The sequence below is a fragment of the Trachurus trachurus genome (assembly GCF_905171665.1).
Source record: "Trachurus trachurus genome assembly, chromosome: 10".
NCBI lineage: Eukaryota > Metazoa > Chordata > Actinopteri > Carangiformes > Carangidae > Trachurus > Trachurus trachurus.
This window is the reverse complement of record NC_139894.1, coordinates 1679577-1751665: the sequence shown is the minus strand read 5'-3', so window position 1 is coordinate 1751665 and position 72089 is coordinate 1679577. Positions and strand designations below refer to the sequence as shown.

Here is a 72089-nt window from a genome sequence, read left to right as displayed (position 1 = left end):
AAACTAATAAAACCAAAGGGAGCAGTTTTATTTTATTTTTTGCAACAAAGACGAAACAAGACGAGGATCTTCTGTGTTTTTAATTATGTTATAAAGAAAGAAATCCCGGCTTTGATCGGATTCAAATCAGATCAAATTGATGAGCAGCGACGAGAATCAATCAACTCCTCACCGATACCCAATCCAGTGTCTGAACAAATCAAACTTAGTTCCTCTGTGTTTCTGTGGGACCTCTTCTGTTCGTTCTTGTCTTTAAAACTTTTATTTTTTTTATCCACTTGTTGTTGGGGTTTTTTTTTTATGTGTTTTTATGTTTTAATGTATTTACTAAATTAATGAATCTGTATTTTTTTTTTTTTTTTATTCACACGGCATGCATTTGGAAGAGTTACTAATAACTCTAACTTCTATTTCAGCTTGATTACAGAGAGACTCCTCTGCTTCTAATATAATGTAATAATAAGTATGTAAAATAAATAAAAGTCAACTGAACCGCTGTAGGTAAAAGAATCGCATTATTAAAACCCATACGTCCGCTCCGGTGGACGAAGGCGAACACATGTACTGTAAGTTCATCATGAAGCTTCTGTACTGTTGAATGTCTCCAGTGTTGATGTGACAGTCTGAGCCTTATGTGTAAAGGACGTGTTACAGCTGTTTGTGTTGCAAGTGTAAACATCCACACACACACACATCCACACACACACACACACCTTATTTTAAACAATTATTCTGTCACCCGTGGATGGATTCATGTGCTTAAACTCTTCAAATGAGGTTTACACCATGATGATGATGATGTGCAGCTGCTCAAAGACGAATTAAGTTCATTATTTTAACAATTAATCGTCAGTTTTAGTTCATTACAAAAAAACAAAACAAAAACAAACAAATGGACATTTTCATCTTAGCACTCGTTGGTTTTTCTTTATCTCTTTGCTCAGAATAAATAACATTCAAAGTCTCCTCGTGTGTTTCATTGTCTTTTTCAAGCAGCTGCCAAAACAATTTCTTTTGATTCCACTGAGGGTTCAAGTAAAACACTGGACTGAGCTCTTTGTCCACATCACTTCTTTTATTTCCTTATTTTCTACGTGTCTGAAGAAGTCGCAATTATCAACAGAAACATATCCAGAGACACTGTTTCCACACTGGGTAGTCTTTATTTAACTGGGCAAATAAAATGATATCTTATCGACTTCAAAACCAGGAGGTACTTCAGTTTATTATAACCAAATTGAAACTATAACGGTTCAATACCAATGTGCAGAAATCTCACATCTGTTTACATGAGGATAACATCATCCTATTGTATTTTGTCATTACTGTAACAGTGGATTCAGTTGTCTTGATAAAACAGAAAACCAGAAGAGAAACTGTCCACAAATCCAATTTAAAGACGGTGTTATGCTGTGAAGGCCATGCAGCAAATAAAAAACAGATTTACTGCTGTCATTTAATGAAAGAAACAGTCTTGTCTCACATCAACATTAATTCTGACTGAAAAATAATCGATAAACTAACAAAAAATGAAAATGTTAAGGTTTATTTGCTTTAGAAGCTGCTGACCTGAGTTTCAGCCACATGGTAGATTATTTCCATCACTGAATTTTCTCATTTATTTTATTTTAATGTTTATTTTGCAGGGACGATACATACAACATTGTCACAAAGAATGAAAAATGCGATGCATACAAGACGTCTAGCTTCAGCTAATTTGCAGTCTTTGTCCCTGGTCAGGCTAAAGAAGGATAAAAGATACTGAATACAATAAGTGCAATAATACATATAATACAGTGAATAGGTATCATGAATAAATAAACATAACTACAAATTTTAGATTAAGAAATTGCACAAGTTAAATACATTAAACATTAATAAAATGCTGTATTGACAGTGACTTGAGAGAAGTTAATGTTCACATTTCTGCTGCTGCTTAAGCTGCATAAATATTTTCTTTCATTTGTTGAAGCCCGGGCTCGTACGTGGCCTCACCAGCATTAATTCTTGGTCCGAACTCGGCCAAAAAAGAGGAGAAATGACCCGAGTCATTTGTATATAATTTAGGGCTGAACCAGCGCATCCTGCCGGGTTGTTCGGGTCGGATACGCATCCCACACGACTGTAAAACGCCTGTTCTGAATGAAAGCAGTGGCACATGTAAACACCCACCTGGATTAGATCATATCACATGTAGGAACAGTTCAACCTGAAAGACTCATTTGGAATGAATTCAGAAAGAGGAAAAAAGTGTAGGCTATTGAGTGCTGGCTGAGTCCGGCTGGGTTTCTGCTTCAACAGCATTAGCAACACCAGCGGGTCCGGTCCGGTCCGGTCCGGTCAGGTTCAGGCCTGTTGAGAACTCAGAAATCAAAACATCCCGCGACTGATCAAATACAGAGATCAGCTCAGTAGTAGGCTAGTTCTTAGTTTTGACACTTTATGCAAGCATTTACAAACTATGTACAAACGTCACTACGCATTTACACTGGCACAGAGCATGCACAGAAAAGATTGTAACCAGACGACATTACGTTTCACCGTTCACATGACACAGTTTTCATTTCTTTCGGTTGGTTTATTAGTTTTCATTTCTTTCGGTTGGTTTATTCCACCACCTCTGGGAAAGTGAATGAAATTTCATTCAGTTTGGGCTTGTTTATTCTGATTGAGCTCAGCCGTCTATATGGATCATTTTCATTCAGTTTGTTTGGACTCTAAACTGATTCTAATCGGAATATTTGGCTCCAGAGCGGATGATATCCACAAGTTTCCGAACATGATCTCTGGTCAAAACCTGAAGCCGGTTTTGCCGGTTTGGTGGAATTGTACGTTTACGTTTCCATGGTTTTCATTCGTTGTCATAGTTGCGGTAAACGCATGGATCTATTAACGCTGGCTTTTAACACGGATGTCAATTTGTGTGATATCCATTGTTAGAAGCTGCTGTGATGATGATCCATGCGTTTCACAGATTTTCATTGAAAAAAAAAATCCATGCATTTACAGCGACTAACGAAACCATGGAAACGTAAACATAAAATTCCACTGGAAGAGCAAAACCGGCAAAACTGGCTACGTTTTTGACGTTCGGAAAAAGGTGGATAACATATGTTATATCTATCTATCTCCATGTAAAACCACCTATTGAGGGGGTGGCCTCTTTGAGTGACAGGCAGAGCGATAGATATAACGCTACAAAATCGTAAGTCGTGACTTGAAGCTGTAATTTACGGTTTCAAAAGCCTGCCTGGAACGCAGCATTAGCCAAAACGACCGGATCACTCACTTCTGCTTTAAGCCAAGTCTCAACTGAATGAATAACATTTAGGTGTGTAGATTCAGATTCAGATTCAGATTCATAATTTATTGTCCCCGAGGGGAAATTCATTTTCAAAGTTCTGTTCCAGACAAAAACACCAACACATGTGCAACACCAGAAAAATAATACATAGGCTACAGCTACAATATAAACAAAAAACCATGACATCTACCGCCTGCTGTTCAGAGCTGTAATGGCAGAGAGAGGGGACGAAGCTTTTGCAGAAGCGGGTTGTTCTGCAGGACAGTTGTCTGAACGTACGACCAGAGGGGAGGAGGGTGAAGTATGAGTGTAGTGGGTGGTGGAATTACGGTAGTTTATAATTCAGACCAATATTTACCATAAATAGCTACCTCCTATTGAATAGGTACAATAGGCTACAATGTGAAAGTGAAAGGAAACAGGCTACAGGCTCTTATAAAATGACATAGGTTATGTAGCCTACATGGGTAAATGCAGTTTCATTGTTTTAATTACTACATTACAGTATTCTGCACAGTCCAGGGGCCTCATTTATCAAAGAGGGTGTAAAACTGCTACTAAATATTTGCGTACGGCGAAAAGACGAAAATGGCGTACACCCTAAATATTTACACCTTTTTCAGATCAATCAAACTATGCGTACGCACAACTCTCCGCAATAAATCACACAGGACTCAAGAATGGTGTACACGTGAACACACCTCTTACTCCGCCCCCGGAACGCCTATATACAACTATATATGGTCAGCACGTGCATATTTAATTAGCCATGTGCTCTCTGTGGCGCAGCAACTTTTGTGACAACAAAGTGACAACGGAGACAACCGGCGGAGGACGGGGGAAAGAAGCGGAACTTCTCCGCTTCTCCGAAAGCAGATACACAGGCAATAAATCAGTCAGAAAAATGATCTTGCATTTTAATAAGCTACAATAAAAACAAAAACCTCCCAAATCTCAACAAAAGGGAGCAGAAAGAAGAAGAATCTTATATAATCTGCCCGTTTATCCCAGAAAATCTTTTTTTTTTTTTTTTTTTTACCTAGATGTTAAAACAATGTAGGAAGCAGGACGATAGTTACCATTACTTTGCAGGCCTTTCTACACAGTTACAGCTTTACTGGACTCGGTTTAGGTCATTTTCCATTACAGAGTCCTTCACAGTTCCTCCTCAGGCCGCGTTGTCTCACTCTTTATTCTCTCCTCTCGTCAGCTCCAAACACACGTGCACCTCGTTAACTCAGGTGACAGAATAATAACAGTCTCAGTAGCTGCAGATCACGGGCGCTGCTGCCGGTGTGTTTTTAAACTTGGATGGTTTGATCCTTGTCGGACGTCACATATAGCCTAATCAAAAAAGCAAAATCCACAATGCGCTCTGTTTATCAATTAACATAGAGCCTAGTGTTATTATAGAGCGGGTTGGATTGCCAGCACCGGTCCACCACTACCACAATTACTTTAAAAAATCCTCTGTGCTCTTCTAAATGTACTCCGCTCCTCTCTCCCTCTCACACTGCAGTTCTCTGACTCAGCAACAGTGTCGCCAATTCCTCCTGTTCCTCAAAAAAGGCGTACGCCAGGGTCAAAATGGGTGTAAATGTCCGCACTTTTCCCCGTCAGGTTTTGGCTTGATAGATCCCAAATTTGGCGGAGAAAAGTGCGTACGCACAAAACGAGGGGAAAATGGCGTAAAAAAAGGTGTATCCACAATGATAAATGAGGCCCCTGGTTGGTAATGTCTAAATGTTAAACAAAGTCTAGAGTGAAGCTGTGTGGAGTCAGTTCACTCTTTTGTTATTCGTTCTTTACTTCTGTAGTATTTTTTCTACTTGGTCCACTGTTATTTCTGATGACAGGTCTGATTCTCCCGGGCGGAGCTGATGCCGGTCAAACTCTGATCAGCAGAGAGATGTTGTGTCAGTTTAAAGATGGTTCTGTTCAGCTGCTCTCTGCTAGAGGCTTGAAAACACAACACAAAGGGTTTTTTTTGTTGGATTTGAGTCTGGGGAAAACGCACTCAGATCAGCTGTCACTTTTTGCTTCTATTACAAACTCTTGTGTGTTCGAGGTCAGAGCTTATTGAGACTGGGAGGTGTCTAATTGGAGGGGAGCGGTGAATGTGGAGCTGAGGCTTTGGTTCGTACAAGTTCATCCACCTGTCACTCAAAAGAGGCCACGCCAGCTTCTGGTTTCTTCTATTTTGATGCTTAGTTTTTCAGTCTCTTCAGCTGATGTTTGGTAAAGATCTGTGACTGAGTATGTCTGTTTTTTATAGTCATATCTGCAACATCCTTGAATCACCAAAATAAAGGTTAAAAATGTAAATACACAACCTGGTTAGATGCAGGTAAGATCGGGTGTTTTGAAACCCGAGTATGACTTTGGAAAAGCACATCAGTGTTGTATGAAATTTTCAAGTTTTGGAGAATTTGTGGATGGCAAATTAAGTAGCAATTATTTTTTATTGATAAATGATTGTATGATAATACTTATTTGATTGAAAATACATCACCGGAATTTCAATTGTCATTTTCCAATATTTCTCAATTAACTTAATTGATGCTGCATGTTTTAGCCTTGAGGGTTAATGATTGGTGGGAAGTGGTGAATGAAGGAAGACCAATCAGGAAGAGAGTCAAAGAGTTTGAATTTCTGCTCTGTCAAACTAAAAAATACGATGTCAAGAGTTTTCAAATTAAAAGAAGAGTCGTCAGCATTTTCTAAAATCTTGTTGTAGTGGCTGTAACCGTCGGCTGTGCAGAATGTAAATCCAGCTGGGTCGGGAGCTGCTGTTTGGACCATCCACGCTTGGTTTGTATTCTTCCTCTTCTCCACCACGTTCCCCCAAGTGCAAACGCTCTTCAACATTCACCACACAAGCAGTCTGGGTAATCTCGCCCGCTGCCTAAATGATACAAATGAGAAGGAGGCCAATTGGATTGGGAAAGGGGAGGAAAAGGTCCGTCGGGGTTAATTTTCCCCCGTAAAGCTGCACTTACGGTCAGCTGGAGATGGAATTTCATTAACCCATGTGGGAGCAGGGGAGTGTTTAATGCAGGCCGATGTATTCAGACAAAAGCGCCATGCATTTTAGATGAGCTGGTCATTATAGAGTGCGTGCATGCTTGAGTTGTGGTGCAGTGAAAGGAATGAATATGGAATTGTTTTATTGGTCAAAGTTTCCCTCTGAACTCCTGCTGCATGTGTTTTTTCACTTTCTAACCTCGGTCAGCGTTAATTCTCGCTTTCATCTGCCGCCTCCTGTTGTGAGGACAAAGAGTTCCCCGGCTCCTCCTCCTCCTCCTCCTCCTCCTCCTCCTCCTCCTCCTCCTCCTCCTGCTGCCCGCCACTGAAATGACTTCTCTTTTTCTGTTATTACCGCCTGGACACAGAAGACACTCTGATTACACCTATTCACCGCTCGCTGATTTGTTGTAAACTAAGTCGGCTGCATCGACTACACACACACACACACACACACACACACACACACACACACACACACACACACACACACACACGTAGTACACATGTACTCGTGACGGCACGTGACAGCTCGGTCACAAAGCTCGGTGTCAAAGTGGTTGTAATGTTAAAGTCGTCAGATGTCAGAGTGACTTTCAGATCCACGTGATTTTGGGTTTTTTCAGGGACGTGTGATATTTGATTTTTGCCGATATGCAACCTGCAAATATTTTCAAACTCATTTTGGCTGATTGCCGTGATAAATGATGATATATTTTTTTTTCTGTCATTAACTCATTGAGTGCCAACCACGTAATTTCTCGTTTTTCGTTCCCATGCGTTGAGTGCCAAAAACAAGATTTTTCGTTTTTTGCTTTTTTTTTTTAAATTATGAAAATAGACACTTTAATACACATTATATGTAAATTTGGGGACTCTACGACGAGGAGAACTGAAATAGATGACGATCAAAGTCACATGACAGCTCATGATCTGGAAGTTTTTATCATAACTCGGCTTCTGCAAACGGAGTTCTGCATGCAGATGCAGCAGCTGCTCTGCTCTCACCCGCGAGGCTGCAGCAGCTGGGAGCAGAAACAGGAAGCTCTCAGCCGACTGTCCCGCCCGGTCTTCATCTGGGGTTCCAGGGTGCCATTCCGAAGGGCCGCCACTCCGAACGTTTACTTTAATTTGTCGGAATGCCGACCCTTAATTATTTATGGGAAAAGGGTGCCATTCCGAACCTGAAAAAATCTTGAATGGTTTACGGCACGGAGTAAACAAGCCTAATTGCAGTGGTAGCGTAGTGGTCAGAGCATCTGCTTTTGACGCGGTGGATCAGGGTTCGACTCCCGGGGGAGATACATATTAACTGCGATTTTATTGGCCTCTACCTAACCTTTTTACTAAACTTAACCAACTCCTTTCTACATTGCCTAAACCTAACCAAAGCACAGAGCAAGGACATTTATTTTCAGCAGGAGTGCTGCGGCTGCATCAGACCATGGATGTAATGCATCAGACTCGCACCTGGGTGAAACTTTGGAGGGGGAGGGGGAGGGGGAGGGGCCGGTCGGGCGCTGTCCCCGCGGCGCGTCGTGTCAAGCCGGGCAGGAAGTCAAACCACGAGAGAATCCGGTCAATTTTCAAAATAAAACACATTCGGAACGGCGGCCCCTCGGGAAGTTCGAAATGACGGACCTTCGGGAATTTTCGGACTGGCAGACCGTCGGAATGGCGGTCCTTCGGAATGGCGGTCGCCCCCCTCATCGGGAGCAACACCGTGTCCTCCCCAAAGTCCTCCCGCGGTAAAATCTGATGGTCTCTGGACCAAAGCAGACCGGCATCACCGACCCGAACCACAGAAGGACCGCGACCACCGGCGGGACCGGTCTTCCCGAGCCGCGGTGGCCGACTGACCCTCACGCTCCGCGGCGAGAGGCTGTGACACGGCACGGTGCGTCTGTGTTATTGTTGTTTAGTGGCGCCCCCCCCGCCCCCGATGGTGGTTTTGTGAATAGAACAACAACTGTTGTATATATTTATCTTATACGAGCCCTTTGATCCAGAAATGCGAGTGTCAGAAGAGCGACAGACACAAACAGAGCACCTTTCATAAAAGACGCTCTATCTCCTTTTCTAGAAAAAAAGGAGGGATTTTGGTGAAACCCAGCCATGTTTAGCTTGACTTTTCTCAGGAACGGAGGCACGTAGAAACAAACGGTTTGTGGTTGAAATGTAGTGTGAAAACATTTAGCTTTCCAAAACTCCTCCGTTGTCCCTTTTTAAAAACACACAAAGCTATGTCGGGACTTGTCACAGATACTGATTGTTGTCTACAGTAGCCGATAGCAGAAACACCTCTGTTGTGTTGTCATGAATGAATGAATGAATGGTATTAAAATTATCACGATTTATGCATTAATTAATGTCACAACACTATTACTGTCTAAAATCAAAATATACATTACTAATAAATGTAAATAAATAAAATATTTTAAACATCTATTAAAATATGACCAATTATTCATCCGCTCATGTTTAAGTTAATTTTAATCTTTTTTTAAATTACAATGACACCATAGCATTTAAATTCCTACCAATTCAATGCTACGTTAGGTAAATGGAGCAGTATCTGTGCATTCACCTTTACTTTGACGCACATCTGCCGAAACGGTTCATACATCATCTTTTTTTGGAAAGTGACGGTATTTAGGAATCTTTGCGATCAATTAATTGTGGTGTTTAATACCGTGATTAATTGTGAAAACAAGTAATTGTGACATCCCTAGTAGTGTGAAAACATTTAGCTTTCCAAAACTCCTCGGACTTGTCACAGATATTGATTGTTGTCTACAGTAGCCGATAGCAGAAACACCTCTGTTGTGTTGTCATGAATGAATGAATGAATGAATATATTTATATTTGTAGGTGGCTCTCAAGGTCAACGTAGATTTTTGCTAGAACCCAGCTTTAAAAAATGAATCATTCAACTACACCCCCCATGAATAATAAACCATGAAGTCATTTACTGTTACAGGCACAAGAACTAACCACAACACTTCGACTTTGACTCACCTTCACATTAGTAGAAGGAGGAAGATTTTATGAAAGTCTATAATAGCCATAAATGTAAAATATTACACTGCAACACCACCGGCCTGTCCAGGCAGAGCTGAGGCGCTGCACCTCAAGCTTTTAGGAAATTGGACAGATGCTCGCGTGAAGACTTTATTGTGGCTCCTGCTGTTGAAAACCTGCTGGAGTCTCGTTCTGGGTGAAGCTGAAGTAGTTTGAAGTTTTCAGGGAGGGGGGCGGGGGGTGTCTCTGTGGGCGCCGTCAGGAAGATGCAGCTGCAGCCACCTTTCACTGAGAACAGGGAGATAAGGAGAATCTTCCCTGTGGACTCTCAGCTTAAAGGACTCTCACTCGGATTTCTCAACTGCTTTCCATTTCAAAACGCGAGCTGAGCCGAGCCGAGCCGAGCCGAGCCGGGGATAGTGTGTGTTTTCTGTCTAAGAGGATGATCAGTTCTCGCCGTGAGCTGCACGGCCAATCGCTCTTTAATTAAAAAGCAGCAGCCAGACACAGATGATTTCACTGCTGTTGCAGGATGATTAATATAAAAGAAAAAGTGCATTTCTAATATCTTGTGTTGTTTGTAACTCAAATGTTTTTCAATGATAACTTGAATCCTCCACTTACATAAAATAAAATTAAAAAAACAGTGGAAAAACAGTCTTCTCTCTACGGAGAAGCTACTGAACAGTTTTGGCTCTGTGGGTTCGGGTGGAAATGGAAATCTGCATGAACCCTGAACAGGGCTCGACACTGCGAGCCCCTCGTCGCAAATGCGAGTAAAAAACAGATGAAGTGCGAATTGTGAAATGCAATTAGTAGCACGTGTGTGACTACCGAAGCTGTCAAGATGTATGCAGTATACTGCAGGCTATCACTCATTTCCAATGTACAGGTGCATTAGAATATCATGGAAGAGTTTATTAAGGCCTATGTCACTAATTCAATTCAAAAAGTGAAACTAACACAATATACTGTATATCCATCACACACACAGAATGAAACATTAGGCTACATGTCTTTATTCATTCAGTTTATTTTAACTCATTGAGTGCCAACCACGTAATTTCTCGTTTTTCGTTCCCATGCGTTGAGTGCCGAAAACGTAATTTTACGTTTTTTGCTTTTTTTTTAATTATGAAAATAGACACTTTAATACACATTATATGTAAATTTGGGGACTCTACGACGAGGAGAACTGAAATAGATGACGATCAAAGTCACATGACAGCTCATGATCTGGAAGTTTTTATCATAACTCGGCTTCTGCAAACGGAGTTCTGCATGCAGATGCAGCAGCTGCTCTGCTCTCACCCGCGCTGCTGCTCCAGCTGCTCCAGCTGCTCGGAGCTGAACCAGGAAGCTCTCAGCCGACTGTCCCGCCCGGTCTTCAGCTGGAGCAACACCGTGTCCTCCCCAAGGTCCTCCCGCGGTAAAATCTGATGGTCTCTGGGCCAAAGCAGACCGGCATCACCGACCCGTACCACAGACGGACCGCGACCACCGGCGGGACCGGTGTTCCCGAGCCGCGGTGGCCGACTGACCCTCACGCTCCGCGGGGAGAAGCTGTGACACGGCACGGTGCGTCTGTGTTATTGTTGTTTAGTGCCCCCCCCCCCCCCGATGGTGGTTTTGTGAATAGAACAACAACTGTTGTATATATTTATCTTATACGAGCCCTTTGATCCAGAAATGCGAGTGTCAGAAGAGCGACAGACACAAACAGAGCAGCTTTCATAAAAGACGCTCTATCTCCTTTTCTAGAAAAAAAGGAGGGATTTTGGTGAAACCCAGCCATGTTTAGCTTGACTTTTCTCAGGAACAGAGGCACGTAGAAACAAACGGTTTGTGGCCACTTGAAGCATTAAGGTAAACCTTTCAATTGAGCCACAGTATGTGTTGGTGGCAATAATATAGAATACACTGTGGCTCTACATAAAAAGTCAAAAATGGTCTAAATTGCCGGTACACTTGACTAAAACTTTGGAAAGGAGCGCGGCACTCAATGAGTTAATAGTAATAATTATGGCTAACATTAAATAAAGACCTGAAATTCAGTATTCCCAAAAATGTAAATACTACAAAGGACCTTTTTTTTTCTTTCTTTAAAGCATTTTTAATATAGAAATGTTGTCCATCTATATGCACTCAATACTTGGTTGGGGCTGTTTGATTTGAACTACTGGAAATTGACTTTTCCATGATATTATAATGTATTTAAATGCACATGTATTAGCCTATGTTAATGGTGAGTGTCACCGCTCTTAGCTCTTTTTTGGTCCTGACCCGTTGGCATTCCTGTTTTGCTTATAAATGCCTCCTCATCGACCTCATATCACTTTATTATTTAAAATTATTTGTGTGCTACTAGATTTTTCAGCTTAGTAGCACACGTGCTACCTGGGAAAATGCTGAGCGTCAAGCCCTGACCCTGAACAGGATCCTGATGGACCGAGGTCTCATGGGTCTCCCGTATTAAAAGGCCTTTTGTGAAAGTCACCGGCTTAACTTCAACCTTACCTGCTCACCTCAAGATGCTGGAGATGAACAGGTGCTGGAGGGACGTTAGATCGCAGCCAATCAGCTTCTCAGCAGCGAGAGTGATGCTCTGCAGTTGGCTTTGTCCTTGGCGGTGGAAGCAGCAGCGTTGTGGGAGGTGATGGAGGAGGTGTAGGTGTTCATTCTCCATCATTCTCCTGTGCAGGTTGAGCTTCTTCACCTGCTGCTGGAAGTACAGGAAGTACATCCTCTGTTTGTTGACAAGCTAAACTACACTGAGGTGACTCGTACGTAGCCCCAATAAAAACTTGGGGATAAAAATTTTGGATACCATTGCTGCTTCTTGTCAGGGTTTATTTTATCTGAGGTTCCTTTAAAGGGATAGTTCACCCAAAATTGAAATTTCCGTGGCTTCTCTGAGTTACAGGGGGTCTCGGCGTAGCAGTGCATGTCCATATAACAGTTGCAAATGGATACCAACTGTCTTCGTAACAAAAAGACACACCAAAAAACATCCATATACCTCCATGCTGCTCGTATGTAATGTCTGTCTTGTATTGAAGGCCCGAAATGCGAAATTGTCCCCCCCCCAAAAAAGTATTTTAGTCTATATTTCAAGCTTGTTTTGTAGCGGAAGCTTCTCGAAGCTCCTCTTCCCGGTTCGTCAAATTTGGACGAACTGGGAAGAGGAGCTTCCGCTACAAACAAGCTTGAAATATAGACTTATTTAATTTTTTTCGGGGGGCAATTTCGCATTTCTGGGCTTCAATATAAGACGGACATTACATACGAGCAGCATGGAGGTATTTGGATGTTTTTTGGTGTGTCTTTTTCTTACGAAGACAGTTGGTATCCATTTGCAACCGTTACATGTATATTGACATGCACTGCTACGCCGAGACCCCCTGTAACTCAGAGAAGCCACGGAGGACTCTGAAACTTCTCCCAGCCCTTAGTCGACATGAGGGTGAGTAGACAATGAGTAAAAATTTCAATTTTGGGTGAACTATCCCTTTAATTCCCATCATGGTAGGTTCTCAAAATGCATGTGTGGAGAAAAATCAGTGGTTGTTTACCCACTGGCCACTTAATTATACCTTGTTAGTACCGTGTCGAAACCTTTGGCTCTTAGAACTGCCTTAATTCTTGGAGTCTTAGATTCAAATGCTGGAAACGGTCCTCAGAGGTTTTGGTCCACATTACCATGAGAGATCAGCTGTTCCTCCACATCCCAAGGGTCGAAGCTCAGCTGTGGCACGTTGTCCACCAACCAGAAAGTAGGTGGTTCGATCTGCGACCCCTCCAGTCCACATGTCAAAGTGTCTTTGGGAAAGATACTGAACCCGCAACTGACCCCGTTGTATGATCAGTCCATGAGGGAGAGGTTAGTTAGAAATGCACTATTGGAAGGTAGCCTACTGTGTGACTGTAGCGTAAAGAGTGGTTGTAGAGACTAGAAATGGGCTATGTATATAAATGCAAGTCCATTTTACTGGCCTGAGACCTGGAGACTGTGGAGGCCGTTTGAGTCCAGTGAACTCACCGTTGACCTTCAAGAAACCAGCTTGAGATGATCTGAACGTTAGAACATGTTGCGTTCTCCTGCTGGAAATATCTATCAGAAGATGGTCCACAGTGGTCATCATAGGGACATAGGCACACTCAGGTCGGCTGTGGTGTTTAAAGGGATAGTTCACCCAAAATTCAAATTGCACTCATTATCTATTCACCCTCATGTGGACTAAGGGCTGGGAGAAGTTTCAGAGTCCTCCGTGGCTTCTCTGAGTTACAGGGGGTCTCGGCGTAGCAGTGCATGTCCATATAACGGTTGCAAATGGATACCAACTGTCTTCGTAACAAAAAGACACACCAAAATCTCGTGAGATTTGGACGGACCAGGAAGAGGAGCTTCCGCTACAAACAAGCTTGAAATATAGACTTATTTAATTTTTTTCGGAACAATTTCGCATTTCAGGGCTTCAATACAAGACGGACATTACATACGAGTAGCATGGAGGTATTTGGATGTTTTTTGGTGTGTCTTTTTGTTACGAAGAAAAGTGGTATCCATTTGCAACCGTCTTTACACCTGAGTGTTGAAACAAGGCAGGATGTATCCAGGTGTTCATGTTTTTTACACCAAATTCTGACCCTTTGGACTGATAACTAATAAAGTGGCTGATGAGTTTATATAGAGAGTTTTTCTGGCCGTAATAACCACCGAAAGTGCCTCATCACTGGTCCCTGTGGACTGCAGGAACCAGGGATCAAACCGCCGACTGTTTGATTAGTGAACTTCTTTACAGCCGCCCACACAAATGGACACACGAGTCCATTAACGGCTCGTCTCCGGCCCTCTGTCGTCTCCATTGACTGTGACCACACTCGAATTGAAGCTGATCATTGACACAATCACACCTCAGAGGCTGCTTCTACTTTTTCTTTTTTACTTTTTTGTAGTAGTGAAATGGATTTTTGTGCATTTGTGAATCTGTTTTGTCACACAAAAGCTGCTGCGAAATGCATCTTGGATGATTTATACTTGTTTATACAGTGGGAGGAGAGGCAGAGAAAGAACAGAAGGCAGTTTAATGATCTCATATCTCCTGTTCTGACTGTTTTCAATTTTAATACATGAATCATTTCGACTTCTGTTCAATGCCACAGGATTTGTCCATCATCCTCTAATTCCACAACTCCTCACGTCCTCCCACCTCTCCTCCTTTAATCTCCTATCACCCTCTCCGAGTTCCCGTTCTCCAACCTAATCTCTCCTCTCTCCTCTCTCGGTCTCCTCTCACCTCCACACACTCCCTCCTCTCTCTACAGTAACGCTGCTTATTCTTAGCTCCCGAACAAACAAATCTCTTGGTATTTGTGTGAGTTTGATACATATTGAGTTTACACCGACACCTCAGGAGGAATGCCAAAGAGACCGCGCGCCCACCCGGCCGCGAGCCTGCGGGGGCTTGTCGGATTAGTTCATTCATCAGAGTCACGCTGCTCGTTAACCTGCAGATACGTACGACTCCTGGTTCCTGCTGCCTGCTACCGTTCACTTACAGTACACATCTTGTTCTGTCTCTTAATGTTAATCACTGCTTTTGCTTTTTTTTATTATTTAATAATTACATTCACTGTCAGTTAGTCGTCTCTTGCAAAGATTTCCTCAGCTTCTTGTCGCCACAGCTTCACGTTTTCAGGAGGATAATAAAACATTGTGCAGCAAAGTATGAACAAAGGCTGAAATTAGAAAACTCAAATGTCAAAATAACACATTTATTGATAACAGAAAAATAACGCGTTAAAATGAACACTTAATGTGCTTCCAGTGCCCTTTGACCTGCGCCACTTATATTTAAATGTAGATTATGAGCTCTGTTCTCTGCTATTTCTATAGTAGGCTAAGAAATGTTCGTACTTCAAGCTTGAAATATCACCTGAGCGTGAAGCCTTTAGCAGTGAACCAGCTAGCACAGCATACTTCGTCACACTACACACCATACATACAAAATCTGTTTAACTATTGATCTCTGTTGCCTGAGTTTATTTTGGCATGTATAGTGTTGGAAAAATAGTGTTGACATTGAAGAGAAAAGTTAATCTATGGTTGTCTGAGATGATTCTTTGGGGGCATAACATGGAAAGACTGAGAAACTGAAGTATATTAGCTCATATCTTTGATTGCTGTGGCCAATATTACTGTACATAAGAACAGTGATGTTCTGAAATAAAAGAGACGTTAACTTTAAAGTCTATAATATGAATTATTAATGTATTCACTCATCTGCCAAAACTACTTTAAAAATCTTCTTTGCTCAACTCACCCAACTCCAGTTTGTAGGTCTTTCTTTACTTTCTTGAAACTCCATTATTCCATTAACTTATAATGATGATACATAACACTAGAGCTTCCTGTCATTAGTTCACATCTCAGTGCTTCTTTCCGCCACTAATTTTTCTCTCACTCCATCCTCCCTTTTCCTTACCCCATCTCCTCATTGTCTCGTCTTCCCTTTCAGTTGTTTGCTGTGTTTCCTCTGTGCTCTCCTCCTCCTCCTCTTACTCCTCTTCTTCTTCCTCTTTATTCTAATATCTGCTGTGTTTCATCTCACACCGCCGGCTGCAGCAGCTGATCTGTGCAGCATCACATCAAACGTTGCTAAAAAGCCTGCGAGGATTTAGCCTACACCGTCCTGCGGCGAGATTGTGCTCAGCGCTGCAGACGTGAACGGCGTTTGATGTGTTTACTGGAGACGCATCCTTCGACTTTTCTTGATGTTGACTCTTAAAAAAAAGTATTAACAGCATATTGTCAATGCTTTATTCATGCCCAGAACTCTTTGTTTTTCCTTAACCAGGCTTTTCAATGACACTAAGCTTTGCCTCAACAGAGGTTTAGGGTAAAAAGCATCAGCCTGTCTAAAACCCAAAGCATCAGAATACAAACTTTGTCTGAGGTTTTGTTCCGTCAACTTTGGATGAAAAAAACATCAAAACTGACCTTGTTGAATTAGAAGTAGACATGAAACAGGGAATCTATCATAAGGTCAACTCGCTACATTACAATTACAGTCAAAAGTGTAAGACCTTTTCTAGGTTCTGTAAGTTTCTGCATCTATCTAAATCTAATAATTCACAACTGTCTAGATAAACTTTTGATTCATTGTCCCAGTAAAGGTCAGACTGGGATTACACTAGGTTTTTAATTGGCATTTAATATTTAAAGATAATTTGAGTCCAGTGAGACTAAAGCTAAGAAGTATATACCATAGATGCAAAGAAAGTCTCTGTCATTAAAACATGTCTCAGATCTGTTTCCCTGAGGCAAAGAGCAAAACATAAAAACACTGAAATATATGAATGTGTAATAGGAAGTGGAATATTTAGAGTAAATCGATTCCTTTAACAAACGGACCTGAGAAATGCCTGGTGGCCTAGAAATACCATGAGCCTGCGCTGTCTGACTGCCCTTCTTTATGCATTTCTATTTCTCCGTATCTTCATCATCTTAGATCATGTGGAAAATTACCGACAGCCTGTCATTGAAGGTGATTCATGCATGAGGGTAACTCATCACTTATTATTATCTTCCTCATCGTTGAAGCGTGGCATCACAGTGTAATCTTCACTCGCTTTAACTCAAAGATCAGAGGAAAAAACTTTATTGATGACATGAAAACAAGCACTCCGTCTCAGTCATTTCTGTTTCCATTATCTCTAACATCCAGAAACAGTCGGGATGACACAGCTGTTGTGGTGCGTATCAGGAAGTACAGAGATCTGATGAAGGCCTTCGATAAGAACTGCCTCCTTCTCAACTCCTCCAAGACCAACGAGATGGTACATCAACAAAGTCTTTCACACTTAATTTCATATACAGTAGGTGGACCTTCAGAGGATGTAGAATAGGTGGTCCTTCAGAGGACGTCAGTAGAGTAGGTGGTCCATTAGAGGACGTCAGTAGAGTAGGTGGTCCTTCAGAGGACGTCAGTAGAGTAGGTGGTCCTTCAGAGGACGTAAGTAGAGTAGGTGGTCCTTCAGAGGACGTAAGTAGAGTAGGTGGTCCTTCAGAGGACGTCAGTGGAATAGGTGGTCCTTCAGAGGACGTCAGTAGCGTAGGTGGTCCTTCAGAGGACGTCAGTGGAATAGGTGGTCCTTCAGAGGACGTCAGTAGCGTAGGTGGTCCTTCAGAGGACGTCAGTAGAGTAGGTGGTCCTTCAGAGGACGTCGGTAGAGTAGGTGGTCCTTCAGAGGACGTCAGTAGAGTAGGTGGTCCTTCAGGTCAGTAGAGTAGGTGATCCTTCAGAGGACTTCAGTAGAGTAGTTGGTCCTTCAGAGGACGTCAGTAGAGTAGGTGGTCCTTCAGAGGACGTCGGTAGAGTAGGTGGTCCTTCAGAGGACGTCAGTAGAGTAGTTGGTCCTTCAGGTCAGTAGAGTAGGTGATCCTTCAGAGGACTTCAGTAGAGTAGTTGGTCCTTCAGAGGACGTCAGTAGAGTGGGTGGTCCTCTATCGTTTGCCAGTAGAGTAGGTGGTCCTTCAGAGGACGTCAGTAGAGTGGGTGGTCCTTCAGAGGACGTCAGTAGAGTAGTTGGTCCTTCAGAGGACGTCAGTAGAGTGGGTGGTCCTCTATCGTTTGCCAGTAGAGTAGGTGGTCCTTCAGAGGACGTCAGTAGCGTAGGTGGTCCTTCAGAGGACGTCAGTAGAGTAGGTGGTCCTCTATCGTTTGCCAGTAGAGTAGTTGGTCCTTCAGAGGACGTCAGTGGAGTTGGTGGTTTGTTCTGACAAGTCAGAAACACGCAGAAATGAACCGTAGCGTTAGCGGTAGCAAGTTAGCCACGCCGGGCAGCGGTCGGAGATGACATCATCCAGATAAGAGGTTAGTAGTCAACCTACAGGCGCCGTATGTTGTTAACATGCCACCACGGGCTCGGAGGGGAATAGCACTAGTGTATCATAACAAAATATTGGCGAAATGAACGAGTTTTGCGGCGGATAATGTGTTATTTAGAGGCTGCATTGGGTGCCACATGTTCTTGCATTATACTGATATACGCGCCGCTCCACTGGGGCTAATTTCGTCAAAACAACTCCAAATGACACCAAAGTTGTCTGGGTGAGTAAAATGATCGTATTTTATGCTAGAAATAAGGTCCAGGTTGTAAAAAACGGAAATTATCCTTTAAGTAGCGTATGTAGGAGTTCACTCTGGAGTAGGCATGGGCCGGTATGAGATTCTGACGGTATGATAACCTTGAGCAAAAATATCACGGTTTCACGGTATTACGGTATTGCAGTTACAGCTCTAGAAATGTGTTGTTTTGAAATGAAAAAAAAGTTTTAACTGAACTTTAATTTTATTTTTTACAACAAATTGAACATTTGGATCATTAGTAAATCTTGTGTATCAAGTTCAAATAAATAATAAAATATTTATTCTCAATAAAATTAAAATGCAGTCATTCTAACCCTTATACAATCCTATATGAGGCAATTATTTTGGAAACGTGCCTCAAACGTATTGTAGCGACCCTGCAGTAATGTTCTGGTTATAATATTGAAGAGTTCTGTGAATGTGTCTGGTGCAGCGGCTGTGTGAGAGCAGAGGGGTGGGTGTGAGGAAGACAGCGCCTGTGTGTGTGCGCGCGCGCGAGAGGATATTGTTTGTTGTTGTTGTTGCGGTTACGGCCAACAGTCACTGTACTTTCCTGTAATAAACGAAGGTTTGGTGACCAACTCCTCGTCGTCCTACTAACACGTCCAGTCAAACAGTGTTGTCACAGACCCAGGCCTCTGTAACCTGAGCCACACCGCTGGACGGAAGGTAACAACAACAACAACAACATGGCGGACTAACGTTACTGTCGGCTCCCTCGGACACTGTGCCTGAAACGCGTCCGTTAAATCGGCATCGATCTGCATGTTTGGACTAGTACGACTCTGAGTCAACATTTAGTCCATAATGTTTAGAGTTTGAATCCAGCCCCCCCCACTTTACGGCCCTGCCCTGCTCTACCGGTCGCTGATCACCAGCTATCCCGGTTTCAACAATTCCCCTGGTCCCACCCACATCAAATGAAATAAACCAGTAAAACATAGAAGAATCTTTCATTTTAAATCAAATCTAATGCTACTCTGCCTGTAGTGCAGCCAGTAGGCTAAATAGTCCCAATTCAAGTCTCTCCGGCCATATGGTGCCCACGTGAATGCACAGCTGAGCGGAGCTTCTCCAGCTTCCGTCGTCCTCCCTCCGCTTATTATTGTCCGAGCAGTGTCACCTTCACCTTCGTCACCTTCTCAGGCTTCATCCACAAACACTGTGGACCAAGTGCACCATCTCAGAAAGTGCAACTTCTGCTTTGCCGGTGAGCGAAGGGAAGTTTACTTTGAAAAAATGCGAGGAAAAGATGAATTAACCTGATTAGGACGTGTTAATAGCCTAGTTCAGATTTGGTGACATGCCTTTAGTTATTATCAATTCCAGGTGTTTTACAGTTGTTACAGTTGTTTCACCTGGAGATGACGTAGCCTACACACCCACAGACAGGTGATGAACCGGACTACAGCGGCGAGAGATTTATGACGTTACGTAATTCAATAATCAATATTAACGAGGGCTGTCTGTTTACAGAATCAACATCTAGCTTATTCCTAAAGTTTGTGATGTGTGGAGCGGTCGAGCCCTACCTGCTGACAGATGTGCAGCTGACAGCTATGACATCACTAAACCTGAGCCACCAGCTGATCCTCCCTCGCGCACGTCCTGAGGACGGGACAAAGTCTCCTGGATATTAGTTTTTCTTTTCCTTTATTCATTTCTAACTGGCTCGTTTTGATTTTCTGCTTGATCCATGATGGTAAATTTACCTACAGAAAAACTAAATGCATGGTAAAAGTAACATTACTAATATTTTAGAGATCTCAAATTCACAAATGGTGTTTTCTATTATTAAAATTCTGATTAAAAATTGGGTCAGGTCGGACTACGGGATTCTTTTATTTACCTATTTTTTTATTTTTGCCGTGGTCCAGCCGAGAGACTGCTCGTGAGTCCGGCTGCATCAGGTCCAGGCTTCAACACCTGGATCGGACCGGGTCGAGTCTTTGAAAACCTATCAGTTGATAGACACTGCTCAAACGGGCTTTAAGAGGTGTTCACAACATTTTATTTGCTCAAACATGCAGCCCTTTTTTTTTTTTTTTTTGGAAGTTACGGTAGGCATGATGGTCTGGGAAACGCTGGCAGGGGGGGGGGATTACACATTATGCTGGTATTACACATCACGGCCGGACGCTACAATATGACTATTGCACCGACCGACAGTGAGTGTGTAAATCTATGCCCCGTAACAACCCAAACTCCATGGCCCCCCCACCTCTAAAATGAATCTGGCGCCGCTGTTTTGAAACCTTGACTTTTTCATACCCTGGTATACCTTGAAACCGGTTATCGGGCCATGCCTACTCTGGAGTTCACTCTGCTAAAGGAATGCGGACATCTGTGGACCAGGTGATCTCTGAATGTGTCTGAGTGAACAGAGTTTCAATCCGTCCTGAATGTGTCTTGGTTGTGTTTACAGTGTAAAGTGCTTTGAGTGGTCGTAGAAACCAGAAAAGTGCTATATAAGTTCAAGTCCATTTACCGTTTTACCATTTATCTGAACATAAACAGTGCATGTGAAATGAAGCGACAGCAGCGAGTCACAGTGAACGTTCCTTTTATTAAGACATGTTTACCAGGGCTCGGTTGGTTTCTTTTGTCTCATCAATGTTACAGACATTCAGAAGAAACATTCTCCACGGCGATGTGCAAAAACAGCGTATGAAAAGAAAAGCAGGTACATTCTCATTTACTGTTGGCTTCCAACGCGACTGCATGGCTTCATTTTATATTTTCCTTTTTTTTCTCTCTTTTATTTTTTAACTGTTCCAAAAACACTAACGACAACAAGCTTGGTTAATTGCATTGATTCTTAGCACTCAAAAGAAGAAAGAACAAAAAAGATGTTGCAGTTTACACCACTACAGGTAAAAGGCTGGGACCGTCATTTTTTTAAAACCCTCTGTGGGCCAATTATATTAGCTACTGTCCACACAGGGCTCATACCCAGCCCACACCTGTGTTCACTCACTAACTGCACCTCGTATGAATGTGAATTCACACCTGCACTCTGACTAGGGCAAACTGAGCCGAAAAATCTGTTTATTATTTTATTTCATTTTATTTATTTATTTAATTCTTCCAAAGAAAGACCTCAACATATCTTCCACTCATGTGACCATTATCTTCTGGGAAATGCAGAATAACACTGTTTTACTACAGTAGGCATTGTATGGTAATTGCAGGTGAAAACCATTGACTGTAAATAAAGATGGAAGAGCAGTTTGGAAGCTCAGAGTGAGATGCTCCACCGTCGCCATCTTGGCACAACTCCCGGCTAAAATTACGTAAGCGACGCAACTGATCCCAAATGTTAAACATATTGTGTGAATATATCTGTTGTTACTGAGGCTTGTTTTGTCGTAAAGGAAGAAATGATCTGGAGAGACCAAAGCTGTTTCTGCACCACCAGGCTGTAAACATGTTTATTTCTGCTGTAAAGTTAAAGGACATTTTAACATGGGAGTCTATGGAGACTGACTCACTGTCGGAGACTGACTCTAATGGTCAGGAGAGGAACTGCAGCTTCTGGTTCTTCAGTTTTAGATTTTCTTATGACATCCAGGTTACATATAATTGTTGTTTTATGATTCAGTGCACAGCTGTACTTATTTACGTCAGTATAAAAGTCCTAAAAACGACTATTATATAAATATTTAAAAGATAACTTACGTGTAACATAGCTGTGTAAAGGTTAGGGTAAACATAAACGTAAAGAAAAATAATTGGCAACATGAGAAATCATTTACGATCCTTTTTTTTCTTACTTTAGTAGGAGCCATGAGTCTGTTAGCCTAGCTTAGCGTAAAGAGTGGAAGCTAATGCTATAGCGTGGCTCGGTCTTACATTTGAAAACAAAATTAACAGCAGCACTTTTCACATTGTGCATCATGTAAACAAAAATGTGCGTAAACAGTAACAGCAGCTTTGTTGTGACATCACAAATCCCCGATATAAACCTGTGGTGTGTTCTTATTATATTTAAAGCAGTGACTCAACAGCCAACTTTAAGTTTCCCTTTTATTTAAATTAATTTTTTGACATTCTGGGAAACATGTTTATTCACTTTCTTGCCAAGATTATCATGATACTATTTCTCATACTTCTACATGAACGTGGATCTAGCTGTTGGTTAGTTGAGCTTAGCAAAAAGACTGGTTCACTTTCCTCTAAGTGTTGTTATTTGTCAATTTAAATGTTGTGTAGTGGTTTGACCTGCAAATTATCCAGTAAAAGTCTCAAGAGTACTGAAGAACAAAAATAAAACTATATTAAGCTTTGAATTGACCCTTGAAGTTTACTGTGTTGTGCACCTGGAACGTTTTGGCACAAAAAATGAAACATAGACATTTGCAGGGTTTTCCTCCGAGTCCGACCACTAACTTTTTAGACCTTCATGTTGGGGAAGAACTGGTCCCAGATCAGTGTGATCTCTCTCTCTCTCTCTCACACACACAGAGGTCATTTAATGTGATGGGCACACAAGCAGAAATCTGCTTATTCATACAGATGCAACATTCGTCTTCCACTTTCTAGGAGTGTGAAACACAGTGATGTGGTCAGAAAACTGTTCAGAACAACCACAACTTCATTAACAAGGTACAATCTGTTTCTTTTTTCTATACTCACTTATGGTAGTTCTAGTTTGGGGAACTTAAATGAACATTTTTAATGTGCGAGGACAAGTAAGAAGTGAAAGTGCACACAGTATTGCTTCTGAATGGCAGAGACACCGTGTTCTTGTCTTTTTTTTTTCCCCTTCTGGTTTTGTTCATCTCGTGTTCACAAGAACACGTTCGGCCCACAATTGTGTTAGTGTGAGGAAACGCCTTCACATCGTCTGAGCGGATTATCGCAGCAGGAGTAGATCGCCTCCCACCTGAGCCCGGCACGTTCCCGGGAGAAGAAACTGATGATGCAAAGAGGTGAGGCGGTGAATCAGCAGCAGAGGTGAAGAAGAGTCTTTGTTCTGCAAGTCACAAGTCTCTGGCGCTAAAAGTCGATTCCAAACTGAACTTATTTGAGTCTCAAGTCGTCAACAAAGTCACTGCAGGTCACATGGTCCTTTTCCCCCCTCGTAGTCATCGTCATGGTGTCAGTTGGAGTTGTCACAGTCGAAAAACAGTTGAGGAATGAGTGACATAATTCTTGATATTCGGACTGGTACGACACCGTTCACGACCCACTTCACAAATATCACCGACGTGATAAAACGGCTGTGACAGCTGGACATTTAAAGAATTTAAGACCGGTGAAGAAAACAACACATGAAGAACCTTGTCTGCTACAAATCTGAGAGTGTATGAAGTGTCTTGAAGAGAAATAATGTCAGTAACAGTTGTTAACACCAGTCCAGTTTAGTACCGATTCCACTGTTTATCAGCAGAAGGTCCAGCTCCAAATATATCAAATTAGTAACAATAACAGATCAAATCATCATTCAAATCATTCATCAGTCATAATAATATAATTTATGATTATTCATCATATAGTAAATATATCTGAATATGTAATAAACTTATATCCTCTCATATTTCTTTACATATTCTATTTTTTTTCTTATGCATGTACATTGTTTTATATTCTATGCATATATATATATATATTTAAATATAAACTGTATATCCTCTCTATTTACTTTGCTGAGCCAACAGCTCTAGCTCCACCACATTTCCCCCCATACAGAAAATAAAGAGTATCTAACCATCATATATAGACAACCGTCATATTAACTCCAGACTTATTTTTCTTATACTTCTGTGATTATTATAGTTGTATGTCTCTTGTTTACATTTTCTCAGTATGTAACATCTATATATCGATGTGATGATGTGATGATATGTGTTTGTGACGAACTGACGAGCTTCAACTTTTTCATTCCTCAGCTGTCACATCTGTCCGTCTTCTATTCACTCACTTAAACAGCGACTCTGAAGTGTAACAGACACCAAGCAGCTGCTTTTATTTGGAGTTTTTGTTTTTTTGATGATAATGTGCTGTTCATCTGTTTGACAGTGTGACGATATGTGTGTGTGATGAGCTGTCGTCGTATTACAAACGCTGTCTTCTTCAACTTTTAATTCTTCAACTGTCAAAGATGTCAGATGTGTCCGTCTTCTTTTCATTTGTTTACTTTCTTGATAAAAAATGAGCTAAGCAGACGCCAAAGAGCTGCTGCCGATGAGAAGACGTAGTTTTAAACAAGAAAGTTATTTACTGGTTTATCATTGCACAGTGTTGGTTTTCTTGGGCCAGAATCAATTTGAGTATGGTTCATCGACTTTGTAACAAAACATCCCAGCATTATAAAGGAGATGTACTGTACACAGGATGTGGTGGCTGTTTGTGACTGTACGAAAGGGCCGTAGGTCAGTGTTAATTACTCTGGGCGCGTGACGGTGATCAGAGGCAGTTGCGCGTTACAGTTACGCGCGGCGCATCGGGAGCGAGCCTGAAGACGGCAGAAAGTGCAGAGTGGAGAGAGAGAGCGCGGAGGCTGCCAGTCAGAAGCTGCCAGAGACTAATTAGTTCACCATAATTGTGTGCGTGCGTCCGTGAGACCTGTAAGTCGTTTTATTTATGTTTCACTATTCTTTTATTTTCAGAAGTTGATAATTATAGCCACCTAGCTTGGAGCTGATTGCTAATATAAAACATGTGGCTGTTAATTGGTTAGCTAGGAGTGGATGTGTAGCTACGTATTTTCCTGTATTAAGTTAGCAAGTGCACTGTTAATGCTAATTAGCTACACTGCATATACAGAAAGGTGTATGTTATTACAAATATTAAAGGTGCATTATATCAATATATTTTGTGTATGTAATGTGGGCCAGATAATATGTTTCTTCCTTCTTTTCTGGACAGAACCACTCACACAAAGTTATGCCCATGTTCTGTACTGTTGCTTGAACGTAATTAAACAGTCAAACTAAGGTGAGTTGTCAGCATCTGTGTTCTGACCGACACACCTGGGGCGAAGTTGGGGATCAGGATCAGCAAACTAACCATTTATACAGTCCTTTATTATCCCTCACTAACAGTGACAGTGTTGAACGCAGCCTTGAGTGGATGAGTGCTTTAGCTACAGTGGTAAGATGCTGCTGAATCTGGGACGGTGGTAATTTAATACCACCTGATAGTCTTGTCTTTGTTTCTTGTCAAAATTTTCTGCAGGGAAAAAAAATTAAATCAACAGAAATGTCTAAGATCTTTCTTGCAGGGGTTTGAGGTCATTTCAAATTAAAAGCGCCAAAGTCCAAGTCAAGTCAAAGTCTGAACATGTGTGTTGCCCTCCATTCATCCTTTGTTCTCCTTCCCTTTTTCTTTGTTGAGCTCATTCCCCAAAACACTTAGTTAATGTCAAATTCAAAGTACCAAAATAATTAGCTGTAAACAAACAGGACTGTGTGCCACCTCCACCAGAGCTCAGATTAAAACCTTAGTGTGTTGTTCATCACACTACTGGATATTCCCGAAGAGCACCAATTTGTTATTCTAATCAACAAATAACTTTTTTTTTCTTGTAAAAACACCACAAGTCAATTTTCTGTTCTGTGAATGACTAGGAGAGAGAAATAGTGTCAAAGTCTTCTGTCCTCCAGGTCACAGTGTTGGAGAGTTTCTGTCATCAAATAGTTAATAGAAGAGTTTATGTATCGTGGGGGGAGGGGGTGGTTGATGTTCGAAGAATCCACGGTGAAGTTGGTAAAAATTCAAAGAGTGATTCATGACTTCATTAGCAAAAAAAAGTCACGATAAAACACATTACTAAGTTAAGTTACTTCCAATGTTTCCTTTCCTTTCTGTATTTTTAAAGTCTCTCAGTTTCCCTGAAGGCATCACTGATAACTCTCAGATCATTTATTTCACTCCTCCTCCCCCCTCCCCCTCCTCCTCCTCCAGCTATTAAGGTTTTTCTATTTTCTTTCTTATACAAACTATTGTCTTTCTTCTTCCCACCTTCATTTGTTTTTTTCCCTTTCATCACTCCTGTTTTCCTCTTTCTGTCAAGGTCAAGTTCTTTTTTCCGTTGAGGCTTTTTAATAATAGCCTTGTCAAAAAAGTTAAAAATAGCCCCCGCAGAGTCTCAGCAGTGAAACTTGAAGATGATCAAGACGATCCTCTTGTACTCCTTCCTGAAGTTGTGGTTCAGGACGCCGTAGACGACGGCGTTGAGGCAGCTGTTGAAGTACGCCATGAAGTAGCTGGCCGTGAACAGCCACTCCGGTATGGCCCGGCTCAGCCTGGAGTCCAGCGCCACAGCCAGGCCGATCAGGTTGAGCGGCGCCCAGCACACGGCGAAGAGCACAAACACCACGAACATGGTGAGGAAGTTGCGGAGGTCGTGCGGCTTGATTTTAGGCCGCGAGTCCGGCTTGACCCTCCGCCTCACCTGGATGACGAGGATCCAGATCCGCAGGTAGCAGTAGGTGACGATGCCGATGGGCAGGATGAAGTGCACCACAACCACCGTGATGGTGTAGAGCGAGCTGACCGACTGGGCGAAGGTGCAGGAGTACACCCGAGGGTCGTACTGCAGCGACTCCACGAACCAGTTGGGCACGATGGCGAGGATGGTGAGCGCCCAGACCAGCACGACGTAGCACATGGTGTTGCTGTTGGAGAAGAGTTTGTCGTACTTGAGGCTGTGGCAGATGTAGCAGTAGCGGTTGATGGCGATGCCGGTGATGTTGAAGATGGAGCCGATGACGCTGAGGCCCATCAGGAAGCCGCTGATCTGACAGTGGATGTAACCGGCGATCCATCCGTCGTGGAAGATGGCGGTCAGGACCAGCGGGTAGGGATAGATGGCGACCACCAAGTCAGCGAGGGCCAGGCTCACCACGAAGGCGTTTCCTGCAGAGCGAGAGGAGAAGGGAAGACATGAGTGCGTGAAAGGTGTGTAAACACCAATTATTTTGGTCCGCTACCAGTTGCATCTATTCCACAATTTGTAGAAACTGTCAAACTTCCTGATTAAACCTCAGTAAGGGTGGCAACACTGGACGACCTTCAAATCTCAACCAATTTTTAAAACACATGGTAGACCACAGATACTGTATAAGGACAGTGTCAACCAATGTTTAACCCATACAATCCTCCAAACATTCACATTAGATTATGAGATTTTTGTACTAAAGACTCAAGATCACAGAAACTTGCGTGATCTAACATGACCTTTTCTTTGTCGGCCCTATTATGGTCTTGCATGGGACTTCATAAAGACACTTGAGTTGTTGCCATAGTTCCACTAGATGGTCTTCTTGTATATCCTATTTGGCTCAGTTTGCTGCCATGTTTGTGAGCTGTAAACGCATAATCAGCCAGTTGGGGATGATTCCCAGTGGTGCTCAGTCTCTTTGGCCAGCTTGGGTATTTCCATTGGAGGCAGCATGATTCGCTCTGGCTCAATCAGGAAAGTAGAATAGTCATATTGACATAAGACACTTAGGATTTATTCGGACAAGATTGTCTAGTGCAGGGGTTTTCAAAGTGTGAGGCGCGCCTCCCTTGGGGGGCGCCAGAGAGTTTGAGGGGAGGCGCGACATGAGAAAAAGAAAAAAAGAAAAACTGAAAACATTCAAACAAAAGATGAGTTACATCATGTCACTTCCACATAGGGCTAAATGATTAGGTTTTAGCCTATAGTTTGCAATTATATATATATATATATATATATATATATATATATATATATATATATATATATATATATATATATATATATATATATATATATATATATTATTATACTGCGATATGATAAAACACGATCTTGTAACACACAGACTGCGATTATGCTCGACTGATGTGTCAGGGAGCAACACCCCCGACGCGTCATAAACTGACGCTTGGTCAGGGCCCTTTCGCGTTGTGCACTGACTTCCAAGGTGCCCCAATGCAAGTGATCAGAGAGACTGTGTTGCAGGGAGAGCGGAGCTCAGCTGGCCTCGGCTGAATGTAGAAATAGTACGTCGGCTGTGCAACTATTCTGGTTAGAAAAAGAGCGTCAGGTATAACTTCATATGAACGCAGCTCAAAGCGACCCGGTGCCTCACAGTGACCAAGCTCAGATAAATACATTGAATCAGCTGTAGCACCACGTATCCTCCGCATAAAGCCGCAATATACCGCTCCTAAAAAAAAAAAAAAAAAAAAAATGCACGTCGCGGCGGAGCTGTAAACAGCGGAGTTTTCCTCTACTACAGATGAACAGCTGACATGTGGTCAAGACGTAAGTGGAGACCTGTCACAGTGTCACCTGTGCATTGATATAAACTCCAACCTCAGACTGTCTGCTTCCCAGATGATCACACAGGGAGAGCATGAAGCTGCTTGTGTGATGAGTGTGTTACAGAGTTCTGTATCAATGTTTAGGTTTATTCGTCTTTATGTTGTCATGATAATTAATATATGCTGAGACACAAGCTTGTAAATCAAACAAATCCTACAGGAAAGACCAATTTATGTTTAATGAATCAAATATTGTTTTGGTCATCATAGTAACTTCTCTCTTTTTTTTTTTGGGGGGGGGGGGGGGGGGGCACAGCTGTTTATTTTTCATTAAGGGGGGCTCACTCTCTCACACTTTGAAAACCCCTGGTCTAGTGTGTAGCCAGCCTAAGAACTAAGGAGTTGGATTTTCCGAATTCCCAGTCAGCTATGTCATCAGAAACACCCCTTGAAGTCGGAATTGCATCATGGAAACTCAGAGGAACTCCCGTAGGCCTAATCCCAAGATGGCAACTCAAGATGGCTGCTCTGTGCATCAGCAATGAATAAAAGCTGTTTATTAGTAGACAAACGATTACATAATGTGTTTTTATAGGCTGGTTGGTGACACTTCTTGCTCTGCTCTCATTGTTTTTTGCGGTATTTCCATTAGAGGCAGCCTGATCTGGATTTGTAGATATCAAACATGTTGAATATTTATTTAACTTTAATTTATTTAAATCTAATGTGTATCGAGCCCGGGGGAGATGATCCATCATAACAAGCATGGTGTCTGGTTCCTAGGCTCAGTTTTTCTGTTAAATGATGCTTCACCACTTTGCTCGTCGAATGTTAAGTGGCTGAAGTTTTATCTCCGCATTCAGATGGATTTTGTTTTTCAGAAGTGCACAAACTCCACACTCCCACAAACTTCCTCCTCATCCATGATCCCTGTGCACACGCCTCAACCGATTGGAGTGTGTGTCTAAAGACGGGTGTTAAGAGGGTTGGAAAGAAATAGGTCTGTTGGTCATCGGCTTTGTGCCCTTTGTTGGAAGTTAATGGCATGTGTTGAAATTAAAATGTTTCCCGGGACAGTAATGGAGGACTGAGGTCAACCCATTATGTGTTTGAAAATCCAGAAAGGCTGTGGCCAGAGGATTTAAATGGAGTGTATGTGGCTGAGTGTAAAAGCCAAGTGGACATCTGGTGGACAACTGAAAAACAAGTGCGGAGTGGAAAATATCGTCTTACTAATGGAACAAGCAACAGAACTGATAATGGGGCCTTTTTGGTTTTTTGGTGCTTTTACTGATCTCCTTGGTTTGAATTTTCAACCATATTTTGTCCGTCCATAACAGTTTTTTTTCTTCATACTTTATTTCCCTTCCACCAGAAATGGTGCTTTCTGCATAAATAATGTTAATAATATAATCTAACACTCTTCACTTTTATCCCTAGGGCACTTTTAATCTTAAATCACAGATTTCCAGATGTTTCTTTCTTAGCTGACCTTTGCACCTTTACTTTAATATTTGAATTACTTAAAGGTCAAGTAATTATTGAAGGTGTTTTCTGTGTCTACAACCTTTAATTCATCTTTGGCTCAGCTCACCGAAATGAGGTCTCTACCTCAATGTATTCCTGAGTTAAAATGAAATTTCATTTATTATAGAACTTGGTGTTTGGGCTCCTGTGTGGATGAAACGTGGATGTAAAGAAGTCTCTGGCTCTCAGAGCTCCTTAACTTTCCAAGTATTTTCTAACAAGAGAAAAAAACGGCAAAACACAAAGAGCAGAAAACAAAGTGAAGCAGTCGACCACGAAGTCCAACTCCCAGTCACATCACATTCTCCTCCAAATTCACTTCAATAGCATCTGGATCATTAAGCTCTCCAAACCTCATCACTCCCACTCAAAACGGCAACAGCACCATTACAGCCTAATGAGTACGACGCCCAAATCTGCCCCTGTTCAACAATCAGCAACTCAGATACAAACACACACACACACACACACACACACACACACACACACACACACACACACACACACACACACACACACACACACACTTTATCCAAACAAAGTTTACTGTTTACTGTTGTTCCAGAGCAGTAAACCCTGGTGTGAACAGGAGCCGCAGCAGCAGGTGGTTTGGACTTTCAAACAACTTTGGTAAAACTTCTGGCCCTGCTGGTCGGCTGTAAACGTCTCTCCCACACAGGGAAATTAAGTCTGGACGCCAGATTTAAGAGTTTACCTAACGTTTACCTGCAACTCTGAGTGACCCCTGCTGCATTTCAATTATATCTTCTCGCTGTTGTAGATGTCTTTATGAAACTCTCCTGTGTTATTTGCTGCATTTGTTTGGTTTGTACAGACTCTATCTCACATATTTTCTGATTCAGGCTTTTTCTTCCTCTTCTTCTTTTTAGTTTTGGTGCCAGGTTTAATTGTTTTGTATTGTAATGTTTTCTTCACATCTTAGCTAATACTGTTTAAAAAGGTTTCACTGACATCAACAACAAAACTTGTCAAACTGTGAAAGTGTGAGGACGATGTGGGTGTTTAAAAAAAAAAAACGGTCATTTGTTATACTTCAATATTTTCTCATAAGTTTAGAGGGAATGTGTGGATGAGTCACAGAGGAATCAGGCTAAATATGTGGAGAATTCATCCTTGCTCAGATTTTTCAGACTGTTTCCTGAGTGAAGCGTTGCCGTGCCGACCACAGGTAGTGGATGGCAGTTTATTAAAACATATAGTAATGGTCAGTCTAGACTGAAATTAGGGGGAAAGATCGGCCACAGTCTCTTATTTACTACTTCTTAGAATGATGTGCAATGTATAGGCCTGTGTATAGTTGTGACATCACAACGTTGCAAAAGGTCCTGATGGCTTGTTTAAAGGGATAGTTCAACATTTTGGCAAATTGGCCCATCGCCATAATCCCTATAGTCATAGCAGTAGGTTCGTTACCTTTATTTGTCGGTGCAAGCGGAAGTTTAAGAACTATCCCTTTAAGAGTTTGTGCATTTCTCTAAGGATTGGGATATTTCCTGTCAGAGTTGAAGTGTCAACTCACCAGCTTTACAAGAAATATAAATCAAGATACTGGTCCATCTCAGTTTCTAACATATGGGACCTTTAAATGCCTGAGATACATGAAGCATTTAGAGACAAAAGCAGGTAAACGTTTATAGCTTGTAGTGATTTAAGTCAACGATTCACATTGATGAACAGGGGCTTGTTAGAAAGCACTGAATTCTCGTTTAACGAGAAAGAGCTGACACATTTCCAGCTAAAATGTTAAGAGTTTATTCCATAACTGGCCGTAAAACCGGAACGACCTGCAGGTGCTTGAAGCTGTTAGAGGTAAATACGAAGGTTTCTCTGCCACCTTCTTCCACCAACTGCAAATATTCTCACTTAATAACATTCACGATACCCCTGCTCTTGCCTCACCCTCACAGATAGCTTTTTAAATTGCATCATCTGACCTTTTGCCCTCACCCTGATCCACGTGCATCTGAATCCCACACTCGCAGACAGTCAAGTGTGTGCGTGACGCTCGGCCGCGGTCCGGCTGAATCGCTGTGAGTGGTTGAGAGATGTTTCATCACTCCGCTGCTGTAATTGATTCGTTTTGCTGGGAGCTTTTTATCAAAGTGCACACATCTTCACAGAGCGTGGTCGTTTTCTGCAGCATGCGTTAATAAAACCGAGTTTCTTGCCGTTAAACTATGCCACTGCAACCGTTCACCGTGTATCACCCCCTGACTCTGTCTTCATTACGAAGAAGCTTCATCGTTAATATTCTGGACGACAACTCTTTGTCTGCGTTGCGTCACAGAAGGCTAGTTAGAGAAGAGCTGTGGCTCGCAGCACAGGGACGAGGGACTTGTTAACCGCCAGTCAATATGTATTAAGTCCGTTGTTCTCTCTTTATTACTGTGTTTGCCCTTTGCAACTGTTCCCAACACCCCACCCCATCTTGTTTAAACTGGAGCTCCATGTTAATAAGCAGAGAAGAGAGATGCTGCCGAGGTTACAGGTTCAATTCCCTGTGCAGTTCAATGATTGAGGAAGACATTAGTACTGTCAGGGTGGGTCTCATTAGGAACATTTACTCTGTAGATGTATAGATTCATACTTCTTACAGGTTCCTCTTAATAAAAGGATCGGCTATTAACATCAGAACTTAAAATTAAAAACACTTTAATAATGTTAATGTATTATCAGACAGTATATTGTTGACATATTGTCCCATAAACTTTGTTTAATCCAATACATAAGTGTAATATATGAAACATCATTCCCTATATCAAGAGTGATGTTGCTATTCTTTGGTTAAATGACAATATTTATTTATAACACATAGTAAATAATATAAAATATCGATATTTTAAAGGGACAACAAGGAGTTTGTATTTGGTCATAAAAAAGTCTCATATTAATGTGGATGAATTTACGTTACCCACACTTGTTAATGGGTCCATTTTCTTTAAATATATCATTTTGTCTTTATAGTTATTTTGTTATTATTATTTAGTGGTAGGCTCACCCAGTATTTCCTACTTTCGGTTTCACGGACGCTGTCCAGCAGGTCATGGGAATAACGCCACCAAATCGGCGTTTATGGTCGGAACTACAACGGCATCTGATCGTCTTTGAACCTCCAACTTTCATTCTTGATCAATGAAAACATTCTTGGCAAATGTTTTCGCTTTTGTCCGTCTTGTGCCCGGTCCAAGAATTTCACCGTGCGTGGAGGCTCATGGGAAATGTAGTGAAAACACTTTGCTTTCCAAAACTCCTCATTATCCCTTTAATTTGAATATCATGTTGCAATCGTAACATGTTAAAAACAAAATTTGTTTTATTTGAACAAAACCTGTTGAGAGAAAAAAGGTTGTCTCATTCATTTATTGAATATATTAAATATAGTTTTGAATTGGTTTAGTTTTTAGTTTTAAATTGCTTTAGTTTTAAATTGGTTGGTAATTGGCATTTCTGCTGATCAAACAGACACAGGTCTTGTTTAATGATACAATTATAAGGATTTACCATTAGAGCTGTGACAGAATGTGATAAATAGTTGGTTTTCATTGATATCTATCAAAGTGTAAAAAAAAAAAAAAGGTGTTAGATTAATTTGTTGGTTTCACTGATTAACTAAAGAGCTACAAATCAAAGTGTTGGGAGTTTTTTTCTACAACCTGGCAACACAAACTCATTAATGTCTTATAACTGATCTCTGATGCGTTAGCAAGCAATTAGTTACAAGCCATAATAAATGATGCCTTAACAGAAAGTAATATTAGCACCTTTAATCCTAAACATGGCTGATATGACTTTACAAACAACTCAGCACCTTACAGAGGTCCCTATAATGATAAATTGAACCCAGCCAGCTATGCTAATCAGCCTCTTCATTAAGACAAATGATGAACTAATTACGGAGATTTCTATCGCCGTGGTGTGATCTCTGCCTCTTGAACCCGCTGAGAAGTTCCACTTCTTTCAAAGACATTGGTTTTTCCACATTGAAATGCAAATTAATGCAGCAAATCGCTCTGAAATCTAATCAGATCATCCGCTCTGTGGAGGCAGCCGCGCTGTGAACTTTTAAAGTTCCTGCAGACTGGCGTTGTCGACTCACCCCTCCCTCCTCCCTCCTCCCTCCTCCTCCTCTAACTGACGGAGAGAGGAGTGTTTCTCTACCACAGTGGGGTTTTGAAGCGAGAGTCTTCGTTATTCGCAGCCTCACTCTGCTCGTGTGTCGTATTTGTTTCTCTCAGCAGTGAGTTTGTTCAGGGCGACGGCGCCGTCTGATCCTGACGCTGCTGCTTCTGTTCCTTGTTCAAGTACAACAGCAAACAGCGTCACAGCCGTCACCCGCTGACACAAACACCAGGCGTCAGGTTGGAGGAGAAAATAGACACCTGTTCTGTGTGAGTCGACCTTCCCATGACATTTCTGGATTAGACTCAGGGTGTTGGAAAAGAACAAGACACGGTGGTGATGAAAACTGAGTTTGGCAAAGGATCTGTCGTCGTGTTCGGAGCTGCAGCCAAGACTTCAGAGCCAACACCAACTTCAGGCCGGGTCGGGTCAACCTACAGTCCTTTCAAAACTACAGCAGTGTGTCAGTGTTGTACGGTGGCCCTGAGAGGTCAACACACTGCAGCCTAACATGGTGGTCCATGTTTTTTCTGACACCATGCTCAGGTTTATGGCTCTCAAACAGAGAGACACAAGAGAGAAAACTGACTCGCTCTTAAAACAAAAACAAACATGGAGGACAATCGATGCTGCTCTTTGCACTTTTTACTTTGCTCATAATCACAGCGACCACTAGATGTCACCTAGCAACAAAGCGTAACTTTGGGTCGTGATAAGATTACACGCGCACACACATCAATAACACATGTTATTGATGCTGACATAACCAACTGATGACGCCAGCACCCGCTCCCTTGCTCTCCGATTGGTCGGATCTCTTCAATCCTTGCTCAGTAATTGGCTGGTGTGTGAACCATCAAAATGTCAGAAATAAGAAGGTTAAAAGTTCACTGATTGGCTCATGGGCATGTCAGTCAAACAGCAGATAAAAGACAGGCAACTCAGGGACACAGGTGAACCACTGTGAGGTTTCACTTCAATACAATTCGCATTACTGTACACATTTCACTCCCATGATAGAAAAAACAAACACAACAAATATCTTTTTCACAGGCAATTTATTTTAGAGTCAGAGTCTCCGGGTGCGAGGTTAAAGACGAGCCAGGTTTGTTGTGTCTCGGACGCCTCCAGCAGCAGCAGCGACGCTGGAAACCGGTAGAATTACAGCAGGTGATGAAGCGTCGGAGCAGCTGAAGGAAATTAGGCGATAAAGAAATCACCAGAGCGTCTGAGTCCTCGGGCAGGTGAGCTGCAGCAGGACGGGGTCAGGAGAGAGAGAGGGATCCGGTCGGACCCATCAGACATGATGTGTCTGTAGCCCTGTTTCCATCCCAAGTGATTCAAATTACTGGGAAATGCGCATTAAAAGAAATTTGAATCCTGTGTGTTTCCATCTACGGACTATAAACCACCCCCTTCCCACCACCGGACGGATTGACAGTCCCTCCAGGAATTCGCAATGTTGCGATCGCAACAATTAATGCAAATTCAGCCAATCCCCGCAAATTTTTGCGATCTTGCAATTTTGTACAATCACCGCAACTTTTCCGCAAATTAGACCAATTGTCGGTGCTTTCTGCGTGTTACACAGCAGAGAGTGCGAGTCTGAAACTTGATACAATGTGCACAAAGTGATAAGTAAAGGAACACAAGCTGAGTTGAACGTGTTGAGTGTGTGAGTTGTCCTGGTTGACCACCCGAGGCTGTGTCAACCCCGCAGCACTCGCCGAGGGGGAATCCAGTGAGTGCGCCACTGCAGGGCCGGAGCAGAGTAGCCGGCGGCCAGGTGCCCCTTCCCCCATCCTAAGGCCCTGGACTTGAGTAGCCACCCTCCCCTTTTTATTCAAAGACTGGACTGTTTTAATGGCATTTTAAAACAGTTGTTTTACCACGATTTTTAAACAGACATTTTAATTAAAAGTAAAACAACTTTCAACTCTATGTAATTTTCTTGTGCCTTTCTTAACAAGTGGAAAATTGCTGGTATAACAGGACCTCACATTATTTTGTGACATTTCAAAATTTTAAATTTTCCTTTGATTTTTAATTATTCAGAACAAAACTGCAACTTTTTTTTGCAACTTTAGCTGTCTCCCGCAATTTAATCGCAACAAAAGCGCTTAAAACTTCGCAACATGCACCGCAATTTTTTCAAAATGTGGCCGCAAAATCAGGCATTTTAGGCCGCAACAATCACAAAAAAAGCCTGCGAAATCCTGGAGGGACTGGATTGACGGTCTGATTTGAACACATTAGTGCGATTTAGCTCATATATTTATTACCGTCACAATGCGACCTGTCCGTGTGTGTGTCTGAGAGAGAGAGAGTCGCGGCTGCCACAGACTTTATTAATGGTAAACGCTGGATGCGCTGGCTGATAAATGTGTTTTTTACTGAGGAGGAAGTGGAACTATGAAGAACTGTGCAGTAACATCATTATGAAGGTGTGTGTGGGGGCTTTTATTTTGCCGTGGTGGTGCGCCACAATTAATTAGGCATGTAGCAGAAACCCTGATGTTGTCTTGTGAGTGAACTGCAAACATGGGAGCGGACGGGGTGAAAGTGCGCTACGTCACACTTAATTCGAATAATCAACCAAAACCCGGCCCAAGCGAGCGTATTTCAGTTTGTGCGAATCAGGGGATTTTAATTCGAATTATGCCGTTTCCATCATCATTTTCCGATGCGATACATCTAGATGCAACTTGTGACATCACATTATTATGCAGCAGAACATGTGGTGTAATCGTCACGGCAGAGCGTCGGCTGGTTTGTGGAGTTTTACCGACTCATGATGTTAAGTTTTCCAGGAAAAACAACCAAAGAATCTCTGCTGTGTCAACGTTTTCAAGATAGGATATACTTTATTGATCCCTGTCTGGGAAATCGCTGATTATTGATATCTGAAATAAAAACATACAAAATATTACGAGTGGGAATTGATACAGCACATTATTTTGTGGGGCAATATTGTATTGAGTCACTGACGATTTGATCAGTCTTTTACTATAAAAACTGCAAATATGAACCTACTAGAGTACTGTGTCAGTCCGTCTGTTTGACAATCCTGTTTAACAAGACTAAAAATGATTGAAGTGACATAAACAGACTTAAAACTTTGTCTTATTAAATAAAACAGATGTTTTCCTTCAGGAACATTTGCAGAACTCAGAACAGTTTCTCGTTTGTCAGGTCAGTTAATGAAGTTGCCAGTGGCTTCATGATACGATGTTATCATGATACTTAAGTTATGATTCAAGTTTACTGCGACAATATCCTGAGTCTTGCAATAAAATGTTGTGAGATATTGCGATTTATGACCTTTTTTTCTGAGACGTGACTGTCACTGAGCATCATGTCAGGTGGTTTTTGATCCGAGTGAATATTTTCTAGTAGAAGTTGTTGGAGCAGGTTTCCCAGTGTTTGTACGTCTTTTAACTTCATGTGGTCTTCCCCAGGGTTCAATTTTAGGTCCTTTATTGTTTAATTTGTACATGTTACCCCTGGGCCAATTGATCAAGAGACATAATATATCTTACCATAATTATGCTGACGACACGCAGCTGTATATTTCCCTGTCCCCCGATAACCTGAGTCCTATAGATACCCTTACAGAATGTATGAGCGATATCAATAGCTGGATGTCAAATAATTTTTTACAGTTGAATAAGGACAAAACCGAACTCATGGTTTTCGGGACAAAGACACACAGAGAGGAAATATCTTTTAAACTTTCACAATTGTCTCTGGAAACTACTGCACAAGTTAGAAACCTCTGCGTCATCCTTGACACCGACCTTACTTTCCAGAGCCATATTGATAGCGTAGTTAAAGCTGGTTTTTATCATTTGAGAAATATTAAAAAAGTAAGGAGTCTTTTAACCCAAGATGATGCTGAAAAACTCGTCCATGCTTTTATATCAAATCGACTAGACTACTGTAATGCATTGCTCAGCGGGATACCACAAAAGTACATCGCTCGACTGCAGCTGCTTCAAAATGCAGCTGCTCGAGTTTTAACAAGGAAAAGGAAGTATGATCACATGACACCCGTTCTTAGGTCCTTACACTGGCTCCCTGTACGTTTTAGAATTGATTTTAAAATTTTAAACTTGGTTTTTAAGGCCCTGCATGATCTGGCACCTGAGTATTTGTCAGACATGCTTTTATATTATGAGCCAGGTAGACCCCTTAGGTCATCAGCAGCAGGCCTTCTGACCGTTCCCAGGGTCAGCACGAAAATTGGTGAGGCTGCCTTTAGTTATCATGCTCCAAGATTATGGAACAGCCTCCCCTTGCACATCAGATGCGCCCCAACATTAATATCTTTTAAGAAAACCCTGAAAACATTCCTTTTTAGCTGTGCCTTTCAGTAGTCTAGTATTATGCTTTTATTGCTTTTAACTGTGTTTTTATTCTATTTTATACTATTTTTACTTTTTACTTTTTATTTACTTAATTATTTATTGATTTTTATTGTTGTTTACTGTTTTTACTGTACTATTTTTATTTTTATTTATTTTTAAATTAATTTTTAATTTTTGGTGGCCTATTATTATTAGTACTGCTATTGTTTCTGCTTGCTCTGTAAAGCACATTGTGCTTCCACAAGGAATGAAATGTGCTATATAAATAAAGTTTGCTTGCTTGCTTGCTACTTCACAGTGATGTTTCTACAGTGTGAACAGACAGCGACTGACTGAGGCCTCCTGCAGCGCTCACAGCTCCACACACAGTCACTGGAGTTACTGGTGTAGAAGGAGAAACTCCACTTCAGGTCGCAGTAGGAAACAGTCAACCGTCTATAGTTGTATCAGACAGAATCTGATCCGTCAGATACATATGTTGAAAAGCAGAAACACTTCCTGTGTAGAGACACGGTGTTGGTCCTGTCAGTGAGCTCCTGGTGTACTTCTGATCGTGTAGCTACACATTGTCGTCACAACTGAGCTGCACCTCCGCCACAAACATAGAAAAAGTCTTTGTTGGGCTGCGTTTAATGTTTCTGCCGATGGTAGAGATGATGTTAAAGAAGCTGAATCTTCTTCTTTTCAACAACTGAAGCCTCATGAACTAGTTCAGGAAAGTGGTTTGGTGTGAAAAGGGCCAGTACAAATGTTTGTTGGGCGATCTTGACATTGTCCGATTGCTCTAACTCTCCCCTGGCAGATCCCCAACACATGATTAGCCTGTTTTTTGTCTCCACTTTGTTTGTAAGAGTTCAAAATCGAAAGAGCTGACTGCTATCTGAGTGCACAGCTGTAGCAGCAAGTATTGTATATAGCATTGGCCATCGTTGATCATTCTCTCAATTGCCAATAGACAATCGGATTGCCAATTGTCAGTACGAGGGAAAAATGATTGTATCTTTATTCTAAGCAAAATCTTATATAGTAACAACTGTTGCTACTGTATAAGTATTTCAGTAACATACGTATGCTTGAAAAACATATTTCAGTTATTTCAACAGTTATATACATTTATGGCATTGCTGCACAACTTGGAGAAAAAAAATAAGATCAAAGTGTTGTCAGGTTGGACAAGTCTTAGGTCCACTCAGAAAAACTATCTCTGATAACTGGTCAATGACTTCAACAATGGCTTTATTGGAAAAGTCTAGCTACAGACATCTTAACCAGCCTAATAACCCTTCAATAGATACAGTTTATTGCACTTATTTATATAGTTTCCCCAGACTAGGGGTGTGGTTGGGGAGAGGCTGCAACACTGTGCTGTTCTGCGTGTTCTTCAGTCTTAAACTATAATCCTGTATTTACCAAGGGCTGAACTTGTGTTTTTATGCAAGTTTATGAGCAAAAAAAAAACATATTTTGGCACAAAAACATCATCCAAATCCCTCTGGTTCATGTTTGGACCGAGCTGCAGGCTGAGACTCCAAGTTTCCAGCTTTTTGAGTGTTTCTTTGATGAATCCGGCAGCAGCAGATAATTCACTGCTCAAATCTGACTGAAATCATGTGGAGCAGTGATCGGCTGAAGTGACGTCCACACCGTCGTCGGAGAATAATCCTGTTTTAGAAACGTCTCCAACAAGGTGTCTCATCTGAAAAGCCACAGGGAAGTTTCCATAAATGTTCCCTTTGCTTGTTGACCAGCTGTGACCTTGATCAGTCCCCCAATACTGAAGCTGTGAGGGTTTAATTATTACAGCAAACTCCTCATGTTCCCTTTTAAAATCTATTGTAACAAACAGCAGGAAACGACCTCAGCGATCTGCCACAGACTCCTCATGTATGAGATCAATTCATGAAGACAAATACTCAAACTAAACTGTCTTCTGCTGAATTCTTGTTCTGCAAAACCGACGTCCGTCAAAGGTCAAAGATTCTGTGGATGAAGAGGCGGCGTTAAGTGACTTTTGGAGAGTCACATACTCCTCTTTGTGAGTTTAACATGTGGCCTTTAACAGTTTATTTGGATCAGATTCAAACACTGAACCAGACTCACAGAGAAACATCATCAGAACATCCACAGAAAAGATCAAACGTATCACCAGCACTAGAAACACTTAAGTACAAGAAGCAGAAAACTAAGTCTTGAACGACAGTTGATTTTTGGGGCCACACCGATATTAGGGAGTAAAAAATTCCAATAACTGATTCATTGGCTGATTTATCTCATGTTTACACGAACACACTTTTTTTTCCTTCAACTATGCTTCAAACACTTGTCAAACTCTTGGAAAATGTAAATAAGATGGATAGAAATCAGTAGAGAAAGGTGAAAAGTATATTGTAGTATTGTATGCATAAAACTAATAGAACTGAGATAAAACCCCAAACTGAATGAACACAACACAAATGTCATTTTTCTCTAATGGATCAACCAATGACAGGACATCATTTCTGCAGTACATGAAACCAGTTCATTTGCAAAGTTTGAAGAAACAAAAAAAAGTCTTCACTGAACTGAGACGACTGCGAAAGACTAATATGCAACTATATAAATTGGTTGGAAAACGGCACCAATAAGTGAGTTTACTCTGTCTGCTACTTTGTTGGCTGCAGCTGCAGACTCTCTGCAGTGCAGTGATTCGACTCGGATTCTGGGAGAAACTTTACCGAGGAGGGTGACTAAATTGTGGAAAACAGATTTTGTGAAATTGGTGTTGAGAGAGTTAATGACCCGGGATAATAAGAGGAAGAGTTCAGGGGGAAGCAGGTGCAGTGGTGTTTGTCTTATGACTCTGCTGTGACTCAGATGAAGCCAACGAGTTGGACAAATTGAGACTTTTGATGATTTGATGACGGATTCGTCTTCTGAAGAGCCTTGTATGTGTGTGAACCAGAGTTCACAGAGACCCATCCAGTAGTTGTTGAGATGCATTAGTGCAGATCAAAGTGTGAGAGACGACGCGTGCAAACGTCAGTCGGCTTCGGTTCAGGTTCAGTTCTCAGGTTTCAGGCGAAGAGTGTGGACGTGACTGCAGCTTCTCAAACTGACAACCATATTACCGAGGTCAGTTCTATAACATGCAGCTAATTATAGCCGCTGTATGTATGTTTCCTAGTGTGGGATTAGAACACAAGGACACACACACACACACACACAACCAAAGTGCAGAGAGGTCACTGATTTACATAATAAGTGTCATCAGTCGAGGGCCTCGGGGCTCGTTCAGATCCATCAGATTTCCTCAGAGTGAGTCAGCGGAGTCTCGAGGTGTCAAGATGAAAACCAGGGTCAAAGAGAAAACGGAGTTTATTTTATGAGTAAATCTTTCTCTCTCTCTCCCTCAGTGGGCGGTAAACCTGCACATTTATCACATCACATAGAAACCCACTGCTTCCTCCTGCTGTTTCTAGAACCGATTACTAAAAGTGATTATCGTGGTCCTGCGAGTTTAGAGCGAAAACAATTAAAGCGATTTTTCATTTCCGAGAGGTTTTTTACACAGGTTTTGTGCTGTGGACCAAAGTTAAGATGAGTGGGTCCCTGTTTGGTTCGCAGCGTGCACGAGCAGGTGATGTGATGCAGTTTCACGCTGTTCTACCAACTTGAGTAAAGAAACACAGAAATGCAGCTTTTCTGTTTGTAAAAACGGGCTATACAAATAAAATTGCCTTGCCTTGCCTTTAGAGGACAGGAAGAAGAAAACGTCAACTTTGTAGATGTAGATTTTTTTCGACAACAATTGAACTACTTGACTTAAAGAGGAACTATGCAAGTCTGTTCGCTTTTCTGCTCTTTTGCTAACCCTCCGCCTGGCCATGTGCATTTGTTTACAACAAAGCCGGCGAAAAATCTATGTCGTTATCTATCACAATTACTCCGGAGCTTTTTAATCAGGGTAAAAATGTAGCATAGCCACAGGAATAATCCTACTTAGTTTCTCTTTAAACCTTTGCCTGTGTGTCACAAAGGACATCTAATGCAACACTTGAGGGGACTGCAGTAGTTTTCCTCAATATTATAAGGTGTAGAAGCAAAACCACGCCTCTACATTAACGTATCTGTCTTTCAACTGCAGCTATTTTCACACGATGTGCTTCCTTCAAATAGATTCTCAAATCAGAGCCCGGGGCTTTTATTTGCTTCAACTGAACCGGCTTATATTTGAGATAGGTGTCTATATGGTGCAGGCTTTTATTTCATTTCATACAAATGTTTTGCTTAGGAAAGATGGAAAAACACAACCAAAGAGTAAGATTATTGCTTCCAAAGTGAATTTAACAACACTTGATGTAACTGACCCAAGGAAAGAGCTGGAGCAGGCATTTATTTAGAAGAAGTTCAGTCCGTGCCGCTTACTCACTTAGCGATTGGGACTTCAGTGAAGGTCGTTTGTTTCTTTACGCTGAACTGAACGACTGAATTGTGGAGAATCTAAGCGATGTAACGATGTGTAGCGATCCATCATCCATCTTGATGAACGTTTTAACAGATGCTGTAACAGTGGCACCAAGGGGGAAAAGAGTGATCCAAGCAGAGCCGCTTAACTATTGTATGCACAAATTAAGCAGCTTAGAAACTGCTCGAACAGGTGATATAGTGCTTGAAAAGGTTTTGTACATTCACAAGAACTTGCACAGAAAATAGACCCGGCTTCTGACTGAGACTTTCGGCTTTTATTTGCTCAAACCTGTAGCCGGGACCGACGTTTATTTGAGACTCGACTTTTATTTGAGAATTTACAGTATATCAGAGTTTTCTAAAGTGATTGATAATGGACAAATTCACTGCTATATGCAAATGTACCTTTTTATTATACATGAACTAAAAACAGTGACAAATATTGTCTAGAAACCCTCAAAGGCCTCACTGTGTTTGGTATGAAAAAATATGCTTGGTAGTTAAATTGTAGTGCACTGAGCCCTCAGGGCCACCGTAGTCAATCACACATAGAAAAAATACTGGTGACAAACGGAATTTGTGTTAATGTGTTGTTGTGTTAACCTTAATATACAGTATATATTCATACAAATTTACATTGACAGAGTTGTGTTTCCATGTGCTTTGTGGCCCCCGACAGGAAAACTGGGTCTGTGCAGATTATAAAAGTCCAATCTGTCGGTTTTCGTGACAGTGACATGATGAACTGTGACAGGACTAAACTGATGATCAGGTAACGTGTTTCTGACAGGACAGATGGAGAGAGGTGATGGATGGATGGAGAGGAGAGGAGAGGAGAGGACATGGAAAACAAGGTGGAAAATAATTCAGTGGTAGGAGGAAGACAGAAGAAAAGGTGGGAATCGAGAGGAGATAAGAGACCCTGTCGAGGGGTTGGGGAGAGTGGGGGGATGAAAGAGAAGAGTAATTAAGAGGGGGGGGGGGGGTGATTGAAATGGAGAGGAGCGGGAAAGGAGCGTAAAGGAATGGATCAAACGGAAAGGACGAGGAAGACAGGATAGGAGAGAGGAGAGGAATTGGAAAGGCAGGAGATGAATTGAGATGAAAGTTGGGAAGATGGGGTAATGGTGGGAAAAGGGAGGAGAGGAGGAGGAGGAAGGGGGGGGGGGCAGATAAGAGAGGACAGGAGGAGGGGAGATCAGAATGAATGAGGAGGTGGCGAGGAGAATAAATGGAAAAGAGGGTGAACAATTCATCCAGTTTTCCAGCTGCGATCGTCACATCCTCACCGAGGGATTCCAGCGCCTGATGGAAAAGCAGGAAATAAATGATCACAGGCAAAAGACGGAATATGGTTGTTTATGTATTGATTCGTGGCGGAGTCGATTTGTCACCCTGACAAGTGTGAGGAGCCGCGGAGCAACGACTGTGACCGCTGTGACGACCGGGAGCTCCAGGTCCAGGCGACAGCGTGTGATTGGTCACACCTCCGTCTTTGTTATTTATGCACTTCCCGTCCAAAAAAAAAAAAAAAAATCACCACTTGGATTTAACTAAGCTAACGGGTCAGAGTCTCCCATTGGATAATTACTGTATGGATGATGATGTTTTAGCTGGTAGGATAGTTCAACATTTTGGCAAATTGGCCCATTGCCATAATTTCTTTTTTTTTGTGCAATACAAGTGACAGACATAAAGCAAACATAAAGACAAGACAAGACAAGCCATGACACAGCACAAGACAATTAAGAGCAGCTAATGAAAAAGAAGAAAGAAAAGGAAAGAGAGAGAAGGAAAAGAAAAAAAAGGGGGGGAGTGGTTGATATATTAAAGGGCAATTCCAGGCGAATTCAACTCGGGGGTGTATTTTCCTATCATTTTAGGTCTAAAAGAAGGAATCTGAAGATTTTCAGTTTAATTGCTCCTGTTTTGCGGTATAGTTGCGTATGTCCCCGCATCGCCACGGCAGCGATGAATGGGAGTGGATGTAAGTTCCGCTGTTTAGGCTGTTTACAGGGAAATTCATGCAAAGCAGCTGATGCGCGTTGCCTTCAGGGACAGTTTTTCATCAAGCAGTCTCTGTATTTCCCTCTAAAACAACTCTGTGTGGTAACGTTGTGTTATTATCTCATAGCGTGGTGAATGTGCAGGTCACAACTTGTCTACCAGAGCGTTTTGGAGTTGTTGGATTGTGTATTTGATGAGTTTGATGAGTTTGAAACCAAGAAATCCCATAATGAGCCTCTGTAGCGTAGCTCTGAGCAGCTCACGGCTCTGCTCCGCCGTTCTAAAAACAGCTTGCACCGACAATTAAAGGTAACGAACCTACTGCTGTGACTATAGGGATTATGGCAATGGGCCAATTTGACAACATGTTGAACTATCCCTTTAACCACACTGAGAATCTTTTTTTAATGCAACTCTGGATGGAAATAAATGTTGTGACACTGCAGAAGCTTAATTAAGAAAGTAAGAAAATTTAGTGCGCCCACTGTAAGTCGACTTGCAAAGCAAATATTCACATTTCCTTTTCGCCCCTTCAACGTTTCACCAGTGTTAAAAAAAAAACGGCAAATTTATTAGTTGTACATGCGCAAGTATATAAAAAAATTACTTGCACTGCCTCAAATCAAATTTTAGGGGCAAAATGCCGCCATTTTGGGGCAGTCTGAGCCCAGCGTCTGCTTCAGGTGCAGCTGTGAATCCAGATGTTCAAGTGAAACTCATCAGAAATCATAATTTCAGTCAAAAATCTTCTTTCCATCAGGCTGAGATGAGTCAGTGTGACGCAGGACGCTGCTGAAACAACAGTGTAACTTTGATGTATTATAATCTTTACTTGTCAGTTGCCCGGTTTTTTAACCCAGTAGTAAGTGCAGAAAATTAAAGATGGAGGAACAGGCACGTCCATTAAGTCGTGGCAGATCCTGGGTAACAATTATCTACATCAAAGAAGGCAGTGGGAAAAAAAAAGAAAAGAAAAGGAGACATTATTCATGCTGCTGTCTTGTTCCTGGTTCTTCTATTGTTCAGTTTTTCTTCCCAAGTGGACACATCATGTCCTTAACGGCTGCAACTATCAATTATTGAAGAGGAAAAAGTTCCTGCAGAAGCTGCAGAAACAAAAAGAGAAGTTGGGCCGGTCATTATTGTAGATTCACTCTGGGGTGAAACGCTGGACGATAGAAAAGAGCTGCTGTTCTTTTCTTCTCTGGTGCAGCAAAATGTGCCGTTAAAAACATGTATAATCACTGTCACATTAAATTACCAACAAAAAATTAGTTTTTAACTTTGCTGCAGCTCCTAAACTGTCAGTCAGGAGTTAACGCTGTCTGCTGTCATGACCTGATGCATTTAAAGGGACAACGAGGAGTTTTGGAAAAGCGAAGCGTTTTCACACTACATTTATGAGCCTCCGCACCGTGAAATTCTTTGACCGGCGCAAGACAGACTCATGTTTTCATTCATCAAGAATTAAAGTCAGAGGTTGGAAACGATCACATACCGTTGTATAAACGGCGATTCTGCTGCGTTATTCTCATGACTCGCCACAAAACCGAAAGTAAAGAAACGCTGGTCGGCTCGCCCAGCATCTCCGCCACCACTAATAATAACAAAATAACCATAGAGACAAAACCATAGATTTATCTAAAATGGGCCATTAACAAGTGGTAACGTAGATTCATCCACATTAACGGGATACTTTTTTATAACCAAATAGAAACTCCTCGTTGTCCCTTTAACTAATCCATGCACAATATTACGTGATCCAGGTCTGTGTTTATGCCAATTTCAACTGGTTTCAGAAGAAGATTCAGAAGAAGAAAATTCAGAAGAAGAAAATTCAGATTCAGAGGAAGAAGAAAGAAATTGTCAACCAAGTTACTTTAAAGATGTCAACAGGTTTAAGGAGACTGTTTTCCTTAAAGAGTCTGATAGAGTTTGCTTCTTCTCTACGTGGGTTGTCTCCATGTTCATCCACCAGTCCAACCACATGGATCTGAGGTTAATTACGTCACTTAAAGGGATAGTTCAACATTTTGTCAAATTGGCCCATTGCCATAATCCCTATAGTCACAGCAGTAGGTTCGTTACCTTTAATTGTCAGTGCAAGCTATTTTTAGAACGGCGGAGCAGAGCCGTGAGCTGCTCAGAGCTACGCTACGGAGGCTAATGGGATTTCTTGTTTTCCCTCATCAAACTCATCAAATACACAATCCAACAACTCCAAAACTCTCTGGTGGACAAGTTGTGACCTGCACATTCACCACGCTATGAGATAATAACAGAACGTTACCACACAGAGTTGTTTTAGAGGTAAATTCATGCAAAACTGCTGATGTGCGTTGCCTTCAGGGACAGTTTGTCAGCAAGCAGTCTCTGTATTTACCTCTAAACAACTCTGTCTGGTAACGTTGTGTTATTATCTCATAGCGTGGTGAATGTGCAGGTCACAACTTGTCCACCAGAGCGTTTCGGAGTTGTTGGATTGTGTATTTGATGGGTTTGATGAGGGAAACCAAGAAGTCCCATTACGACTATAGGGATTATAGCAATGGGCCAATTTGCCAAAATGTTGAACTATCCCTTTAACATTAGCCTGAACTGAAGTGTGTCAGTGTTGTGGGGGGTTTAGAAGGCGTTCCTTGAGCAAAATGTGCAGCAGAGAAGAAGTTGAGATGTTCCACAAACAAACAGCAGCAGAAACCGGTGACTGAGCTGCACATGTGCATCTTCACCTCCCAAACAAACACACAAACAAGATGAACATGTCATAAGATCTAAGGAGCTAAAGGGCTGCTGCTGAAAGTTTCACTCCCACAACCAACAACCGTCAGCTATTAAACCACATCACAGTTTGTCTATTGTCCACCCCGTCTCTGTGTATCAGTCCTGTGATGGAGCAGCGATCTGTCCACAGTGAATCAGAGCTAATGGAGCCGAAGGCCACGCCCACCTCAGGCTGTGATTGGCTGTTCAGAGCCTCTCCCTCTCTCCCTCTACTTTGCACCACTATCTCCCCCTTTACACTCCATATCTCGGCTCCCAGACTCCAGTCGCAGCCGTTCATCATCACAGTTAGAAACACTTTTCTTTCTTTTTTTATGTCCACGCTTCCCTCCGGAGGTTAATTCATTCATATATTCTGACATTCAGGACGGTCCAGAACGCCTCAGGCCACTTTTACTATGACGGATACCAACACTTATGAAACTATACAGGTGGATCCTCTGTTCTCCTGAGCTGCACTGAGCTCTGTCGCTGCTGCTCCGCTGCCAAAACAGAGTAAATACGACTCGATGCACGAGCTCTGACTTCACCAATTCACACGTTCACATACAGTAAACCTCTCCTGGTGAAGACTTTAAATCTCCCAGCGACTCATTTTATCGTCAGTAAATCTTGTGGATTTCTAGTAAAAGTAAAACTTCCCTTCCATCGTTTTTTGGAAACATCCAAGAACGAAGGAGTTTTCGGGAAGAGATCGTCTCTTCTTATTGATCCAACTTGAACGAGAGCCACTTCATTTTTAACTTGGTCTTCATCCAAACAGACGTACTGTGGGAGCCAAAGTGTATGTGCTTCTATATGCTTTTGTTTGTTCATGAGGTGCACGAGTTAAAGCAGATATCAGTGGAATGTTTTTGTTAATATAAGTCCTAAATAGTCCTATTTTCCGTCAGCAATCACTTACATGAAGTATTTCAGCCTAAACACGAGTCTCTCCGTCACTCTGCTCTGCTGTAACCCGAGGAGAAAATTTTCCTTGTGGGATACAAGTGTTATCCAATGAGGAGAGAGAACGGCATGAAGGGCTGTGTGTGCAGCCAAGGGATGCGCGTGAATGTGGTGACGTAGCACGAGGACCAATTGATGCCTGACAAGGGCGGGGGCTGCTAACTCATGGTGCGTTCAAAGAAACTCGTACTTTGTGTTTTTCCTTCCTGTGAAGTCATACCAGTTCGATCTGGTACGAGTTCACGGGTCGGAAGTTACGAGTGGCCGTTATAGGGAACTTTCACAGACAACAGGATGGTATAAACACGAGCTACGGGTTACCTGGAACGCTACCAAGTCGTAGTTGTGACTTGAAGCTGTAACTTACGGTTTCAAAAGCCTGCCTTGAACGCAGCATTAGCCGAAACGGCCGTGAAGCTGATATCTGCTTTAATTTAACCCATAGTTTAAAGCTTCAACTCCCACACGTACTATAACTTTGCAAACAAATCTTCATCAGCACGTGTTTGTTGTGAGTTTGTGAGTCCTTTAATTTGTAAAAATGGGTAAACTATAGTCTTATCTTTGTGTTTATCTTTAGAAATGATGACATGTAGTCAAGAGCCAAGTTTGGGAACGATACATACATAGATGAAATGAAGAATAATGATTTACCTCATTTATTGGTCAGACCTGGAGCAGAGTAACATACACATCTGGATTATTTTATGACATTTGGATGAAAGTGACCTTTATACTGACGTGTTATACGTCTTGGGGCCAAATACTTATGTTATATTCTGATTTATCATGTTTTTGTACAAGCTAAATAAAAAAAAAACCTACTCTCAGTTCTGTGTCAATCATCAAACCATTCATCTCCTCATTTCATCAAAAAGAGAGAGAGAGAAAACTTTATATAAAAAAAACATCAAACCTGGCAACAGAGTCCTTCTTCCTGTTGCCTGTTATATTTAGACTTAGTAGAAGATGAAGTTGCCAAGATACGACAGATTCACAGCTTTTCAAACATTTTGCCAGTGTTGGAGCTCCTGTGTGTGTGTGTGTGTGTGTGTGTGTGTGTGTGTGTGTGTGTGTGTGTGTGTGTGTGTGTGTGTGTGTGTGTGTGTGTGTGTGTGTGTGTGTGTGAGGATCAGTGTGTGTGTGTGTGTGAGTCCATTAACACAGAAACCGATGAAGCTTCAGCTCCTCCGTCATAATCTCTCAGCTGATTTGGGTTTGACCCGACGACCTTACGACCTTTCACCAGGCGAGCGACTCTAACACCAGCAGTTGTTTTTGATATAAAACTGTGTGTGTATGTGTTTGTGTGTCTGTGTGTGTGTGTGCGGTGAATTGATTTTCCTTCCTTGACTATTAATGCTGCAGCTTTGCAGGAAGTTGAGCTTCTCTCCCTCCATTATGTGAGGGATTGTGAAGAGGCACAAACAGCTCATCAATATTCACATATTGTCATGTGAGGCGTCCGTCTCTGAGTGCTTTTAATGTGATATTTACCACCAGACGTGTCTCAGTGGGAGCATGCTGCAGAGTGAGAGATAACAATTAGGAGCACCCGGATTGATTTTCTCTCTGTCTGTAGAGTTTGACGGCTCCTATAAGTGCCCCGGTTTATTTATGCACAGCGGTGCTCTTAGCCTGTAGTCCGCAACAATCTGAGGCTGCTTTCAGATTTACACATCAATTACAGTGAGTCACCAACTATTCACATCCACTACTTTTACTTTAGAAAAAGTCCTTGACCGGGAGCCAACATGGCAAATGTCCCAGTGCAGCAGCAGCAGCAGCAGCAGCAGCAGCAGCAGCAGCAGCTTCAGAGCAGCTTCAGAGCTGCCTGGACCTTCACCTGCATGTGTTTAACATTTAACAGTAACAGAGACAAATATCTTGTCAGCTGCGTTTTCATTATCAAGGTGTCAAACAGCCAAACATCTTGTCAGAGTGTCCTTGAGCAGCAGCAGCAGCAACATGCAGCAGCAGTAATCAGATCAAATCACCCAGAAACATTCAAAGTGACAGAGAAACAACATCTCAGAGTCCTGATCATCATCATGTCACCCTGAGCAGGAAGTGACATAAAAGCATCAAAGCACACACAAAACTTCCATTTGCTCCATATGTGCCATAGTTTATCTTCAGTATATTCCTCTAACAACCTCATCTGTTTCAATCATAATGGTTCTAGTGGTTTTAGTGGTTCTAATCCCAGAGGAAATTAAAATTAAGTTCATGTAAATAAAGACAAAATTTGACAATATCAGCTGAGTTTTCTAAAAAAAAAAATTAGTTTAAGATTGAAAAATTGCAAAGTACTGGTATAAAATCACTCAAACATCAAGAAAACCATTAAAGTTTAACAGAAACTACTTCACCATCCAACCCTCGTTTCTTTACCTGTCCTTGAGCAGCAGCAGCAGCAGCAACATGCAGCAGCAGTAATCAGATCAAATCACCCAGAAACATTCAAAGTGACAGAGAAACAACATCTCAGAGTCTCATCATGTCACCCTGAGCAGGAAGTGAAATCATCACAGCACGCACAAAACTTCCATTTGCTCCATATGTGTAATAGTTTATATTCAGTATATTCCTCTAATAACCTCCTCTGTTTCATTCATAATGGTTCTGTGTACATTTGGTTACGTGGTGGTTGGTGACATGAATACAGGATGTGGAGATAAGGTGCAATGATATGCTCTATAAGCCTGTTGATGAAACAGTGAATACTAATGGAAGGAGTATTATCCAAGTCTGTAAAGACAATAATCTATTAGTTGTGAACAACTTGCATACAGCATTGCATTGCACTCCTTTTCTAGTCCCCCTAACCTACTGTAAAAAGAAAAGATGGATCTCTGAAGTGGACTACTGTCTAATCAGTGCAAGTTACTGTACATCAATTGTGTTCAAAGCTTTGAGGTGAATCAAAACATTGACATTGTAGGAAAAAAAAACATTAACCTGAACTAATCCTTGAGGAAATTAAAATTAAGTTCATGTAAATAAAGACAACATTTGACAATATCAGCTCAGTTTTCTAAGATATGAGTTTAAGTTTGAAAAATTGCAAAGTTAAGTTTATATAATATAACAGAAACTTCACCATCACCATCCATCCAACCCTTCCTCGTGTCCTTTACCTGCTTTCCTGAGTTTCCTGTTCCTGAACACGGACACGATGACCAGCAGGTTCCCGATAACATCCACCACGATGGTCGTGATGAGGACCCCGGCCAGCAGGGTCACGGCCCAGGGGAAGGACTGGTGCTGCTGCCCCGGAGCCCCCTCCTCTCCGGCCGCCGGCGTGGAGTTCCCGGGCCCCGGGGTGCCGAGCCCACCCATCACCATGGTGGGCTCGTGGTCCTCCAGGGACATCAGTTGCGGAAGGTGCCGCGGGTCGACGAGTCGCATCGGGTCCTGGCCGCGGAAGGTCGGTCCATTCAGCATTACGCACGTACGCGCGGGCGGCTCGGTCAAGTCAAGTCTTATTACACGCGCCGGGGAGCTGTGCCAATCGCTGCGCGTAATGGCACCGGAAAGACGCGTCCGTTACGCACCGGAGCCTCCACACGGGACATCGCGGAACATTTCTGTGAATCTACAGCTCTTCTGTGTCTCTCTCTCTCTGTCTCTCTCTGGCTGTGACTGAACCGGTGCAGCTTCACCTCGTGCGCTGAGTCTTTAATAGGAAAAATATTCAAGGTGAGAAGACGCGCGGTTTCCGGTCTGTTCCCGTGTCAAAAAATAATGAAAAGAAAAAAGATGAAAAGGGGAAAAAAAACTGCAATTTAAAAAGTCAAACTGCAGCTGCTGCTCTGGTAACGCGCTTCATTCTGTGAACCGTGTGTGTGTGTGTGTGTGTGTGTTGCTGGGTTTTTTTTTTTTTGCGCAGCTGGAGCAGATGTTCCACTTTCCCGACGGCTTCATTCACAAATCCGCGGCGCAGTTCAATTCATGACTCCAGCTTCATTCAGCCGCTTCAGTCTCTGTCTCTGCTGCTGCTGCTGCTGCGTTCACGGTCATTCACACTCAACTCTGAGCGTCTGAGCTCGTGTGGAGGAGGTTTACGCGCCTTATAGCATCCAACAGTGACGCGCCCCCACACTCCCTCTCTCCCTCTCCCTCTCTCTATTTCTCTCTCTGTGTCTTTCTCTCCTTTGTTCACTCCCTCTCTCTCCTGTTCTCTGTGCCCACATGTTTCTACAATGATGCGCTCTCCTCTCCCCACTCCCTCCTCTGCACTCTCTCTCTTTTCCTCCTCCTCCCTTTATTATTTGTTCCTATTTTCCTCTTTTTCTTTCTCTCTTCCTTCAAGGTTTCATCTCTCCAGGTTTTTTTTCTCCCACCTGTGCGTAAAACTCCCCCCTCCCCTCTCTCTTTCTATCCTTATCGCCTCCTCCAGATGATGTCGGCGGGCCTTCAGTCTTCACCTCCCCCCTCTTGTTCACACACCTGTGACTCTGGAGTTGTTATCACGCACATTAAAGGATCTATGTTGTTTATTTGTCTGTTTATATTTATTATCATTATTATTAATTCTCTTCACTGTGCATGGAGACACGTGCTGCAGCTGTGCACAGTGATGTGATGATGGTACTGGCTGCTGCTGGATGCCAGCCAGTCGCTAATGGCAGATTTAAAAAAAAAAAGAAAACAACCCAAACCCGTTCAGGCTCTTGTATCTAAATATTCTGCAGTGTTATTGGCTTTTAAAAACCACTTCAGGACCGATGGGACAGGAGGAATCAGTTCTTAAGGAAATGGAAAAGGCAAATGTTTCTTTTTATGACACAGTTCTTGGATCTGATGGCGATGATGCTTCACATTACTGCTCATACAGTACACCAACATCATTATTCTTCTTCTGTTCACTTTAAAACAAAACCAAGCTGCAGCATCATTTCTGTTCCAAGCAGCAAGCAGAGAATAAAAGTTTAGAATAAAGAACACAAATGAGTGCACATTGGCATCTTAGTAGTTTTAGTGCAGTTTTATGCAAATATAGGCTATAACTTTTTTTTCGTACATTAACCAAAAAACAATGAGCCTCCTGGTCCAGGCAGCAGAAAGACTGAACTAATATAGTTGGCTAACGTTAAAGGGATAGTTCACCCAAAATTCAAATTGCACTCATTATCTACTCACCCTCATGTGGACTAAGGGCTGGGAGAAGTTTCAGAGTCCTCCGTGGCTTCTCTGAGTTACAGGGGGTCTCGGCGTAGCAGTGCATGTCCATATAACGGTTGCAAATGGATACCAACTGTCTTTGTAACAAAAAGACACACCAAAAAACATCCAGATACCTCCATGCTGCTCGTATGTAATGTCCGTCTTGTATTGAAGCCCCGAAATGCGAAATTGTTCCGAAAAAAATTAAATTAGTCTATATATCAAGCCTGTTTTGTAGCGGAAGCTCCTCTGAAACTTCTCCCAGCCCTTAGTCGACATGAGGGTGAGTAGATAATGAGTGCGTGAGTGTTTACAATGGGTTTTTTTTTTCTTTTAGGTCGACGCTCTTCTTCTGGTTTCACTGTCAACCAAACTGGTGCTGAAAATGTCCAACAGTAAAATCTGACTTCTCTCTAAAACCAGAGACTGATTCAAACTGAGGAGAGCGGGTGAGTTCTGTTTTCATCTCTTTTCAATAGAAAAGCTCGTAGCTCGTAGCTCGTAGCTCCACAGACAGCCGTGTTTTGCTGTCTGTGCTGAAGTTGCTACAACCAGAGAAGTTGTAGCGGCAAACTCGATCTCTCCAAGGCGGGTTCTACTTGATCTCATGATGTGTAGACACTTACACCAGAATATCCCGTTAAGTAATGGATCCTCTGTTAATCATTGGTCTAAAAAAAAAATGTAAAAAACACAGCAATGACAGGAATTTGTGTTACTGTTGCGTTATTTCCACGTTAGCTTTGACCACCCTAGTTTTTATATTAATGCTTATTCAAATTAAAAACATAGAATTCAACATTTCCTGTGAACGTGACAAACGTTATCTGGTGACCTCAGACTTCACCGACTTTATGTTGTCAAGGTCGTCGTCTGTACTTAAGTTATAAAATTAGTAACTGAGGTGACAGGAGCTTCCAAAGACAGTTTAGAAACCAAGACGCTGCACTACGAGTCAGTTTACTGTCTCAGTGTCCCGTGGATTTCTCCATGACTCCGCCCCCTTTAGGAGACCAGCAGACCGTGACTCCGCCCCCTTTGGGAGACCAGCAGACCGGGACTCCGCCCCCTTTTAGGAGACCAGCAGACCGTGACTCCGCCCCCTTTTAGGAGACCAGCAGACCGTGACTCCGCCCCCTTTAGGAGACCAGCAGACCGTGACTCCGCCCCCTTTTAGGAGACCAGCAGACCGTGACTCCGCCCCTTTTAGGAGACCAGCAGACCGTGACTCCGCCCCCTTTGGGAGACCAGCAGACCGTGACCCCGCCCCCTTTAGGAGACCAGCAGACCGTGACCCCGCCCCCTTTAGGAGACCAGCAGACCCTGACTCCGCCCCCTTTAGGAGACCAGCAGACCGTGACTCCGCCCCCATTAGAAGACCAGCAGACCGTGGCCCTGCCCCCTTTAGGAGACCAGCAGCAGCAGCAGGTCTTGAGTCTATTGACTCCAATGGGAGAAGTGAACGTGAGCTCAGATTATCGTCGATTCTTTCGCTTCAAAGTCACTGAAGTAAAGATTGGACTCATTTTACACAAGACACATCTCTTCTGAACATTTTTACACGAAAACTGACAAATTTTAGACAAATCAGGAGAAAATGAACTTTGTTCCATACCTGTCTCTGACTCAACCACACACACTCGTGAATTTTGGCACAGATCTCGTAGGTAATCAACTAACGTTCGCGAACGCCCGTGCTTTTTGTAATGCTAAATATGACTGTTAGCTGTGTAAATATTTAATGTTATCATAAGAAAAATATAAAGCTCACTTTTCTCTACCGACAACATTTATAAATCCACACACGTTCACATCACGATGTGGGGGGGATGGGTGACCACGCCCACTTAGGACACAGGAAGTGTAAACCATTTCATATCATTGGTGCTGCTTGTAGTGAGCCATCTTGACATAGCAGAAGATCTTTGGTGCTTCTATTTAGCAACATTTAGCATCAGAGAGGCATGACATTGCAGGGATTCACCAAATGTGCTAACACATTTCTTCTGATTTCATTTTTACAGTAATGAGGAACAAAGATGCTCAGGGGAAATGTATCAGAGGAAAAAACACATTTATTTAGGAAATGTAGAGGAGGTGAAGCAAAAGTTTCCAGAAATATAAATAATGTAGAACAGATGCGTGAAAATTCTGCATAAATACAGTGAACTAAGTATATTTACTTTGTAACATTACAACAATCGACAGTGGAGTGAACAAGGTGATGGACTTAAAACATCAGTCCTGGTCTAAAACACATGATGAAGAAGAAGAAGAGTAAAGAGAGGAGGAAGGTGGGGGCTGGTGTATAAAAAGACAAGATGGTGCCCAGAGAATTTGAATCATTCATTTCCACATCAAACACAACGTTCGCCAAGTCTTTGGGTTTTCATCCAAACAGGGCAAACACTCTCCCCGCTCCCTCATCTCACATGCACTTTGTTGGTGCTTGAAACACCCGAGTCTCCGCTCTGAGTAATGTGACGCAGTGTGTGTTGCTTGCATGTTACACACACTAATATACACACACACCTACACTTCACACATGCATTACTCACACAACGTATATGCAAATACACCTGCTCTTCCTTGGGATGTTTGACCAGACACTGTGAAGCGTTGTGTTTATGTACGGCTGCTGATGCGTTGTGAATACGTAAGAAGCGAGACACGTGCACGACAAGACAAATATACACACACACACACACACACACACACACACACACACACACACACACACACACACACACACACACACACACACACACACACACACACACACACACACACACACACACACACACACACAAAGAGATATAAACACACTCTAGTTGTTATTTTATTAACAAATCCCTTCTCTCCACACCATCATGCATAAATAAACTCTCCGTGATTTCAGGGCACATTCACACTCGGCCTGTTTTCTCTGAGGTTTGTTTTAGACCCTGAGGCCTTTTAGTCCTCGACTTCAGCACCAGGAGGCAACGACAGGAAAAGAGAGATGGAAGATGAAGATGTGACGACCAGAGGTAGAATAAGACCACAAGATGAAGCTAATAAAAAATCCACCTTCAAATTAGACTCTATTTAAAATTTATTTTACATTTTAGGTCTTTATTTCAGGTCATTTTCCGGCTCCTTCAAATCTGACACAAAGGAAAGGTCAAATCCTATCTATCTATCTATCTATCTATCTATCTATCTATCTATCTATCTATCTATCTATCTATCTATCTATCTATCTATCTATCTATCTATCTATCTATCTATCTATCTATCTATCTATCTATCTATCTATCTATCTATCTATCTATCTATCTATCTATCTATCTATCTATCTATCTATCTATAGGTCGCAGGTGTATTTAGCCCCACCTCCTGTCCTCACAACCCGACAGGATTGGTTCCTTGTGAAACTGAAACAAAGGTCAACAGACACTAAAATACAAATTTCTTATTTGTTATTCTTCAGTCTCGCCTGTGTCACTCCTGCCTTAACAGTCGGGCCCTAAACACAGACATCATTAATATTATCATCATTGTTACTATATCGAAAGTCCTGGTTAAATCCAGATTTTTCAAAATTATTATTTGCTTAAATATGTTTTCTTTTTTCTTTTTTTTTTATCTTCCTTCACGCCTACCTAAAGTGTACAGATAGTATCAATAATGGAGGAACTGGAATCAATAAAACTGATTAATTATGCCACAATATAGAATAGATAATACTTATAAATAAATAATGGTAACATATGTCTTTATATAGCACATTTACTGTATGTATTATTATGATGTTGCTTAAACCAGATGTATGACCTAATACCCAACACGGTGTTGTAGGTCTCAGTAGTAAATCCAGTTTCTTGTGAATGAATTTTTAATGAGCCGTGACACATTCAGTAACATCTCTGACTGATGCCGTTGTGTGTTTCTGTAATTTGAGGCCGCTGTTTTCCCACCACACTCAGTCCTGTATGTGCAGAACAATGAAATGCATTTTTATTTATTTTTTTTTATTTTGAAGACACATTTCCCAGAAACCCCTGCAGCTGGGTGTGCATGGTGTGTGTGTGTGGCTGTGAAATAGGTTTTCTGTGACCTTCGACCTCCCTCCCTCTGTCCTCTCGGCTCCTCGCTGCCCACAGTTACGGCAGAATTGAGTGTGAATTGCTGCGCGGTTTCCACACAACAGATTTATTAAAGTAAAGTAGCACAGTGGAGCTGGGCCACATGTAACAAGCCGACACGTGGAAACACACACACACACACACACACACGCACACACATTTGTAGACATGCATGTGCAGAAACACATTCCCACAGAGTGTAACATGCACATAAACAAACATAAATGTCACTCCAGAGCCATTTGGACTGCATTAGTGCTCTCGCGGGTCACGTTGAAGCTGTTGATTTCCAGGAATTTCTGCAATTTCCCTTTGGAACAAATGAAGTACTCTATCTGTCGAGGAGTCAGGGCGATGCAGGTGTGTGTGTGTGTGTGTGCGTGTTTGTGTGTGTGTGTGAGGTAGTTCAGGCCAAAAGCATCAACACATATTCACATTCAGAATCTATGAACTCAATGCTCCTAAAAAAGGTGTTGTGTGTCTCAGAGCATAATGAACGTACAGGTCGAAGGTCACCGAGGCTCCTGAATGGTTTGATTATTACGTAAATTACATGACTCATATGCTCCAGTTTTGCTCTCTCTCTTGTATAAACATTACTCCATCATCACCTCTTATATGGATGCTATTGCTATTGTGAAAATGTTCGTTAATAGTTGTGTATTTCTGGCAGCAAAACGATCGATCCTGTTCATCGGTTTCGATCTAACTCCTGTGTTTCCTGTCTCCACCTCCTCCTGAGAGAAACATCTGGCTCCTCAACAGCTGCTCTCTAAAAGACACTTCATACCTTCCACATGTCATCAGACAAATACGGACATGCACGATGTCATGAGCCGGTCCGCCATCTTGGAAAGGTACAGGTACGGCAACCACCACAGGGACAAACAACACTGGAGTTGAGTTTAACAACTTGGACAAATACAAGATAATTCATAAGATCATTTGTGTCATAATCATCACACAGGAAAAACTGCTGACCTCTGATCTGTTATTTTCTGACATTGACTCTTTCGTGGAAAATATAAAACTGACTTTTCCAGAAATATTATGGGAGCAGGTTAAGTCAGATTTTAATGAACTGATGAAGTTTTACAGACTTAGATACGAGGATTTTGTTTTGCTTGCTTTGCACAGTTGTTTTTGCAGTGTAAACACATGTTAAACCTCTTTAAATTGGATATTATCAAGAAAATTCAGTCAATTTATTCATCACACTCCATTATACATACATATTTTTGTATGACAGAGTTTTTTAATAACTGATTGGATCATTTTGCATGTGATGCTCCAAATTACAGTTAGATAATGTTGATTAGCCATGAAGAGTTTGACAATTTCACTGATAATCAACTAATCAGTTTGATTTTTATGCACATTTGTAGAAAATTGTTCTTTTTCGTCTTCCTTTCCGTGTTACTTGACAATGCAATTCTCCTTACTTTTTCATGACATTTGAGAATTACTGTAGTTGAGCGAAAGTGAATGAGAAAAATTGTAATGCACAATCACATTTTCTCCTGTTGCAGTAAAATTTGATTAAACCTGCAGTGTCCAACTGTTTAAGGAAATAAGTGGATTTCCAGAGATTAAACTACATGTGTGTGACTTGTTTGACAGGTCAGAGACATGTCCTCTAAACAGCAGGTAGCCTTTAGTTTTTTATTAAAGGTACATTGTGTAGGAATTACTCCCATCTAGCGTTGCGGTTGTACTATATCACAAGCAACTCAGTCGTATTTTTCATGCTGCATTCACATGAAATTGGGCAGATGGCAGACGGACGACAGCCGCTGCAGGTAACGGCATAAACAAGCCTCTATGTAAACAAGTGGTCCGTCAGCACGAGGCAAAACAATACACGTGACAATATGTTGTCATGGCGATGTCGTATTGTTTACCTGACCCACGTTTTATCGTCTTTCTCTCGACTTCTGTGACTAAAATGACATCTGGTTTGTTAGCCGACAGCTCCGGTGTCTCCGCTGAGTTTCCGTGGTTTCCTACCGTCACGCTGCCACTGAACGTAAAAACATGGCGACACGACAACATGGCAGCAGCACCGAGCTTACCCGCTCCATGGAGATATGAATGATATGAACGGCTCATTCAGAGCTGAAAGGAACACTTCACTTTGTTGATGGGGGGATTACTGGTTCATGAAAAACAGACTTTTGAATGAAATAATCGATTTTTGTGAATAGATAACAGGAGAAGTTATACAATGTAAAAAAAAAAAGAAGTGGAGTCCGCACTCTGTATCAAGCTCCTCTATTGTTTATTGTGGAAAGATCAATGTTTTGATCCCTGTGGATCTTCGTCAGGATCCACAGGGATCGAAACGTTGATCTTTCCACAATAAACAATAGAGGAGCTTGATACAGAGTGCGGACTCCACTTCTTTTTTTTTTCTCTGAGTTTACCTTGTTGGTCCTGCACCTGCAGTGTGTTTTGGATGTGCGTGCCCCACTCCACTTTTAAGTTACACAATGTCCCTTTAACACGGCTTCAGTGTCAATTAAAAATGTCAAACATATCAGTTATTATTATAAATCAATTAGTACTTTACCCCTAAAATCACTCCACTAACAAAATAAACCAAAACATCGTCTGACTCGCACCTGAGCTGAGGTTTATTATTATGACAGTGAATCTTCTTCTGTTTAAACCCGATCACCGGGCCGACTGCCTCTGTCTCTGACTGTTACTCATCCCTTATGAAACACACACACACACACACACACACACACACACACACACACACTGATCACTCTAAGTGGATAATGAGGACGACACCCGGGGTGCTGAAATAATTGAAGCTGTTTGATGTCTCATGGAATAGTATTCACCTCTGAAACACACACACACACAGACACACTCGGGCACTCACACACACTCTTCTCATAGACACACACTAAAAATACACACATGACAGCAGGACTACACACACACACACAGACACACACTGCATAACCATGCTTGATAGATGTCCGATCCGTGATGCTGCTGAAGGAAACTCAGTGGACACACATCTAATCAGGCCTGACAGCAGTGTGTAGTCATGTGTGTGAGGAACAGAACGATGTGCTTCCACTGGTCCTTCTGTCTAAATTACACATTTACAGGTAACGTAAAAAATGTGAATTGACCCACGGTTACCGCCGTGACTTTCTGTTCCTCGCAGCAGTTTAAGATGATAACGTCGTAGAAGATGGACGTCTGAAATGATGAAATTCAAAATGTGATTCATTTTCTGTCTGAAACCCCGCCGGGGGTTCAGGCCGAATCGGTTCGAATTGGTCCTCTGAACAAAATGATAAAGAAAATGTAAGAGCAGACTGTTACGTTGGACATATGTTGAGCTGTTATGAGGAAGATAAAAAAGTCTGAACAGAATTTAACGACAAATATTAAAATCAAATTCTCACACATGCACATGTGTTAGAGCCATTTTTTGGTTTATGTGTGTATTAAGGGGATGGTTCAACATTTTGGCAAATTGGCCCATCACCATAATCCCTATAGTCATAGCAGTAGGTTCGTTACCTTTAATTGTCGGTGCAAGCTATTTTTAGAACAGCGGAGCAGAGCCGTGAGCTGCTCAGAGCTACGCTACAGAGGCTCATTATGGGATTTCTTGGTTTCCCTCATCAAACTCATCAAATACACAATCCAACAACTCCACAACGCTCTGGTGGACAAGTTGTGAGCTGCACATTCACCACGCTATGAGATAATAACACAACGTTACCACACAGAGTTGTTTTAGAGGGAAATTCATGCAAAACTGCTGATGCATGTTGCCTTCAGGGACAGTTTTTCATCATCAGTCTCTGTATTTCCCTCTAAAACAACTCTGTGTGGTAACGTTGTGTTATTATCTCATAGCGTGGTGAATGTGCAGCTCACAACTTGTCCACCAGAGCGTTGTGGAGTTGTTGGGTTGTGTATTTGTTGTTTGTTGTTGATTGTTGGGTCCCCTATTTATAAGCAGTCTCTGCTTCCTTGGGGTTCCCTTTCATGTACATCTGTCGTAATTGCAAATCTGTAATATATTCTCTCTTGCAAAGTACAAGAATAAAATATCTGAATCTGAATCTGAAAAAAAAAGTTTGATGAGGGAAACCAAGAAATCACGGCTCTGCTCCGCCGTTCTAAAAATATCTTGCACCGACAAATAAAGGTAACGAACCTACTGCTATGACTATAGGGATTATGGCAATGGGCCAATTTGCCAAAATGTTGAACTATCCCTTAATCTTTGATGAACTCCGTTGAAGCTTGGTATTGTTTTCTCTTCTTTCTTTCCTCCAAAGATGATCAGGGGCCTCATTTATCATTGTGGATACACCTTTTTTTACGCCATTTTCCCCTCGTTTTGTGCGTACGCACTTTTCTCCGCCAAATTTGGGATCTATCAAGCCAAAACCTGACGGGGAAAAGTGCGGACATTTACACCCATTTTGACCCTGGCGTACCGTAATTTACGCCTTTTTTGAGGAACAGGAGGAATTGGCGACACCGTTGCTGAGTCAGAGAACTGCAGTGTGAGAGGGAGAGAGGAGCGGAGTACATTTAGAAGAGCACAGTAGGATTTTTTAAAGTAATTGTGGTAGTGGTGGACCGTTGATGCTGGCAATCCAACCCGCTCTATAATAACACTAGGCTTTATGTTAATTGATAAACAGGGCGGATTGAGGATTTTGCTTTTTTGATTAGGCTATGTGTGACGTCCGACAAGGATCAAACCATCCAAGTTTAAAAACACACCGGCAGCAGCGCACACTGATCTGCAGCTACTGAGACTGTTATTATTCTGTCACCTGAGTTAACGAGGTGCACGTGTGTTTGGAGCTGACGAGAAGAGAGAATAAAGAGTGAGACAACGCGGCTCTGAGGAGGAACTGTGAAGGACTCAGCTGTAGCCTAACGGAAAATGACCTAAACCGAGTCCAGTAGAGCTGTAACTGTGTAGTGGGAAGGCGTGCAAAGTAATGGTAACTATCGTCCTGCTTCCTACATTGTTTTAACATCTAGGTAAAAAAAAAAAAAAGATTTTCTAGGATAAACGGGCAGATTACATAAGATTCTTCTTCTTTCTGCTCCCTTTTGTTGAGATTTGGGAGGTTTTTGTTTTTATTGTAGCTTATTAAAATGCAAGATCATTTTTCTGACTGATTTATTGCCCGTGTATCTGCTTTCGGAGAAGCGGAGAAGTTCCGCTTCTTTCCCCCGTCCTCCGTCCGTTGTCTCCGTTGTCACTTTGTTGTCACAAAAGTTGCTGCGCCACAGAGAGCACATGGCTAATTAAATATGCACGTGCTGACCATATATAGTTGTATATAGGCGTTCCGGGGGCGGAGTAAGAGGTGTGTTCACGTGTGCACCATTCTTGAGTCCTGTGTGATTTATTGCGGAGAGTTGTGCGTACACACAGTTTGATTGATCTGAAAAAGGTGTAAATATTTAGGGTGTACGCCATTTTCGTCTTTTTGCCGTACGCAAATATTTAGTAGCAGTTTTACACCCTCTTTGATAAATGAGGCCCCTGGTTGTTTTAACTTGTTAGGGTGTTTTTTCCTTTGAACACTGAACATTGATCAAATCGGAGCCTTATAGCCTCATGACTGCTGATTAAAACTGAACTCTAATGTTGGTGATTACTGATTAATACTGAGCGCTTCATGTTTTTGACTGTGCTATACTTTGCATAACAATGTTATAACTGAGTTGTAGTGTCCTGTTGAATGATGATGATGAGAGAGAATCAAGCATCGGTCCCGTGTTACGAAGGTCAACACATCAATATACTAACACTAACAGAGGAGAGGAGAGCCAGGACTCATCAGTGATTTATACGTTTACCCCATGAAGAAACCAAGTTCAACCAAGTGTTTTTTTAGATTTCTGTGGTACGTAGGAAACAAGTTTATTCAAGCCAGACTTATACATTTGTTTTGAGCTTAGTTTATGTGTTATGATTGGTCTACTATATGCAACAATAAGTGTAGTTTACTTATGTTTAACAAATCTGTTGTGCATTAAAGAGAGGCACTCTGTTGGTGTGAAGAGACATTCTTCAGAAGCAGATTTATGTGCATACTGGGCCTGAACAACATGGTACAAATTAGGGAGGATAGCTAGAATGACGCAGGTGTCCTTGAGGTGTAGGATGAGAAACTGGAAAACAACCCCAAATATGGGAGGCCCGGACCGGGAGGTCTTCATTTCAGGGCGCTGTCTTCGATGGTTGGGTGGATCGTGAGCCGAGAGGCTGGGACCAGCCGGTGCACCAGAGTTGTTTTTGTTGGGGGCAGTTTTTCAGGAAGCAGGCTCTGAATTTCCCTCTAAAACAACTCTGTGTGGTAACGTTGTGTTATTATCTCATAGCGTGGTGAATGTGCAGGTCACAACTTGTCCACCAGAGCGTTGTGGAGTTGCTGGATTGTGTATTTGATGAGTTTGATGAGGGAAACCAAGAAATCCCATAATGAGCCTCCGTAGCGTAGCTCTGAGCAGCTCACGGCTCTGCTCCGCCGTTCTAAAAATAGCTTGCACCGACAAATAAAGGTAACGAACCTACTGCTATGACTATAGGGATTATGGCAATGGGCAAGGCAATTTCATTTGTATAGCCCGTTTTTACAAACAGTTTGTCTCAAAGGGCTTTAAATGGCATCACAACAACATCCTCTGCCCATAGACCCTCACATCGACTGAGGAAAAACTCCATGGAAAACCCTTTTAACAGGGAAAAATTGGAGAAACCTCAGGGTGAGCAACAGAGGAGGGATCCCTCACCCAGGACGGACAGACGTGCAATAGATGTTGTTACAGACAGGGAAACAGCTTATAGTTTATGACACAGATGGGCCAATTTGTCAAAATGTTGAACTGTCCGTTTAATGTAATTGTGTGATAGGTTGCATGTGAGTTAATAGCGCTACACTGAATAAATGTTTGGTGACTGCACGTAAGTCCATGTGTCGACGCGTGCAGCCGCCCGTCAGTGGCTCGTAGGTTGGTTTAGTTGTTTTGTAGAGTCGTTACAGAACGCATTAAGGCCGAGGCTGTGATGATGTTTAAGCTGCGATGTGTTAGTCTGCGTGGTAAACTCCACTGATGGGCTCTTGACACTTGCAGGTACTGTATATACAATAAACACAATGTACAGACATGGTGGGTGACATGAGCCACATCTCACTTTTGCCCCCAGCAGATGAATCCAGCCATAGCAACAGCAACAGCAACAGCAGAGACCAGTTACATGTGCAACACAAAGGAGATGAGTCACATCGGTAATAATGTCAGCGCTCTGCATGTAAAGATAAATATGTAGATCAGAGCTTTGTACGCACAGACACCCTGTTGTCCTCCTCCGCCTCCTCCCTCAAACTTTTCTCTCAAAGTCAACACAATACCTCACGAACCTGAGTGTGTGGTGACTCATTTTTCTTTTCATAAACATACTTATGTATATTATATATATTTTTTTTACATCAAGGTTAATTTGCTATCCTTTTGTGTATAAGCTTTGTTGGCATGTCATGTCGTGAGGTCAAATATGGGTTTGATTAATTCTGTTTCTTCTTTTTTATGAGGTGAATTCATAAATAAAATAAGGCTCCAACTAATTATGATTTCCCCCCATTTCTGCTTAATTATTTATTCGTCTTTATATGTCTGACCAACAAGTCCTGAACTTAAAAATATATTCAGTTTATTGTCGCATAATGACAAAAACTTGAAGAAAACAACAACAGAATAATACACTTAATCTTCACATTTGAAAAACTGAAAACAATCATTTTAGCCTTTTTTTTAATTATCTTTTTTCTTAAGATTATTGTTCAAAATAATTGTTTGAGTGGTATTAATTTTTAAACTTAATGCATAAATCATTATAAACTTTACTTTTCTCATTTTCTTGTTTTTCTTTGGTTAAACTCCCAAACATTTTTAATGGTTAGAACTCTTATAAAAAAATGTTTTGTTTTATTTATTTTTTCCCCCACACAGTTCAAAGGCGAGTAAAATATTCACCTCGCTCTACTCGCTCGAGTTTTCCCGCTGGAATATTTGTTATTACTCGCGGCATTTGCATTTCGCATGTTCGCTTCATTCGCGCCGCGCCATTCGCGCCTTTACATTGACTTTGTATGTAATCTTATCGCGCGAAAAATACGCCTCGCGCCCAGTGTGAACGCACTGTTACACCGCATCCTGACATACAGCGTGCGAGCAAAACGGCGACGAAATCTTACGCGAAGGTGTCCCGATATGCAGCCTGACGATTTTACAACATCTATTGCCTTTATCGGCAGTAGCCTATATTCTGTTGGTTTAGAGAATCCAAACCAATCAAATTATCGAGGGATGTAAACAAACTTCTGGCGCTATTTTTAGATTCCTGACATTTCCTGGTTGTCGTTTTTCACATCTTGGAGTATTTTAAACATTTTTTATTTCTCCCATATCCTCCTCTCTCTGCTAAAAAGCTTGCCAACAGGAAGCAGCGTGTACTTTTCAACCAATAAGAAGTGTTTAAGGGCGGGACAATGTCGTCCAGATAGAGACAGAGCGAGCGATTCCAGCGATGTCGATTGAAAATTACGCCTTGTAATCACTTTCCCTCGCTTGCGTCGCTGTCGTGTCAGGACGCGGTGTTACGGGGTGTTCCCACCAAACGCGATGACGCTTCATCGCGCGTCGAGATTACATGTAAAGTCAATGCAAACACGCGATTAGTCGCGTCATCGCGCCGGGCGATGCGATGGACGCGATAGCGCGGCGCGATGGACGCGTTGGCCGCGAAAAATCGCCTCCATCGTGTCGCCCGGCGCGATGACGCTTCATCGCTCGAGTTCAAATAATTGAACTTTTGCGGCGAATTCGCGTGAAGACGCGCCACGACAGCCTATCAGCTTTGAGATCGTCACCGACGTGCTGACGTACGGACGTACTGGTGTTCCCTTGGCAGTTTAGTCAGAGCGAGTCTATTGACAATATTAGAAGTTTTCTGGTTTAGTTTAGTTTATTATTCAGATCCCCATTAGCTGCAGCAAAGCCACAGCTCTTCAGTGTTGCTTTTCCGGTGCTGTTACAAACCTTTCTGGTTTGGATATTCGGACCTGAAAGCCCGTTATCACTGCTGTTTTCAACCAGCGGGCGCTGCGAGCCGGCCGCCCCGTCCCAAAGCACTCAACAGGCGGTCAGTCACACAGTAGTTCACGGAGCTGTCTCCTCCTCCTCCTCCTCCTGCAGCCAGAGACCCACACCGCTGTTCCTGTCCCATCTACAGGGACAGGACCAGTGCAGCGACGGTGGTTATCTCAGCCAGAGAATGAAATAGTGGGAGAAATGTTGTTGTTTGGGCGGGCTCGTCGCGCGACGCGATGCCGCGACGAGGCGTTTTTTGCATATTGAACCAGCGTCAAAACTGGAGCGTCTAGCGCGACGCGATTTCATTTGACACGCGATTCAATCGCGTTCATCGCGTTTGGTGGGAACACCCCGTTAGGCTCGGTTGGCGGAAAATGCTGCGTTCGAGAAAACTCGGAACTCGGTCAATGACTAACGTTGAAGACATCTGACAATTTTAAATTTTTTGTTTGTAGATTCCCAATTGATAGCAACACACGTCATGCGTGGACAATAGCGCTCCAGAGAGAGAGGGATTTGAGCCAAAAGTCCGTACAGTCCTTTGCAGCTGTCATCTTCATCCAGAGGAATTTGACAGACTGGACAGACCGTCCGTTTACGGGTGGGAGTGATCGCTTCCATTTTTAAGTTCCTTGATCATCTTTTAAAAGTTTGTCACAACTTATTTTTCATCACATCATTTTATAGTGTTCCAAACACTTAAACACTTCTCATTATGTTCTCTTAGTCAATCTCAGTATGTGAAATATATTTGCTGAGTGGATGTCACGGTAAACGGAGACCTGAGTTAGCTACTGAATATTTGCCTAAATGTTTTTTTATGCCCTTGATCCAGTTATGGTAAAAGAGAAGTGGTTTGAGTCAAAGGAGAAGATGAAGCAGTTACGACGAAAGTTGAGAAATGCCAAGGACAGACAGTGAGCTCCTTGTTCGAGGATTTAAAGAAAAAACAAGCTGCTGACAGAGGAACTGAAGCAAAAGCTGGATTTCTACTCTGGTTGGTTGACCTTTCAAAATGTAACACATATAATTTTGTGGTAGTATGACTCATTTCACTACAGAGAGACGTACAGCACTAGAAAGAAGTTATCTTCTACAGGATTATTAAACCTTTCATGCGTACTGGTCACTACTCAAAATCTGTTTTCTTATTAATTCATGGATATATTTTTTTTTGTTCATGGTATGTTTATTGAAGGTTTTTTTCTTTTTTTTTTACACAAACATTAATAAAAGATAGAAGATCGGACAATGAGGGATCCATTATCCATTTAAAAGAATGACAACAGCACATACATACAAACAAGAAAGAGGGAAAAGAAAAGAAAGAAAATAAAATAATAATAATAACTAGAAAATTTCCTCTCGGGAAATTTTGAATGGGCCACGGCTACTGCCGATTTTGCCATCTCTGTCAACATGGGAATCAAACCCACGATCTTAAGGTCAAGACAGAGCTGATCAGACAGACACATGATCATCTTTCTATAAGCACTGATATGGAGGAGCTGTAAACACATTAGGTTAACTGTGTGTGTGTGTGTGTGTGTGTGTGTGTGTGTGTGTGTGTGTGTGTGTGTGTGTGTGTGTGTGTGTGTGTGTGTGTGTTTATCTTGTGTAATAGGGCCAGGACTCAATTAAAACAATTAATCTAATTAATTAGAGGCTTTGTAATTAATTAATCGCAATTAATTGCATTTTAATCGCATATAAATATTTGACCTGAGAACAGTGAGAAGCATTTTTTTCACATGGATTTTAGTATACCATTGAATGACTGAATAGCTTAAGCAACAAAACATTGTTTTTTTTTTCAAGGTGGTACTTAACCAAGACCAACATGCAAATTATCGATTAATTCATTAATCGATATTTGATACAGATTTAAATGGTCTTTCCTGCCAATACACTACTTCTGTGTACTGGGTGCCATTGTGCAGGGTGTTAAGGCAGCCTTCCTCCACTGCAGTCCCTATGGTCCTGGACCCTCTGGCTGGTGGGGTGGGCTGCTTTCAGCTGGGGGGGACTCTATCAGCTGCTCCCACGAGAGGCATTTGACGCATTTGACACCAACAAGGTTTAACTTTAAAACCAGATTAAATCATGGTTTAAGTTTAAATTCTGTTGCACGTTAACTGTGTTTTAATCACATGAAGGTGTGTGTGTGTTTGTGTGTGTGTGTGTGTGTGTGTGTGTGTGTGTGTGTGACTGTAATCACATGAAGCTGGCTCTAGAGTCTGTGTGTGTGTGTGTGTGACTATGAGCTGCATCCTGTGTCAGTCTGATTTAGCTGTGTCGGTGTTTATAAACATGTTAACGAGCGCCAGGTGGATTGTTTATGAAGTTAACGAGCTCTGGCCTGAGGATCAAAGAGGTTACCACGGCGATAGGGGCCCCCGCAGGCTGAGACAGACAGAAACGTGGAGAAAAAGAGCCATTTTCTGCCTCTGCACCGGTCTCACATTTAGGCTTAGCATGACAAAACGGTAACTCCTATCAGAACAAAACACAGATCACATTGCTCTAAGGACTTACTGAAACTTTTGGTACGATTTGGTGTTTCTACAGTAAATATTTTGGCGACGCTGGCAGTTTTAAAACATCAGGCCGTTCTGCTTCTCTCAGAAAATATTTGTATTGGAGTCTATGAGGAGCAGAGACAGACGTGGCCGCACTTAGAGGCTCAGAGTTTAAATTCTGTAAGTCTCTCTGATATTTTGAGCAGATGATGAGTGACAGGACAAGTTTGTCTACAAATTCTGAAAAAATTATGTGTGTAGAGTGTAAATTGTGGCCGGGCCGAGTTTGGAAAGAGAAAAAATCTGGAGTTTTTCTGGCATCTCTCCCACTCTAACCGATGATGTCATGCACTCTGACACGAACATTCCGTCCAATACACACCCATTATAATCTCATAATTTCTCCAAAAATGATCATGGTCATTGAACAGGGATTGATCAAAAACTATATGACCTATCAAAACGTGGAGTAATACGACAATACACAAGACTTGTGTCTACTGTTTAAAGTTTAAATGGAGTCTCTAGGTGAAAGTATGCCTGAGCAGTAGACGTTTGTTAAACTCCAATGATTGGTCTTTTTCGCTCTTTTTTTTCCGCCCGTCCCATTGACTTCAAGGCAAAATTTTGCGCAGTTTTTTGCGACTTACGTCGCAAAAAATTCGTAAACTGTTGAGAAAAGTAATAGCACACCGATCCCGATCAAGACGCACGTTTTGATATATAATTTGGACTAGTAGCGAATCGAAATCTGGCCGGAAGAGGACGAATTCGCCCGGGCACTAGGTCCCTGCAGCTATTTCATAGCACAATGAATGTGGTGGCGGGTGTTGTGATTTCCAGTGTCTCAAAATTAGTCGCCTAGCAATCAAACAGAGAAAAGCAGCAAAATCAGATTGGGGTTTTGATAACTTAGTGGAATCTGATAAGACACCAAATAGGGCCATGAGAGAGAGTGGAGAATATAGAAACCCAGAATGTATGCAAGGACGAACATGTCCAAAACATATGAATAAGAGTACCACAATGTTGTCGACATTTATCACACAGTGGGTCAATGTTACAATAGATACTTGGTCCAATATACACGATGTAGAAGCTTGCATTGAATAACCCCATGTCTTAATTCATGGATTTTGATGGCATAGTTTTATTTCAGCCTCCACAGTGAACACTATAGCATCACCACATACACTACCACTTCATCTGCAGTAGCTTTTTTGTTTTGTAAAACAGTTGATTTATGTTGTTTTACGTTCGGTCCGCAGATTGATCAATGAAAAAAAGTAGTGTGGGAACACGTAGACACCACCCTAGCCGAATAAACAGGCAATTAAAAACTGTTTTATGAACATGTTTAGTACCCACGAACGTTAATTTGCGTTTCCACTTTTTGAATGTTTTCATTTTTAAAATAATTTGAATGCCGTTTGAATAGTGAAGTTTGTTCTGACAGCCCAACAGTGAATAAGTGTTATTTAAACTCCTAATATAGATATTATGGAAAGGAGAGTCCCACTCAACACGTATTTTGTGGCCAAGATACAAAGTGTGAGTGGAATATTTCACCATGTGAGAGAAATGGAGACCGTTTCTGAACCTTGACATTTTTCTGTATCTCAGTTTCTTGTCACTTATCGGTCGACACACACACTTTCATATCTGTGATAATCTAATATAGTGGTGGACCTGCTCTGCTGTATCTAACTGTAATAGATATAGAAAGAAAAGAAAGAGAAAGAGATGGGCTATCTGTTGGAGTGTAATGATGCGTGATGCACCGTCTGTTCTGTTCTCCATCACTCCGCTCTGCTGAGCCTGGTGTTGAATGGCAGCATTGTTGTCCATAACCCGCTCAGACTCAGTTTGGTACAGTACAGCTTCAGTTCTTAGATCTTGATAATATGACATTATATATAATAAAAGCACCATAAATATGGATTTTATGGGAGCAACTTGATAGGTAATCTTCTTTAGTTTTGGTGTGAGGCAGCTGCTTTGCCACTGTATGTACTACGCTATAAATCCTTATTCCTTATAATGTCATTTTGGGCAAATCGAATCGTAGGCAACTGGACTTGTATTTGTCTGGGTTTTTCGCCTCTTATCTAAGGGGCTTCATCAGTTCCCAGTTCCCCGGGTATTTAACCTCT

The 72089-nt window shown here is 42.0% G+C and overlaps 2 protein-coding genes across 5 annotated transcripts in view; one reads left to right on the top strand and one right to left on the bottom strand.

The window, feature by feature from the left end:
• slc36a1 (solute carrier family 36 member 1) overlaps nt 1–958 on the top strand; it is a 76885-nt gene extending 75927 nt beyond the window's left edge. For all 4 annotated transcript variants that reach the window (XM_083980413.1, XM_083980415.1, XM_083980412.1 and 1 more), the window contains one exon: nt 1–958. This exon is cut by the window's left edge and continues 1519 nt beyond it. The gene's annotated coding sequence lies outside the window, so the exon portion shown is untranslated.
• A 25635-nt stretch (nt 959–26593) lies between these two features.
• On the bottom strand, nt 26594–52406 carry mtnr1al (melatonin receptor type 1A like; the record flags this gene model as incomplete). Its single annotated transcript, XM_083980426.1, has 2 exons — nt 26594–27363; nt 52100–52406. 2 exons carry the CDS (start codon nt 52404–52406, stop codon nt 26594–26596), a joined length of 1077 nt encoding a protein of 358 aa, XP_083836552.1.
• Nucleotides 52407–72089: the final 19683 nt, after the last annotated feature.